Below are 68,062 nucleotides of genomic sequence, written 5' to 3' on the forward strand. Positions count from 1 at the left end.
TGCCTGAAAGGGCAAGACAATTAACTCTCCACAAGTTTGTGGAGTACGTTGAAGATGAAAAGCACTATGTAAATACTAAGTATTATTATCACATGAAAGAAGAAGGAAGTGATGGTTCTAAGAAGGGAGCCTAGAAGATACAAAGTACTGGGTGTAGCAGGATGGGAATATCATCTCATACTGAAGTTTGAAAAGTTTGAAAAAAAGAAGGTAAGAAAGTCATGCCTGAAAAGGAAAGGAAGTATTGGATAAAGCCTGCAATTTAGTGTGACTTTATAGAGCCAGCAGTCAGAGACAACAGGGATTCTGAAACAGGGTAATGATAATTAGGCCCTAAAAATCAATTAATATTTCTCTATCATTCACAAAGGGGCTGGAGCAGATGATGGCAGCAGGCAGGTTTCCCACAGGAGAAGCAAGGAAGGAGAGAAAGTCAGAGCTGTAGCTCCTCAGGTGACAGGGGCTTAGCATACTCACCCTGCAGGGAATTCTGAAGGCTCCTGCAGCACCCACCTCCAGACCCTGTGGCACAAACAGGGCTGGGAACCCAGCAAGCAGCTCTCCTGAATGATTAGCAAACATGCCCCCCACGCAGGGTTCACATGAGGGAGAAGGATCATGAGCGGGTTTGAGCTGAGAGCTCATGTCCTACTGTAGGAGGGATTTCCAGTATCCTATTCCATGAGACAGTGCATGCAGAGAAACACACACACACACACACACACACACACACACACACACACAAGGGCATATGCCCAGGCACACACAGGCATGCATGCAGAGACACACACAGACATGCATACAGATGCCCAAGAGACACACATCCTCACACACACACACATGCAAAGCAACACTCTGGAGCCAGGTTTCTCAGTCCCAGCTCAGCAAAACTCCGGGTGGAGGTAAGTCTTTCTAGGAACAGAGCTTTGTGTGCTAACAGGGGACAGGCAACTAAGAGGAGCTTATGGAATGCCATGTTAGCATTCTCTGACACAGAATCTCAGCTGATAAGCAGGGGTGTGTTTCTTCTTATTTCAAGATAGGTAAAAGAAGAATAGAAGGAGGTACACAGAGGTCACCTGTGGCAGGACTCCAGAAGGGGCTGTGTGCACTGGACATAGACAGCACGGGGACACACAGACGCTGGGAGCAGGTGTGGATGCTGCAGAGTTACATGGCCTGGGGATGGGGCAGGACCAGTTCACTCCTGGGAGCAAAGACACCCTGGTTGTGAGAACACAGTGACATTCACGGTGACTGGTCAACAAAGACAGAAGGTGGAAAGCCAGCATCTCTCCATGGGGCAATGTGAATTAACAGGAAAAAATGTAAGATAATGAGACTAGGGATGAAAGTGTGCAGGGGTCTGTGGCCCAACAATGACAGGCATGCTGTCACCTTGAAAGAGGCCGGGCAGATAAGAATCGGACCCAGTCAGTGCTGAAGGGCAGTGATGCAGTTGCAGGTGTCTGTGGCTGGAGCATGGGTGGGGAAGCCCCTCCACCCTCTCCCGGTGGCAGAGGTGTGTGGTGTGGTCACTGTGCTCTTAGAGGCCCGTCCTGTGAGCAGAGGGAAGATGACAGTGCCCAGCAGAGACCCTCACAAAGAGCTGAAGGGCTGCAGGAGGTCAGGGTCAGCCAGGGGAGCCTGTGTTCAGAGAAGAGATGAAGAGAGAGCCTCATCAGAAGGTGAAGGATCTTTGATTTGTGTTTAATTTGTACACAAATGTGCCCTTTGCAAGATGTTGATACTGATCAGAGCAGGACCTTGCTGGGAAAGTTAGAGGGATAGGAATGTCATTTTTGTCCCATCTGTCTTTGGCAATGGTGTTCAGGGACCTTGCCCTCACTGAAGGAGGAGCTGCCTGGCCCTGGAGCCCTGGCTGGAGCCCCTGTGCCATCAGAGAGAGGCATGAGCAGATGGAGTGCTTGGAAGGGCATTTTGTGTTTGTGGTCACAGGCAAGGCTGGCTCCCCTTGTAGCACTCCACACCCTGAGACACTGGCCCCTCTCTCCATCCCTGACCCCTGGGCCTCAGGGCTCTGTCAGCAAAGGGTGAGGCCCATCTGCCATAGGTACGCTTGACACCTTGACTCCAGAGTGCAGCAGAAGCCACAGAGCACAGGAGCACCCTGTCTGGGCCTGCTGCCCATGAAGCACCAGGAGCGGCATGGCTGGAGAAACTGCTCTCTCAAAGAGGTCAACATCCACAGCAGGAGCCACCGCGTGTGGGAACGGGAGTCAAGTCCCATGTCTGGGTGCCACTCTTGTTCTCTGTCCACTGTGCCATTTTAAGTCATTGTTGATCTTTCGTAGCTCCTGCTTCTTCCTTCCTAGCTACCCTTCTTGCTCTCTTTTTAGATTGTATCTCTCAGATCAAACCCTCTGAGCCTGAGCTCCCTACCAAGGTTCATCCACTTCCAGGGTGAACCACTTTGCAAAACAATAGCCACCCTAGGACCTGGTCCAGCACTCCACATGCCTGAGGCCCTCACTCCTCCTCAGAGCTGGCTCCCTCCCTGGGAGAAACTCTGAGCAGACCAGGGTGAATCTGAGGAGCAACCCTGTGGGCCCTCGACCTTGGGATATTTCTGGTCTCACTTACTGAATTGTCCATGGCTAATGTTCACTTTCCTTCTGAGCTGGTGTCACATCTGAGGGAACCCACCACCTGGCTGGGGACCTGGGGAGATGCTCTTGCCAGGTGGTCACGAAGCCTCTAGCCCCAGCAGAGTTGAGTGTCTGCAGGGCCAGTAGGGCTCCAGGCCCTAGGCTGGAGGGCTAGCATTAGACCCTGGGTGAAGTTCTGCTGTGTTCTGTGGCAACAGCACCAGGGGTATGAGGAGCGGCCAACGTGGGTGCTCACACAGGCAGGGACAGAGGAGGGGCATGACACCAGGCCTCAGGGGGGCGTTCTGCTGAAGACCTTCTCTACCACCTCTCCTGAGGGGATGTGACTCCCAAGCATTGACTTGTATAGGCCTCCACTTCCTCCGAACAAATTCCTTGTGACTGTGCAGCCCCTCACCGACTCTGCCCAGCTTCCACCAGCTTGCAGCCTGGTGCTGGGGAGTGGGCACTGCAGGTCCCTGCACTTGTGGTGAGGTCTCTCCCTGCAGTGACCAGCCCAGCCCCAGCCCTACCAAGCTTGTCCTGTTGGACTAATGCCTCTACCACATGTCAAGATGCAAAGCCAAGCCTCCACACCCTGCCTAGAAAAACCTTATAACAATAGGCAGGGAAGACAGTCCCTGCTGCCCAGAGCCACCAAAATCAAGTGTCCACAGAGCACTTTCACCAGCCGGGTCCCATAATTTCCCACACACGTGATCCACTGATATCCTGCTGCCTGGTCTCCATGTGCACTTATAGCAACGCTGTTAGAATCCCCACCTTCTTTGGAAAAGCTCTAGGGGTACAAGAACAGGAAAAATGTAAGAGTTAACCTGAGTTCAAACAAGTCAAGGAGGATGAAGCTTGCTGGTCCAGTAAGGCCAGGAAATCTTGGGTTTTAATTCATCAGGAAAAGCTGACTGAAAGGTTTCCACAATTTGGAGATTACTCCAGAAAAATCTGGGCACTTCCCTCCACTATGTGGCCCATTTGAACTCTACATTTACTCTGTTGCATTCTAAGCCTGGAAGAGTTAAGTGTCAGTGTAAAAACTTGCAGCAACCTCAATTCTGTCAACTCTCACTTGCCAACTTGTGGCAAGCTACTGACTGGCATGTGGGTGCAGGAAGGGCATCTGTGCCCATGAGCTCCAGCAGATCCCTGACCTGGGGGAGGCACTGCTCCTGAGGAGACAGCCCAGAGCCAGTGCCCAGCAGAAGGGGTGGGACCCGAACAGCATCCCAGTCCACAGCCTGTTGGAGAGGCATCAGGCATTGTGTGAACAGAAACTTCCAGAGGGTGCAGAGCCTTGGTGTCCGACATCATCATTCAAAGAGGGAGTGCCAGCGGCTGGAGAGATTTGAATGTTTCCTCTCAGTGGAGGCAGTGCAGCCTGGCCTGGAGACAGAAGCTGAGAGTGCAGAGGTGGTCCCAGAGACCACACTGTAGTGGAGGTGACAGCGCCAGAGCTCAGGTGCCTGTGGAAGCCAGAGGACAATCTCCAGCTTGAGACTCCTGTGCGTGTGCAGGGCGTGTGTGTGTGCAGTGTGTGTGTGCAGTGTGTGCATGCAATGTGCATGTGTGCAGTGTGTGTGCAGCATGTGTGCATGCAGTGTGCATGCGTGTGTGCGGCATGTGTGTGCATGCGTGTAGGTCCTGAGGAAGTTACTCTATACACACAGAGCATGAGGTCACCCGCGCCATCGGCACCATGTCCGCCTCCTCCTTGCACCTCTGACGTGTCTGTGATTTCATCAGTTGCTACCACAGCAGAAGTCGTGCGTTGGAGGTGGCTTCACACCTGCTTTCTTGCTACCACACATTCGACAGTTGTGTTGCAGACTGAGTCAGGCCGTGGTGTTCACATGGATGCTCTTCATCGCAGACGACTGCCTCCTAGCGGAGATGGGGTATCATGTCACAGCTGTCAGGTGGGTGGTGATGACATCACAGAGTGGCAAAGGTGAGTGTGTGGAATGCAAGATGGGGGCTCAACGCCCCTCTGGCGCCCACATTGCACTGTGACTGCCATTGTCACATCTCATGCCCAGCCTGCTGCCCCAGTGGTGTGTCCCCCACACAGGGCTGTGGGGTGGGCCTCTGAGAGGTAAGTGGCCCAGAGTCACCATGGAGCACGCAGCTGATTGTATGGGCAGTGGCCTCTGATGAAAGTGCATACTCAGCCTGGCCTCCCCGTCCCACTTCTGCCCCTGCCTCTGCAGTGGTAGGTGACAGGAGTAATGTCCCACAGAGACTCTTGCCACACTCCTGCCTCCAGCAAGAACCCTGAGCCAAGTAAACTCATGTTGTGTACAAGTGACCAGTCAGTGACTAGTCAGCTGTCTGTGGCAGCAGCAGAACACAGCCAGCCAAGATGGTTGGCCACAAGTGAAGTGGCAGAAGCCCAGCAAACTAAAGGGAGGGTGAGGACTTTGGACACACAGCCCCTGCCTGGACCAGGTGATCTGACTTCCGGCCTAGCCCAGGCTCAATACTCCAGGCACCTGGAGGAGCAGGGAGACTCGACCCCTCTGAAGCCTCTGTCCAGGGTTCCTGCCTATCCTTCAGCCAAGGGTAAAAACTAAAGGAATTTTCACTGAAGGACTAGAAGACAATGTATTTAAAAGAAACCATAACATGAGCACATCGAAAAGGGAATTAAAATTAAAATCAGAATTAAAAATGCTGATGCCCTGCATGGATACAGGAGGTAGCTGAGGGTTCTCATGGATGTGCTTAGCTTCCAGAACAAAGCTACATGTGCAGGAGCAGTTACCAGGTAAATACAGAACAAAGCATCAGGAGTCTGCTCCTGCTGAAATGCAGCTTGCTGTGACCAGTGACCACACCACCGAGAGGGCCCAGGAGAGACTGCATGGTGCCCTGGGGCTGCCCACCTTCTGCCCTGCCTAGCCTCAGGCGTCCTGTGCAGAGGAGATCACTCTTTCTCCTGTTTATTCACCCATTCACCAAATATTCACCAAGTTCTACTCTGTGGCCATTTTGAGCACACGTGTATCATCATGTGTGAAGCAGAATCCATTCTTCTCTGTTGGCAGAAGGGAACATTAACTAAAATGCAGAATGTCAAGTTTATGGCGCAGTATGTCTCAGGAGGAAAACTTGGGGAAGGAGAGGAGGGCAGGCTGGTTTCTGTGGAGTGGCGAGGGTAGGACCCTGCTCTTCGGTAAATGCTTGAGTTTTGGGTCAAGTGCCATGAACGCCCTCCTTCATTTAATGTGTGCTGGACCTGGAAGCTTAGGACGCTAGGCCACGGGCAATCTTGGAGTGGTCAGGGCCAGGACACGTCCTCTGTCACAGACTAGGAACCTGACTCAGCTGCTCCTATGCTCTCTGGAAAGGGTGACCACAGAGATGGGGCCACTTCCTTAGGAGAGCTGCTGAGATGACCATGAAGGAGCCACCCAGAGCAGGTGCCAACCTGAGGGGAGTGTGGTATTCACCCACGTCATGCTCCCTACTCCCTCTTTGTGTTAGTTGTGAGGGTCCTTGCCTCCCACCCTCACAAGCTCTTTCTCTAACGTCACCATCAGATGACACCTGATGCTCCTGATCTCACCTCCCGCCCAGCAATCCCCCAACCTGACTCTTGCAAAGCTTCCAGGTCTTCTCAGTTTGCAAACAGCAGATGGCATGCCCAGGATACTTCCCCTGCATGCCATCTGCTTCCTCAGGCTTCCTGGAGAGCCACAAGGATGCACTACCTCCTCACTTCCCAGACGAAGTGCTCTCTGCACAGGAGCAGCTGGCGAGCCCTACACATCACCTGGTGGCTCTGCAACAGGGCCATCACCACCCTCCTGCAGGCGGGGTCTGCACTAGCAGGATGAGTGGCATTTATATGTGTGCTGTCTGCTCCTCCCCCGGTGGCTGCCTGACACCACCCATGACACAGGACGCTGTCTCAGTAACCAAGCACATGCACAGAGGCTTGGCAGAACCACCTGGGTACATTCATTAGCCAGGACAAGCTCAGGAAAGCATTGGTGGGACTGAAAGACAAAGCGTGCTAGGTCTATGGCAATGCCAGCCCTGGATTCTTGAGCACAGCCCTGGTAGGTTCTTAGCTCTCGGATTTGACCTTCCTGAATCTTGGAACAGTGTATAGCCTGTTATCTTCACAGCCCTGTATTGTTCCTGCCAAGGGGGAGAATACATTAAGTTGCCTCTGAAATCTTTTTCCTGCTCCTATCTACATGCATTAGCATGTTTCATGATTTAAATCTAATTATCAGGGTTTTGCAAGAGGTGTAATGGAAAGAGATCATCGTGGGGCACTTTACATAGAATAGAGGCAGAAATAAAGCCAGGTTCAATGAAAAGCTATCACATTGGGCCTTCCTCAACTGGTGAACCATTGGAAAGGGAGGAAGGAAACTGAGGCGGACAGTCCCAGCCTTGCTCCCAAGAAGTTCTGGGTCTGCCTTTGTGGACAATCCTCCTGGACTTTTCCAGCAGGCTAGGCCTGTCCTGCTGCCAAGCTCAGGTGTCACACAAACATGGTCATCAACTCCAGTGGCCATCACCTCAACACAGGGTGTCTTCCAACCGAGGTTTCTTGCAGTGAGCATTGCTGAGCCCTGTCTACAAGGTCCCAGTCAGCATTCTAAGGGCCGAGGAGTCCACGGCCGGGGCTGACATCTGTTTGTACCATGGAATGGACAACTACAGACTGCCGTCACAATGCGCCACGGTTGGCCCCTCAAACTGCCATCTGTGCCTCACAATCCTGGGGTCAGAGTTGCCAGGAGTCTGGCTGTGAGGGCAAGTCTGGCCTCAGGTTCCTTGGCTTACAGACAGTCGTCATTCCCTGCATCTTCCTCCTCCCACACACTTGCCACCTGCCCACACCCCTTCACTGGATAAGGACACCAATTGAGTTGCAGCAGGGCCACGGATGACCTCATCCTGACCTGATCATCTGCAAAGACCCAGTTTCCTAGTAAGGTCACAGTCACAGGCACAGTGGTTGGGACTTTAGTGGCTTCATGGGAAGGAGGGTGTTCATGCCATAGCTGTCAATCAGCTTATCAAGGTCAGCTGCCCAGTTGCCCTGCTCAGGTTTCCACCTGGAAGCCTAGTAGGAAGTGCCCAGGAGGAAGCTTGCTCTAAGAGATTCCACAAGGCCTGGATTGACATCTGGCCTGGAAACCACTCCTGACTTGGAATCACCTGGCAGGCAGGAAGAGCAACTGCCAGCCACCAGATAGCATCTAGGAGACAAAAAAGCACCTTCATCCCCAACCCTGGGATCCAGAGGAGATGCAATCTCCAGGGTCCCTTCAGGTAATGGCCCCTACTGTAAAGAGTAAGAGTGCAGGGTAGAGACAATCTTAGTGTTGTAGAAGCAGCCTGTAACAGCCTCCCTGAAAGCTGTTTAAGAGCCTAACCCCTCATGGGGAGGAGGAAGTGTGGAAGGCTGGGTTCACACAATCCAAGATGGTCCTAAAGGGGCCTCAGATGGAGCCCTGCATAGTGGGGAGGGCTGAGCCCCAGCCCCACCACTGGGAAGGTTCAGACTTGACAAGGTTCTGCTTGGACAACCAAGAAGGAAGCTCTGCTCTTTTCTGGCACCAGGATAGCCCACAGATACTGTGGCCGGGGACCCTGCTGTCATGGGCAGACACCAGGTGTCTGCATAGCAGGCCCCAGTCAGATATCCCACCCCAGTCACAGCCCTGTCTACCAAAGCTCTGCATCTGAAGAAGTGCCCTGGGTGATAAGGAACTGTGACACAGAATCACCCCAAACAGGCCTCTGTGGGAGGAGCCAAAGCATGAAATTCAACAGCTACGTGGTGTGGACAGAGGCTGTCCTGTCTTTCTCATTGAGTGCCAATCTACTGCTGGAAATACACTCACAACACAGGAAAGCATCTGATAACTAAATTCCTACCCACAGAACAGAAGAGAGCCTCATCTATGATTTCTCAGGGTAAGCTCTTCTTTGGTGAGATCTCCCAGGCCGAATCCACAGGGAGCACATGGGGCCTCCCCATCCTGCTGACCTTCACTTGCAAGCTCAGCACCAGGCAGGGCGTCTGGGCAGTGGCTCTGGCTCCACAGGAGTTTGCTGAACACAATGCTGGCTGGAGTGTAGGATGCCCTGCAGCAATCCCTGCCCAGCCCCAGCTGGAACACACCCAGCCCACATCCCCACCCACCCCACCTTGGCCATGACCCCTGACCCCACTCACTTCTACCTGCTGCCATACCATCAGCCTCTATGGCGCAAACCAGTAAGCTCATCCCACCAAGAAGTCTTCTGAGGCCCCTCAGTTGCCTACAGGCATTTATGGGAGCCCTGCTCACTTTCTCAACAATTTCATCTTGTCACAGCAGGTTTCTCGAGGCACTAGAGTTAGCCCAAGCCTGCTCTTTCCTTGAGGACAGGGCCTTGTGTTCTTCACCTCCTCCCCATGGCCCGGTTCAGCATCTGGTTTCCTAGAGGACCCTAAATGTATGTGGAAGAAGCAAGGCTCCTGGGTGCCAGGTTCTAAGCAGGCCCCAGCAAGTCCCTCTGGCTGGTCTGGAGGTCTGAGTGCCCAGAGGTCTGAATGCAGGCACCCTCGTGGGCACCAGGAGCAGGTTCTCTGCTCTGTTCCCTGAAGAGCATAACTCCAGATGATCTGAAGCTGGGAAGGGTTCACTTCCCACCACTGGTGCTGGTTTTAGCTTCCAGCCTGGCAGGATCTTAGATGCTATGGTGACAGGAGTCATGGAGATGGAGACAGATCAATAGCTGCAGGAAAGGCCCAAGCCCTGAGCTCCCTGCAAGATGGGGCCCCCAGTGCTTCCTACTTACTTACCCTGTGACCATCTGCAGAATGAACTGTGACCACAGAGGTCCAAGCCAGTAGCAGAACCAGCAGGAGGGCAGAGAGGTCAGGAGGGCAAACGTGGTCCTTGAATTTATCCTCTCAGCCATGGGAAAGCCTCAGGGCTGCCTCCAGGAGCCATATGCTACAGGGTTGTCAGAAGCCTTGGAGCAGAGTGATCCCAGGCTCCCAGGAAGGCAGCTGTTGGCTTAAAAGATGGGTCCTCTGCCCATCACATTCAAGATGCTTTGGGGCTGGAGGGAGTCTCCAAATATTCTTGTGAGAAAGGCCAGAATAATTTCACTCCCACTGCCCAATGTATGAAGGAGACACAACCAACTGTGGACCAGCAAGCTGCAGCTCTCAGGGCTGCTCCCGAATCCCCACAGCCTCCCAGGATTGCCAGAGTGATTCAAACACCAGTGACGATGGCAAAGAACTGACCGGAACCAGTTCTCTTCATAGAACACTCTGCAGAGGGGTCCCTGAGGAAGAAGAGATGGGAGAATTGGTTCAAGGACAAACTTCCAGAAGTGGCAGTGAGGAGTTGAGGCCTGGGTCCCTCCCTTTCCAAACTATTGGACCAACAGGGGCGAGCAAAGGAGTGCTAACATGGTGAGCACTGCATTCAGAGGCTGGAGGGACCTCAAAGAATTCCTCCTGGGGTGCAGGCCCTGCCCCTGGGTGCCTGGCTTCCTTGCCTTCCTTCACTGTGTGGTCGCAGGCCCTGATTGCCTCTAGGGTGCTGACATGATCCATCTGCAGTGGTAAGACAGGGATTCGAGTTTGACCCATTTGAGGAAACGGCCCTTGCACTTTAGTTTCTTCATCTGCAGAATGGTCCCTGATCTAGCCCAGATTGCACATGGCAATCAACCCCCTGGATGAATCACTAAATGGATTAGAGAGAACGGTTATCCATGGAGCAGGAACAGGCTGGCAAACCAAGCTGATGAACTGCTGAGTCCCCCGACACTTAGTGCTGGTCCTAGATGCACGTGTTTTGATCTGTGATTACATAATAAATAATGCCAACACACATCAGCCCTGACAACCATTCCCTGACAACCATTCCCTGCCAACCGGTAGCAACTGGGGCTTTCCTGAGCCTGAGGGTGGGGCGCCGGCTTGCTGTGCCTCTCGGCAGAAGTCTCCAACCCAAAGACTGATCTCACAGTGATGCTGACAGTGGCCTCCTCTGACGGCACAGGACCGCTGAGCTGGAGACGAGGCATCGGGTACTGCCTTCACCCAGGCTGGTGCATTCTGATCACGTCCAGGGATGGGCAGAATGCTGGTTGACCCATCTGAACTGTGTCACACCTGCTCTGACTTCATTATTTTGAGAAAAATAAGACCTTTTTAGAACACAGTGTTCCTGAACAGGACCCTCAGCAACAGAGGCACACACTACATTTTCCAGGCTCACATAGAGGGGTCAAGAATCTGGACAGTTAGAAAGTCCTGCCAGAGAAAAGGCAGAAGGACATGGGCTGGTGTAATGGGGGATGGCAAGGAGGCACCCTTAGTCTTTCAATTTGCAGATACTTAACTAGAAGCTGGTCCAGTTTTAAATTTTGATGAAGTTCAGTCTACGTGTCTGTTGTTGCCTGTGAATATTTTAGAGCTGGGTATTGGTTCTCTCTTGTGGGGTCTGATGCAGGAGCCCTCAAGTGCTGGTTTAGGGCCTGGATTCATGCGTACATACATACATGAGTAGTCGGAACCTGACCCCACATACTCTCAGACCCATAGACCCCTGAGCACACCTGTCCATGGAGTGGGCCAAGAGGAGGCAGGCCAGGGAGAGCAGAGATGGTGTCAGGCAAGTTGCCCTTCTGCTGCTCCTGAGTTATTAACTGCTTGACCTCAAGGAAGTCAAAGCAGATGCCCCTGCACTCCATAAATGAGGTCATATGAGTCACTTCACCTCCCTGGACCCGAACGACCAGCAGAGATGCAGGGATTAGGTGCTGCCTCCTACACAAGTGTGTCCCAAATGAAGCAGCAGATTCCTCTGTGTGGCCACCACCCAATTGAACCAAACGTTCCCCCCTTGTGGAGCTAGATGGAACAAAGATCAAAAGGCAAGGAAAGAGCAGAGTCAGCACTGGTGTGCAGGAAGGTCACACTGCGCACCCTGATGACAGGGTGAGAGACTTCTGGGCCCTGCCTGGTGGGCATAAAGCCACCAGCTGCATCATTGACACATCACCTTACGGGGATCAGAACCTAGCAAAATATAACCCAGGAACACCCCAGGCCAACTCTGCTAGAGACAGGGATGTGATCTAGCTGAACAGAATAAACATGACCGCAGAGCAGGGGAGGCCAGGCCTGCCTCCCACAGCCTCACTCTAATGTGCAGACACACCTGTGCAGACGCTGGTGAGTGCCCCTTGGCACTCAAGGGGCTTGGTGAGCTTGGCCACCTTCATAGCATGCCATGACTTCCTCTGTCCCCCATCATTAAGATGTGATGTCCACTCTGCCATGGGTAGCTGTGACACATGGCACATGGTGCCTCAGTCACCATGCCCTTGCTCCAGATTCCAACCCCCTGGATCCCTCCTTAGCCCTCCCCAATGCTCCAGTGGTGTGCCACTGTCCTCCTGGATTCCAGCAGGTCACAAGCTCTTAGGAAGGACCCCATGGAAGCTTCCTTGAGTGTGCTCCTTGCACAGTGCCCTACGCTCATACCTGAACCTGGTGAATTTGCACTGGCTGGGTAGATGAGGAGCTGAATTTGGTTCAGATGTGAAAGGTTCTTCTACTTGTGTTACAGTGGAAGGTCACAGTACTGTTGGAGGTGACTTCATACCTGCACTTGTGAAATCAAGTGAATTACAAGTTCCTTTGGGACAAAACTGAAGAGAACAGTCAGGGTCAGTGAAGTAGATAACTTTTCTCTGGATTGTTCTTTCAAGTAGGTGATCAGTACACACACAGTGCTCCCTTAGCCATGGGGTGTATGTCCAGACACCAGTGGACGCCTGAGCCTCCATACACTGTTTTCTCCTCTAAATAGACACCTGCGGCAGCATGTAGCACATAAATCCAGCACAGTAAGAGATTAAGACCAAAAATAAAACAGAAAAATTATATAACATCCAGTAGTAAGAGTTATTTAACCCTTATGACTGACTGACTTCTGGAATTTTCCAAGCAGTTTTTGACTGTAGGTAACTGAATGTAGATAAGGGGTGACGGCAATCTCTATCTCATTTTGGGGAAGAGCAAACACTGCTGTGGCAGACAGGAGAGGGGCTGGGGAGAGCACACAGATGTGGTTTCCCTGGTTGCCAAGAACTCGAGACTAACACAGGGGAGCAGAGCCTCAGGTCCTGAGTGTCTCCAGTAGGTGTGAATGGCCAGCCCTCTCAGTGTCAACCTGGAGAGGTCAGGGGTCACTGAGAGGCTCCTATCAGGCCCTCCACAAAAGGTAAAGCAAGACAGCCCCAGGCTTAGCCTGAATGAGCACAGCAGGAACCTGAGACTCGCCTGCAGGACAAGGCAGGCAGAGGCCCAGGGCTAGGCCGACCATACCAGGGGCCCACTTGGAGCTCTCTGGGCAGCAGGTATGACCTCTCACTGAGGCCCAGCATTTCCCAGACCTGTGGGCAGATCGCTGGTTTGCAAGGCATGGATTAGTTGAGGCTGGTCAGGAGATGAAGGAAGGACAGAGGAAGGAGGAAGGTGCTGCTGACCTCCAATCCCTGGGCCCCACTCTGCATCTGCAGCACTGGGAACACCAAGGTGGCTTTGCAGAGGTGACACCCACAGCGACAGCCCCTGCTCACTCCTGGGGAGATCCTGCCCACCTTCTCAACTCATTTCCTTCTTTCTTGGTAGTTTGCAGATTTACCAATGGATAAATATTGACTATCTGCTCTAGGCCCCATCTGAGCCTGGTAGGCTTGACCCCTGCCCTCATGGCACTGCAGAAAAATTGCTTTTTCAAGGGAAGTTTTCTCATCGTATTGCATGATACTAATTGGAGCCTTTAAACCTGGGCTGAGACACTTCTGGAAAATTGGAGGATAAAAAGTCCTAACAAATGGCGCATTGTGGGTTGTGAGTTTCATCAGCCCCTCTGACACCTTGTGTTCAGAGTTGGTCCAAGCATCTGCCCCAGGGGCTGGTGGGAAGTGCAGAGTCCGAGGCACTGGGCCTCCTGAGTCCCTCTGCACCTGGGAGACTGGAGGGCTCATCCATGTTTGGGAGCACTGTCCTAGAATGTACCTGAGGCTTCACAAGCTCCTCCAGGGGGAGCAAGACCACCAGGACCACCTGGAGGGAGCTGGAGTGGCCTTGGCCGGAATCAGACACTCATAGAGGAGCAAATGAGATGCTGTGAAAGCAATGGCTCACCAGCGTCTGGAATGCCCAATGCTGCAGACACGGAGTGGGAGGGGAGGAAGGAGAGGGCCGTTTGGAGTGGCATCGTCTGAGACATGGGTGTGTCTAAGGGCCACACTGCTCCAGGGACAAGGGCTCGTTCAAGCACCCCAGTGAGTCTATTTCTGGGGCAGTCATGAAATTAGGGCCACAGGGTCTCCAGAGAGCATGTGGGAACCAAACATGAGAGCACAATGCCTCTGTGCAGCGACAGAGTTCAGGGTCAAATAGCAACTGCGCAGAAGAGGCAATGTAACAGGAGATGGGAAACTCAGAATGGAAGACAGGTTCCAAGACCCCAGACTGAGCCCACATGGGGCTGGCTCCACTTGTGCTGCTGGAACACAGTGACACCAGGCAGGCTTACAGCCCCTCTGGCAGGTTTAAGCAAGTGTCTTGAGCCAGACAGAGAAATCAAAACCTTTTCAACTCACTGGAGTCGTCCTCAGAGCTCATGAAGGGAAAAGTGACCAGGAGGCTGCTGATACTCCCACCTGCATGGATGGTGAAATACAGCCACTGCCAGCCAGAGAGACCTGGAGCAGGAAGCTCTGCTCATTGGTACAAGGGCCCTGGTGGCTCCAGGCTGCAGGTTCACATGGGGTTAGATTACTGGCTCCCTGCCTGGCTGCACATAGGGCCATCTGCAGAGTGCATTTCACCCTGAAGTCTGGTCCAAACCCAAAACTCTGGTGATCTCAGTCTGGGCAATTCTAACATCAGCCCAGCCTGAGATCTGCTCAAACACAGGCAACCGTACAGGGTGCAGAGGACCCATTTGGGCAAGGTGTTAAAATGAGGTTCCAGAGACCCCTGGCTTGGGAAGGAATGTCCCCTCCATCCTTCAATTAAAAAGACTGGCACCAGAATGGCAGCTTGGCTGCAGCCTGTCAGAGTGGAGACTCAGAAGCAGCAGCCGGCCTATGTTGAAGTGCCATGAATGCTGCTGGGGACGGGGCAGGCCAGCTTGGACCCTCCTGAACAGACAAGACACAGCTGTAAGGGTGGCTGATCTGGGACAGCTCAGAGGTGGCTAAGGCCAGGGTGAACCAGGGCTGCAGGGCAGCAATTCTGCTAGGTCCCACAGATTCTCTCCACCAACCTTGCTCTGTGATCAAGGAACAGACAGACAGACCTGGAAGTGGCTTCATAGTGAAGACCCAGGAGGAAAGCAGCAGCCCCTGGGGAGCAAGGCCAGGAGGGCAATCCCACAACCTCTGTGCAGGATGGTCACTCCACAGCTATGAGAAGGAGACAGGGTAGAATTGAGCTTGGACTCCTGCTGCTGGAGGAGGATTGGGAGCACAGAGCTCACCACCAAGACCCCAGGAAGTGGCCCTTGCCCCACAACAGCCTCTCACAACAGAGACTGATTTCCCCACCTGCCACCACTGGGAGGGAGTCCTGCTGGTCAGATGGAAGGAGCCAGAGCAGGGCAAAGAGGAAAGGGCAGGTCCACACTCGGGGCGAACTGGACTGTGCTCTGCTAACACCCGTGGCACCCAAGTGAGCTCTGTGGGAGACAGAAGCCTGGGTGGTGCAGAGGGTCACTGCAGCAGCACTGACCCCAAACCACCCTGTGCCACCATGATTGACACATGCATCAGTTGGCTGGTCTAGCAGTGGCAGGAATGCCGACCTGGAATGGAGCTTCTATCTCGTTCTCAGCACAACACATGCAGGGAAGACTGAGATGCTCACCAGCAGGGAGACCCAGAGCACCAAGGATAGGTGGTCCTCAGGGGTCACTGGACCTCTCCGTCAGGGAGTTTCAAATAATGGTAATTAGTATGTTAAAGTTCCAGTAGGGAAAAATGGGTCATGTGCAATATCCAAGTGGATTTCAGCAGCGAGATAGGAAGTGTAAGACACCAGCGGAAGTGCTGGAGCAGACAGGGCATGCTGTGCCGGTGCTGGAACTGTGTCCTTGGGCTCAGCAGGAAACTCACCATGGACAGGCCAGAAAAAGCGACCCACCTGGAGCCACACCAGAAAAGAGAAGGAAACAAACACAGGCAGAACTTCCAAGACCAGGAGGGCTGCATCAAGCCCCATAAACAGAGGCTCAGAGGAACAGGGGCGAGGGAGAGAGCATGGCAGGGAGAGCACTGGCCCAGGGCACAGTGGCCAAGACCCAGTGAACCAGGGCCACCCAGGCCCCAGGTCCACTGCACACAGAGGACAGACATGAGATGAGACTGGAAACCAGGCAGAGGCAAACCAACAACGGACACCACACCAACCTGAAGGCAGACAGGAAGCAAGCTCCATGCAGCCTGAGAGGGCAGACAGCATGCAGAGCAGTATGGGGCAGGGAGCCCAGATGTCCTGAGAGGGCAGGCAGCATGCGGAGCAGCACGGGGCAGGGAGCTCAGATGGCAGAGTCACCATCAAAATGCTGAGAGGAGAAAGAATTCGGTCAGTGGACCCAGTATTCTGCACTCAGACTGGACCCGTCCAAGAGAAAGAAAGCCCTCTTGAGGAGGAAACCCCATCCAAGGGAGCTCTAGCAGCAGCCACAGGTTGCAGACAATTGAAGGAAGCTCTGTAGCCAGAGGGACATCTGAGACTAAGCCCTGGATGTGGGACCACAGAGCAGAGCACTGGGAATACCCTGAAGAGAGCCTGCAATTCACTTTCTGCTTCACCTGAAAGACACCGCCTACCTGACACCTGCCTCCTGCTTGTCAGAGGCCACCTGGGTCGCGTGGGTTCCACACCACAGAGTAAAGCTAAGTGGTCACCACAGACATGCAGCCTGTGAGGACTGAGAGGTCAATGGAAACTTTTGCTGATGGTGGGTGCACAGAAAAGATGCCACGTGCCCCCAGCATGCCTGGATGTGGAGGTGGTGCCACAGGATACACCGGGGACACACACTGTGCGGGTGCACATGCCATACAAAGGGGCACAACCCCATTTCAAGGGAGACCACCAGTTTAAATCCTAGGGCAGCTACCAGAAGAACTTCTCAAAGAAGTAGGAGTGATCAGCCAGGAGAGGGGCGAAGTGAACCCAGGAGCATGGTCCGCCAGCACCAGGCATGCAGAAAGGAGGCAAGAAAGAGTCTGGTGGTTCAGTGGGAAACAACACATGCCAGCAATGGTCCTCAGGCCAGCCCTGGAGGCCAGAGAGGCTCTGCTGTAGGACAGCATGGCCAGGGCAGCATGGAAGTCAGTCCACACCACTCGCCATCCAGTGAACTAAAACAACCACAGCACCTCATCTCAGTGACAAGGAAGAGCAACCAGCACAGTCAGACGCAGCACTCCCCACCCAGCGCCTGGAGCAGCAGCCTCCTGACCTCCACGCACACCCACCCGAGTCCCCAGCCACCCTCATCTGAGGCTGGGGACAAGTGGAGGACATGCACTTCTGCCACTCCTGCTCTGCCCCATGGAAGGTCCACGCAGAGAAGCAGGTGAGAAGGAGAAAGCGCTACAGGTTGAGAAGAAGGAAAGAGGACTGTTTCCACGGCAGACAACGAAATTGCAGGAGCCCATGGGAAACATTTGCAGAAGTTCTGAGGGAGAGCTCTCAGCTTCCTCCATTTAGAAGATGCAGCCTGGGTTAGCACAGTAGCCCTTGGGGAGTTGAGGTACGTCCTGCTCTCCCTGGGTTTTCTAGTCTTTTAAACAAGAAGAGGTGCTACATTTTATCAAATGCTTTTTCTGCATCTATTGAGATACCCATGGGATTCTTGTTTTTAAGTCTATTGATGTGATGAGTTAGTTTGCCGATTTCCATATGTTGAGTCAACCCTGCTTCCCTGGGATGAACCCCACTTGATCGTGGTGCACTATCTTTTAAGTATGTTTTTGTATGTGATTTGCCAGAAGTTTTGCATCTCTTTTAATTAGGGATATTGGCCTGATGTTTTCTTTCCTTGATGTGTCTTTGGTATTGGTATCAGGGTGATTTTAGCCTCACAGAACAAGTTTGAAAGGGTTTCCTCCTTTTCTCTTTCATGGAATAATTTGAGGAGTATTGGTGTTAATTCTTCTTTGAAGGTCTTGTAGGACTCAACTGAAAATCCAACTGGTCCTGGGCTTTTCTTGATTGGTAGGCTTTTGATGGCATCTTCTATTTCATTGCTTGAAATTGATCTATTTAAATCATGCATGTCCTCCTGATTCATTTTGGGTTAGTTCATTTGTCTCTAGAAATTTGTTGATGTGTTTAAGATTTTCTATTTTATTGGAGTACAAATTTCCAAAATAGTTTCTAATTTTCTTCTGTATTTCAGTAGTGTCTGTTGTGATATTTTTCATCACATATTTTGGTAACTTGAGTATTTTCTCTCTTTCTCATCATTAGCATGTCTAGAGTGTTATCAATTTTATTTATTTTTTCAAAGAAGTATCAAGAATACAAGCAACAACAAATGTTGGCAAGATGTTGGAAAAAGGCACTCATACACTGCTGGTGGGACTGCAAATCGGAGCAACCATTATGGAAAGCAGTATGGAGATGCCTCTGAAAACCTGGAATGGAACTGCCATTTGACCCAACTATCACACTCCTCGGTTTACACCCAAAGACAAAATCAGCATACTATAGTGACACAGCCACATCAATGTTTATAGCAGCTCAGTTCACAATAGCCAAGCAGTGAAACCAAACTAGGTGTCCTTCAATAGATGAATGGATAAAGAAAACATGGTACATAATACACAAGGGAATATCACTCAACCTTAAAGAACAATGAAACTTTGGCATTTGCCAATAAATGGATGGAACTAAGGAATATCATGCTAAGCAAAATAAGTCAATCCCAAAGAATCAAAGACTGAATATATTCTCTGATATGTGGGTGCTAATTCACAATAAGCAGGGGTGCTAGGAAAGAGCAGAGTTTCTTTTGATGAGGTAGAGGGGAGTAGAGGTGGGGAGTGGTGTGGGGTAGGAAGGATAGTAAAATGAATCAGACGTTGTTATCCTATGTACATATATGACTACACAACCAGTGTGATTCCATATTACATACAACCAGAATAATTAGAAATTACACTCCATTTATGGATGACATGTCAAAGTGCATTCTACTGTCATGTATAACTAATTAGAACAAATTTTAAAAATCTACAAAACTTCTAGAACTAAGAATGAGTTGAGCAGGTCATCCTGTGCATCAGCAGAAGACTGCAGTTCTGGGCCAAACCCCATGTCTGATCTTCCAGACCCACCACAAGCAACGACACTTGCTGCACAGGCCTCCTGGGCAGTGCCTCCCTGCCAGGGGGTGGCCACTGTGCTGCAGGTTGGGTAAAGCAGCCCAGTGGCCCCAGCCAGCACAACCACTGGTTTGTATTCCTGACCCAGAAAACCATATTTTGAGGAAGGCCCTTCACAGAGCCCACCTTCTGGGGAGGCAGGAGGGAACTGTGAAGACACTTATCCACTGTGACTCACACTCCCTGCCGTCCACCTCTTACCTGTCCCTTCTTCAGCCCAGGTCCTCACAGGGCTCCTTGCCATCAGAAGGCCTCCCTGCCACAGACACTGCTGGGCCCTCCTGGCTGCTCTACAGCAACAGTGGACCAGAGCTGGCATGACTCTCCTCCCCCTCCAGCCCACTGCAGCTGGGCCCTGCAGTTCAGCTGGGCTCTTAACACCAGCAACTCCAGTAGAACTCGAGACTTAGAGACACAATTTAAAATAAACCAAAAAAGGAATTACCTAAGTATAAAGCTACCAAAGTGTGTTCATGAGCAACCAGGGAGAATTCTTTCATGAATAAATGGGAGAGGTATGGCATTCACAGAGTGGAAGAATTATTGTTAAGACATCAGTTCTCTCCAATTTGATCTACAAATTAAACATGATCTCAATGAAGACCTCTGCAATGTGTTTTGTAGGTATTGACAAATGACTCTAAAATACACATTGGTGGAAAAGCAAACAAAAGAGAATATCCCAGACAATTCTAAAAAAGACCTCCCAACGACAAGACTCACCACCACTATGTAGTAACCAGAATAGTGTGGTATCAGCACAAAGATGAACACACAGGTCAATGGGTCAGGAGAGTCCAGAAAGAGCCCTCAAAATTCGGCCAACTGATTGTGTACAATTGGCAATATCAATGGAGAAAGGAGAGGTATTTTTTAAGTTGCCTGAAATATTGGACATCTCTATGCAAACACTAACGTATACTTCACACTTTATTCAAAATTTAACTCACAACAGATCACATGCCTAAACAAAATGAAAACAGAAAAACTTCTAGAAGAAAAGTGGATGACCTCTGCGTTTGGTGATGTGTTCGTGGACATGAGAGTCAAAGCACAATCCACCAAAAAGAGTCCATGACAGGCTGCACTTCAGCATCAGCTTCTCTTTGATTAGAAACACTGCTGAGAGAGTGAATATCCAGTCACACTCCTGGTAGGGAATATTTGCAAATCGGATCTCTGGTGAACAACTTGTGAGACATCCGGAGAATACTTAAAACTGAACAATGATAAGATGGTCTGTGAAAAATGGAGACCATCTGATCGGATATATCACCCAAGAAGACAATCAGTGGCAGAGAAGCTATAAGGAGGTGCTCAACCTCATCAGTAAGGAAATGCAATTTTAAACCACACTTGCATCAGCAAGAATAGTTAAAATAAAAGCAGATGGATATAATTTTGAAAACCAGCAAACCTACAGCTGGCAAGGGTTTAGAGAAAGAGAAGTTGCCTCTCATTGCTGGAGTGAAGGTACACAGCCACTTGCTGAAGGAGTTGGCAACTTCTTATGAAGTTAAATCCAACACACCAGCAACCCTGTGTTCTCGCAGAACAAAATGATTCTCATGTGAATTGGGTAGTCACTCTACCCGAGTGTTCATGGCAGTAATAAAAAGGAAAAAAAGAGATTCATGCTACAAAGGGGTAAATTGTGAATTCATTTTCCTGAGTGAAAGAAACTAGTCTTCAAAATACGATATTATAAGCTTCTGTCCTGTGACATTTGGGAAAGAGCAGGTCTGCAGGGGTGCCAGCAGCTCATCGGCCACCATGCTGATGGAATGCATCCCACGAGGCTTGGGGGTCTTCCTCCGGTGGTCCTGTGCCATACCACACTGCTCTCTCTCTTCCCTTGGATGTGGCAGCTCAGTCACCAGACTCAGACACTGCTGCCTCTGTGGGGATCACCAACTGGTTTCTGGGGTAACCCTCCAACACCTGCATCTTCATAGGCACCCTTGGCCACCCTGGGGGGCACTGACAGATCCCTGTGGGGATCTGCAGGAGGGTCAAATTTTCTCTGTTTATCCAAAACCAACAGCTCATTAGACGTGTGCAGAAGCAGGAGGTGGAGAAGGATGGGTCCTGCTGAACTGCAGGCCGCCGTGCTGGGGAGGCTCGGCTAGGGGAGGCTGGGCTGCGCCTTGCTCTGCTCACCTTGGAAGCCAGCGACCCCGCCTCTGTGCTTCATTCTGACTGCCTGTTACTGTTTTGCTGGTTTCTGTGTCTCAATCTGCTGCACACCTGCAAAATACATACCCCTGGTCCTGCAGTAACAGACATCCAGGGGAACTTTGGAGTGTGAGGACCAGGCCAGGAATGGAGGGTCTCACAGCAGCTGCACTGCTGCCTGGTGGGCAAGATGCTGGGAGGCCCTCTGGCTGCCCAGAGCAAGTGTGCAGTCCAGTCCTCTGGTCCGATTTCTGAGCTGAATGCTGGTGGATGGCTTATGCTCTAGTGAGGCTCCATCATGTTTCGTGAGCCAAAGTTTCTTCTTCCAAGCCTCAGTACTTGACTAAGAATGAAACTCACACAGTATTCAATAGGTCTGCTGGCTAAGCTCCTCTCTGGGGAAGCATGGAGAAAGAGATAAGCAATAATGGATTCTAGATAATCCTGCACAAGCCCATCATCCTAAAACACACAAGCAAAATGCATCTGCATGGAGCAGGGTTTGTCTGGCCCACTGCTCTCCCATCACCTCGAGGCGCCAGTGCTGAGCTGAGCACAAGCTTCTCCTGCTCTCCTTCCCAGAAGTACTATCAGGCAGAGGCACCTTGTTGGAAGACGGGATCACAAGCTGGGGGTCCTGGCTCTAGACTTCCTTCTCCAGGTGGCTCTAGGCCTCTTCCCACCTCCGCATCCTCATTCTTCCCTTGGGAAGAGGTCCAATTTCTAGAACAGATCCAAGCCCAAAGTGGTCCTCTGCCCACTCAGTTCCCAATTGACAAGGACACAGTCCACCCCAGTCAGAATGTGGCACCTGGTCCTTCACAGGTGCAAGCAGCTCTGACATGGGAGTCCACACCTGTACCTGGTGACCCTCATGCCAGCCACTCTATGCCTTTAAAATACCAAGGACGCACTCAGCTGGAGCCTTGTGGCTGAGAGGTCACTTGGCCCCACTCCTGATTCACCAGAAGACTAATAATCAGCCTGTCACTTTATGAGAACTGTTCAACCTCACCAGCTGCCAAGAAAACACAACCTAAACCAGGTGCCATTCTTTAAATGGTCAAAAAAGCAGATTTTCAAAAGAAAACAAAACAAAACACTCAGGTTGTCAGCTGTAGCTAGGAATTAAGCATCATTTCCATACCTCTCTGATGAGTGTGTCCTTTTGTGTGAAATCTCAGATGAGCAGATCTTCCATGTCTCAGGCATGTCCTAGACCTTTACCTCCTTTGTATCACCAATTCTAACTCCTGATTTTTCTCCTGAGGAAACAATCAAACAGACACACACTAAGATGCAAATTATAAGTTTTGATATCAAACCTGGGGAAAACAATGGAATGTTCATCAAGACAGTGGTTTTAAGTGAGTCAATTTAAAAGTAGTGACTACATTTACATAAAGGGCCTCTGTATAAATCCAAATTCCCTGTAGTAAAGCATCTAATGACATGGGGACATGCTCATGGCATAATGCTAAGTGAAAAATGCAGGACTCAATTTCACAGACATTGTGATCTCCATGTCATCTTGTAAAAATGAACTTTGTCTTAGAGTCACCCTACACTTCCTCTTCCAGGTAAAGTAGTCATGTCTAACATAGTCTAAACAAAGAACAAAGAGGACACACAGAAGCATCCAGACCAGGGACAATCTGATAGGTGGCTTGGCTTGAGAGTCAAATGCAGAGGAAGCTTTCCTCTCTCAGCTGAACTTGCAGGCATGGTGTTGGGCACCTGGGCCTCCACCTGACTCTTACCTGTATCTGCTAAAACTCACTCTTCAGAATGAGGCCAGAGATCCTGCCTAGCAAAGCAGCCCACAGAGGATGGTCAGCAAGTGTCAGGTGGGATGTGCTTTGATGATGGCTGAACAGTGTAAAGATGCATAGGCACAGAGGGGGAGTCCACACAGAGGGGAGGAATCTGGGCAGTGGGTATACATGAGCCCTAGTGCCCATGGGCCAGCAGGGACTTCAGGGAGGGTCAGAGCACCTGCCAGAGATTGCTGGGACCCTCCACTGAGCCAGCCGGAGCCCAAGGCGGTGCCCAGATGGCTTTTGCTGAGCAGAGGATGAGGTCCTGCGCCGAGCCCCCTGGCATATCTCAGGGTGGGTGAACACAGGTCTCTCCACCTTCCCTGGGAGAGAGCTCACATACTCAGAGTTGGGAGTGACCATGTGGCTATTGCTCCCCAGCTGTGAGGTCAGTGCTCTTTTCCCCAGCACTACCAGGATCTGGCAGGACACCTCCCTGGGCCATCACTGTGCCTCCGTCATTTCTGATCTCAGCACAAACTCAATGTTTACCAGAGGCCAAGCCTCTTCTTTCACCCACACAGAGAACACAGCCCATGACTCTGGGGGACAGAGATGCCAGTTGCGGCTGGGCCCAGGCCAACTGCTTCCCGAGGTCCCTGGTGACACCAGCTCCCTGAGTAGGTGTCAGGCACAGTCTGTGTCTCCCTGACCATCAGTTCTGGGGTGCCGTGTTCTTGGCAGGGCTCATCTTCTCTGGGCAGGAGGACCGGCCCACCCTCCTCCTCTCTTCTTCACCTGCACATCTGAGCTCCCATTTTCCACCTGGTCCCAACTGGGTCCTGTCCTTCCACAGATCAGGCCTGCCACAGGTCCAGGTCCTGGCAGGGACTGAGGTCCAGCAGAGAGGGGAGTACCCCAGCCAAGGGCAGCCAGCAGTCACTAAGGATTGTCCAGGGACAGCACCAGGGCTTGGCCTTAGACTACTTTATGCCTCTGTCAACAGAGGCCCTCCAGACATGGCCCCAAGGCCCCAGCACCCCTTGTGTACTTCTGCGGGCTTGGGTCCCTGGCTCAGTCCTCCAGGGGAGCACCTGGACAGCATGCCCAGTGAGGGACAGAGCAGGGTGGGACTGGGACACATTGGACATTTTCAGCTGGCCATCCATGTCCCGTGGTCACTCTCCCTCCCACCCCCACTTGACACCCCCCATCTGCTTTCTTTAGTTTGCTTCCTTCCTTCTTTAAAGCTCTATAAGGTCCTTGCATCACCACACAGGGAAATGCTTCCTGCAAGTGGATTAAACAGGAGTAACTCTGGAAGCTGGGTGGCTATGCCCCTGCACAGGTGTGGCCTGTTTCTCTCTCTTCCTGCCTTCTGCCTCCTACGGTCCATCTGTGGGCATCATGTCCAGAAAGTGACTTGCAGTCTCACACCTTCTCCCTGGAAGGAGACAGCTGCTTCTCGCAGACTGAGTGGGGTGTGGCAGCTGAGGACTCAAAGCCAAGTCCTGGCTGGGACACACATGGGCCCAGAGCATCCACAGGCAGCCAGAGTCCTGCAGGGCTCCCTGAGTGGGGTGAGAAGGAAGCCCAGGAAGTCTGCTGCTGCTCAACAGAGCATGGAAGCTCCACAGGGCGGCACATCCAGGGCCTTGGAGCTGAAACCACAGGCCTCTCTTGCAAAGCTCTTTCAAGGACTATTTTATGTGAATACCTTATTCTTTTTTCTTGCCAGGGGAATCTACATTTCATAAGCTCAAGGTCTCCCCAGACACCTCCCTCCACTCTGGCTATACAATTCTAGCAACAGTTACACAAACACAGATCCAGGCCCAGACAACACTCTGAGGCCTGCCTGGTACAGACACCCTTTCCTCGCTGGCTCTACACAGTCTGTGTTCTCCATGATGCAGAAGTGGCAGGGTGTGGCTCAGTGCCCAGTGTGTTGAATTGCACTTTGGTTTCTATGACATGTAGTCAGCAAGCCACATTCCTCCTAGGGCACAGGGAAGTGCTGGTTGGTTCCTGGTGCTGACAGGTGCTCACTGTGATGTTTCTCTACCCTCCTCTTCCTTAGGAGGAAGGTGAATGCTGGTCTGACAGCCTCCCTCTCCTTCCGGTGGCTAAAGAGTTTCCCTCCCCATCCTGCAGCACTGGATGAAAGCAAATGAACAGAGAACTGTGTGATGGCCACTAAGCTCAGGAGTTCCAAGGAAAAAGGTCCTGGCAACCGGTCAGGCTCCACAGCCAGTAGGTCAACCTGTGACTGGTTTCCCAACCTATGACACACATTTGCTGTGTCCTCTGTGCTTCTCTTCAGTATGAAGGAAACAAGAGCTCACAGAGACTTGCTCACAGAGGCTGTTCTCACAGAGGCCTTGCTCACAGAGGCTGAGCTCAAACAGCCCGAGCTCATAGAGGCCTTGCTCACAGAGGCTGTGCTCAAAGAGATCTTGCTCACAGAAGCCGTGCTCACAGAGGTGGTGCTCACAGAGGCCTTGCTCAAAGAGGCTGAGGTCACAAGGGTTGGGCTCACAGAGGCTATGCTCACAGAAGCCTAGCTCACAGAGGGCTTGCTAATAGAAGCTTTGCTCAGAGATCTGCCTCACAGAGTCCTTGTTCAGAGAGAATGCTCTCACAGAGGCCGAGCTCACAGGGGCTAAGATCACAGAGGATGAGCTCACAGAGGCCTTGGTAACAAGAGGCTGGGCTCACAGAGGCCTTGCTAACAGAGGGCTTGCTCATAGAGGCTATGATCACAGAGGGCTTGCTCAGAGAGGCGAAGCTCACAGAGAGCTTTCTCACAGGGTCTGTTTTCACAAAGACCTTGCTCACAATGGCCTTGCTCACAGATGCAGTTCTCTAGGAGACCATGCTCACAGTGGGCTTTCGCACAGAGGCCATCCTCACAGATTCTGTGCTCACACAGGCCTTGCTCACAGAGAACATGCTCACAGAGGTGGTGGTCACAGAGGACTTGCTCGAAGACGCTGAGGTCACACGAGATGGACTCACAAAGGCCAAGCTCACAGAGGCTGTGCTCACAGAAGCCTAGCTCACAGAGGGCTTGCTAACAAAGGACATGCTCACAGTGGCCTTGATCACAGAGAAATTGCTCAGAGTGGCCGTGATCACAGAGACCTTGCTAAAAAAGGCTGAGTTCACAGAGGGTTTTCTCACAGAATCCGTGCTCACAAGACCTTGCTCACAAAGGCCGTTCTCAAAGAGGCCTTGCTCACAGAGAACGTTCTCACAGAGAGCTTGCTCACAGAGACCATTCTCACAAAGGCCATTCTCACAGAGGCCTTGCTACCACAGACTGGGCTCACAGAGTCTGTGCTCACAGAGGCCATTCTCACAGAGGCCTAGCTCACAGAGGACTTGCTCACAGAGGACGAGCTCACAGAGGCCTAGCTCTAAGAGGGATTGTTCGCATAGGGCTTGCTTACATCGGCAGTGCTCACAGAAGCTAAGCTCACAGACCTTGCTCACAGAAGCCTTGTTCAGAGAGTCCATGCTCACATTGGCCTTGATCACAAGGACCTTGCTCAGAGTGACTGTGATCACAGAGACCTTGCTCACAGAACCAAGCTCACAGAGGGCTTTCTCACAGAGGCTGTTCTCACAGAGGCCTAACTCACAGAGGACTTGCTCACATAGGCCTTGCTCAAAGAGGACGATCTCACAGAGGCCTTGCTCACAGAGGATGTTCTCACAGAGGCTTTGCTCACAGAGGCCTAGCTCAAAGAGGACGTTCTCACAAAGGCCTTGCTCAAAGAGGCTGTTCTAACAAAGTCCATTCTCACAGAGGCCTTGCTACCACAGGCTGGGCTCACAGAGTCCGTGCTCACAGAGGCCTTTCTCATGGAGGCCGAGCTCATATAGGCCGTGCTCACAGAGGCCTAGATCTCAGAGGGCTTGCTGACATAGGCCTTGCTCAAATAGGCAGTGCTCATAGTGGCTGAGCTCACAGACCTTGCTCACTAAGGCCTTGCTTAGAGATACCATGCTCACAGTGACCTTGATCACAAGGACCTTGCTCAGAGTGGATGTGATCATGGAGACCTTGCTCATAGAGCCGAGCTCATAGAGGGCTTTCTCACATAGTCTGTTCTCAAAGAGGCCTAGCTCATAAAGAATTTGCTCACAAAGGCCTTTCTCACAGAGGACGAGCTAACAGAGGCCTTGCACACAGTGCCGTGCTCACAGAGGTCAAGCCGACAGGGGCCATGCTCACAGATCTTCCTCACAGTGTCCTTGCTCACAGAGGCTGTTCTCACAGCAGCCGAGCTCACAGGGGCCAAGCTCACAGGGGCCGAGATATCCGAGGATGAGCCCACAGAGGCCTTGGTAACAAGAGGCTGTGCTCACAAAGGCCATTCTCACAAAGGCTGTGCTCATAGAGGCCAAGCTCACAGAGGCCTTGCTCACAAAGGCCATTCTCAGAGAGACCAAGATCAGAGAGGCTGTGCTCAGAGAGGCCATGCTCACAGAGTCCATTCTCACAGATTCCAAGCTCACAGAGGTTGTGCTCAGAGGCCTAGCTCACAGAGGGCTTGCTCACAGAGGACATGATTACATAGGGCTTGCTCAGAGAGGTCAAGCTCACAGAGAGCTTTCTCACGGGCTGCGCTCACAAAGACTTTGCTTACAGAGGCCTTGCTCACAGACACCATGCTTACAGATCTGTGCTTACAGAGGCAGAGCTCTCAGAGGCCATGCTCACAGAGGCCTAGCTCTCAGAGGGTTTGCTGACATAGGGCTTGCTCACATAGGTGGTGCTCAGAGAGGCCTTGCTCAGAGAGTCCAAGCTCACAAGGGCTGAGCTCACAGGGTCCGTGTTTTTGGAGGCCTTGCTCACAGAGGCCGAGTTCACTGTGGGCTTGATCACAGAGGCCATGCTAACTGAGGTTGTGCTTACAAAGGCTGTCTCACAGAGGCTGTACTCACAGAGGTCTAGCTCCAGAGAACTTGCTAATAGAGGACATACTCACAGTGGCCTTGATCACAGAGACCTTGCTCAGAGTGGCCATGATCACAGAGACCTTGCTCACAGAGTCTGCTCACAGGGGACATGCTCATAGAGGTCTTGCTCAAAAAGGCCATTCTCACAGAGGCCGTGCACACAGAGGCCATGCTCACAGAGGTAATGCTCACAGATGCTGGGCTCACAGAGGCCAAACTCACAGAGGTCTTGCTCACAGATGTGATTCTCTAGGAGACCAAGCTCACAGTGCACATTCTCACAGAGGCCATGCTCACAGAGGTCTTGCTCACAGAGGCCTTGCTCACAGAGGACGTGCTCACACAGGCCTTGCTCACAAAGGTCATTCTCACAGAGGCCGATATCACAGAGGCTGTCTCAAAAGTCCTTGCTCACAGAGGCTGTCTCAAAGTAGCCTTGTTCACAGAGGACATTCTCACAGAGGCGCTGTTCACAGAGGTCGTTCTCACAGAAGACTTTCTCACAGAGGTCCTGCTCACAGAAGCCATTCTCTCAGAGTCCGAGGTCCCAGAGGACTTCCTCAAAGAGGGCTTGCTCACAGAGGCCATGCTCACAGAGGCCTAGATCTCAGAGGGTTGTTCACATAGGGCTTGCTTACATCAGCAGTGCTCACAGAGGCTGAGCTCATAGACATTTCTCACAGAGGCCTTGTTCAGAGATTCCAGGCTCACATTGGCCTTGATCACAAGGACCTTGTTCAGAGTGGCTGTGATCACAGAGACCTTGCTCACAGAGCCGAGCTCACAGAGGGCTTTCTCACAGAGGCTGTTCTCACAAAGTCCTAACTCACAGAGGACTTGCTCATATAGGCCTTGCTCAAAGAGGACGTTCTCACAGAGGCCTTGTTCACAGAGGCCAAGCTCACATAGGCCTTGTTCACAGAGGCCTAGCTCTCAGAGGGCTTGTTCGCATAGGGCTTGCTTACATTGGCAGTGCTCACAGAGGCTGAGCTCACAGACCTTGCTCACAGAGGTCTTGCTCACAGAGAGTGAGCTCTTTGCTCACAGTGTCCTTGATCACAAGGACCTTGCTCAGAGTGGCTGTGATCACAGAGACCTTGCTCAGAGAGCTGAGCTCACAGAGGGCTTTCTCACAGAGGCCATTCTCTCAGAGGCCTAGCTCACAGAGGACTTGATCACATGGGCCATGCTCACAAAGGGTGAGCTCACACAGGCCTTGCTCACAGAGGACTTGCTCACATAGACTTTGCTCAAAGAGTACATTCTCACAGGGACCTTGCTCACAGAGAGTGAGCTCCCATAGGCCATATTCACAGAGGCCTAGTTCTCAGAGGGCTTGCTCACATAGGCAGACCTCACAGAGGTTGAGCTCACAGACCTTGCACACAGAGTCCATGCTCACAGTGGCCTTGATCACAAGGACCTTGCTCAGAGTGGCCATGCTCATGGAGACCTTGCTCACAGAGCTGAGCTCACAGAGGACTTGCTCACATAGGCCGTGCTCACAAAGGACAAGCACACAGAGGCCTTGCTCACAGATCTTGCTCACCAGGTCCTTGCTCACAGAGGCTGTTCTCACAAAGGCCTAGTTCACAGGGGCTGAGCTCATAGAGGATGAGCTCACAGAGTCCTCGGTAATAAGAGCTGTGTTCACAGAAGCCATTCTCACAAAGGCTGTGCTCACAGATGCCTAACTCACAGAGGGCTTGCTCATAGAGGCTGTGAGCACAGAGGGCTTGCTCACAGATGCCGTGATAACATTGACCTTGCTTACAGAGGCCATGCTCACAGAACCCATTCTCACAGATCCATGCTCTCAGAGGATGAGTTCAAATAGGGCTTTCTCACAGAATCCGTTCTCACAGAGACCGAGCTCACAGAAGTCTTTCTCACAGAGGTCTTGCTCACATAAGCCATGATCATAGAGGTCATCTCAAAGAAGCCTTGCTCAAAGAGGCCATGCTCACAGAGGCTGTTCTCACAGAGACTGAGCTCACAGTGTGCTTTCTCACAGAGGCTGTGCTCACAGAGTCTGAGCTTCAGGGGCCATGCTTATAGAGGCCTTGCTCACAAAGGCCATTCTCACAAAGGGCTTTCTTACTGAGGCTGTGCTCACAGAGGTCTTGCTCACAGAGGCCTTCATCACATAAGCCATGCTCACAGAGGCCATACTCACAGAGGCCTTGCTCACAGAGGCCTTGCTCACAGAGGCCTTCATCATGTAAGCCATGCTCACAGGGGCCAAGCTCACAGAGGCTGTGTTCACAGAGGATGAGCTCACAGAGGCCATGTTCACAGAGGCCATGCTGACTGAGGTCATGCTTACAGAGGCTGTCTCACAGAGCCTATGCTCACAGAGGTCTAGCTCCAGAGGTCTTGCTAATAGAGGACATGCTCACAGTGGCCTTTATCACAGAGACCTTGATCAGAGTGGCCTGTGATCACAGAGACCTTGCTCACAGAATCTGTGCTCACAGAGGTCGTGCACACAGAGGCCTTGCACACAGAGGCCATGCTCACAGAGGCCAAGTTCACAGACACCATGCTCACATAGTCAGCATAGTCCATGCTCAGATAGTCCATGCTCACAGAGGCCGAGCTCTCAGAACCCGAGCTCATAGAGGCCTTGCTCACAGAGGCTGTGCCCACAGAGGACAAGCTCAGAGAAGCCAGGCTCACAGGGCTGGTGCTCACCAAAGTCTTGCTCACAGAGACCTTTCTTATAAAGGCCGACCTGGTAGATGCTGTGTAGAGGGGTCAGGAGGGCAGGCACGGAAGGGCTTTCCCCAAGAGGGCAGGGTGAGAGCCAGGCAGCAGCCAGTCGTCCCAGACACCCAGCCTCCAAATGCTCACTGGACCATGTGGCAGCCTTGACCTTTACATCATTCAAGGGCACAGGCTCGGCCACTGCTTAAAAGCATCTGAAGGTTCGGGGCCTTTCTGGTGTGGCTTGCAGAGAGAGATTAGTACCTAAAATGCAGCTCCCAAAATCCCCAGCCTAGTGCCCTGCACCTAAAGCAGTGGTCCCTGGGGGTGTAAGCTGGCGTCTGAGTGAATTATCCCAAAAGTCCCTCCAACCTCCCAGGAAATACAGCCAGGTGGCTCTGCATAAGCAATCCTTGGTGGCCACAGACACAAACATGCACACTGCTGGGGCTGAGCAGTGTGCTGTCTGCACAATGGAGTTGAACTGAACCTTGACCTGAGTGCAAGAGGAAGATGACCACAGGGTCTGAGGAGCCACGTCTGAGCTGACAGCACACAGTGCTGGTGACACACTGGGAGTTCTGGTGTCTAACCAAAGACCAGGAAGTGCTCTTCCCAGTTCCCTGCCCTGGCAGGGCCTGGCACGTGGGCCTCAGTGAGGTAGCTGTGGTCACTGCCAGTGAGATCGGCTCCCTGGGGGTGGTACAGTCCCCTGGCCATGTGCTCCCTGCAGCGATGGCTCCCTCCTCCTGCTAAGGGTCCCATTTATCCCCAGACATAGGGCTCAGCAGGAAGGCTGTCTCCTCCAGCTGCACCAGATGTTCAATCTACATTCAAATACTCTCCAGCCCCTCCCACCAGGTTTGCTGTCCATCCCTGGCACAAGCTACTGTTTTCTGAGCACTGAGGGTTTCCTGCCCACCCTCCTTCCATCTCATCTCCACAAAGGGACTGGAAATTGTCCTGGAGCACAAATAAGACCCTTCCCCATGTGCTCCCAGCCCTCCGACAGTCTCACCAGCCTTCATGCTAACATCCAGTCCTTTAAGTGACCTGCAAATCTTGTCCTAAACACCTCCATCTCCCCTGATACCTGCCACACACTGCTCTGCTAGCTGCCCTCGGGGGCTTATTCCCCCGAATCCCTCAAGTTCCTGACACAGGCCCTTTGCACATGCTGTCCTCTGCTCCTGCACAGCTTTCTCTCCAGGTCTCTGTGCAGGTGACTTCATGTGGGCAGGTGTCAGCTCAGCCATCTGCTCCTCAGGGGCTCCCCTTAGCCCACTCAGCCCAAGGCAGCCCCACTTCTGAAGTCATGTGAATGAGTATTCGGCATGATCTTGTCTTGTCTTAATTCATGGCTCCACTGCCCATCTCCCCACCAGAAAGAGGAAGGGTCTCCCCAGGCATACCACAGTGTTGTCACAAATTAGCCCTATGACACAAGCACATGGGTGGAATAAGTGAATGAATGTGGCTGTGGAGGGCTGAGAGGGGTCTTCCTTGCTTGGAAAACTGGTAAAAGGATGGGCCCAGCACGACAGGAGATCAGGGGTTGCCCCCAGTTTCAGAGATGAAGGGCCCACAGCATGGACCCTGGTTCATGGCCTGCTTACCTGAAGCTGCTTGAGGGCTTTCTGGGCTTGCTCTGGCTTCTAGTACTCCATGAATCCAAACCCCATGGAAAGCAGCACTCCTGGAACAGGGGGCCCACCATGAGAGGGAGCACGGAGTAAGCCAGGACTCGGCTTTTGATCCTTTCCAGTTCCCTTTCCAGTCCCCACATGGCCTCAGTTCCTGGCTTGCCGTTTACAACTAGTTCCCCAGCAAATTCGCCACTGAGTTTCACTATTAATTACCAGATGATTGATGTGATAATTAAATTCCTAATATGAACCCGGCTTCATAAGGGAGGAGAACTGACTCGGGGCTGTCCACTGTTCTACAGTAGGAGCCTCTACCTGGACAGCCCTGTCTCCATGTGGCGTCGCGAGCACCCAGGGCCGCCTCCTGGGGGCATTTCTGACCCCTGGATCTGGCTCCTGGATTTCGGGTCTAAACTTCTGACAGGGAGGTGAAGGTGCCCTGGCTCTGCCTGGTTCCCCACTCCAAGGCAACAGGAGGTCAGAGGGCAAGAGCAACAGCAGCCTCTCCAGAGGCGCTGCTTCTTGACAGTGTATGTGTGTCAGGCATAGAGGGGTAACACTGGGGATTCCCGTGGGGCACCCCAAAGCATAAGGTCTCTAACTGCACCTCTGCCTCCCCTGAAGAGCCCTGTGTGCTAGGAAACTTTGTGAACAGCCCAAATGTGGCTTGGAACTGCAGGGGGCAGGCAGTCCTGTCCCATGGTGACTGTCAGTTTGATCTCTGAGCAGAGAGCTTTTCTTTGGGGGCATAAGGCTGTGGGCAGTGGGCTGGTGGCATCTGCACCTGAGTGTCAAACATACTCCTGAGAAAGAGGAGCTCACCCAGCCTCCAACACAGCAGGACCATACTGCCTGGGAGGCCAGACTCTGCCAAGAGCAGCACCTGTCTCCCGGCCTCTGCGCCCGGGGATCAGCCCACAGGAAATGCTGACCAGGGACTGTGGGAGAGGGGCACATACTGGTGCCAAGGACCCAGCTCTACTGGCTCCCCGTGTGCCAGTTCTGCATGAGCTCTGCCCACCATCTCTCCTTGTGCCCCTCAAGGGTTAGTAGTATGACCTGCTGCTGCACAGCCGCCTGCGCCCAGCCACCCTTCATGCCAGCCCCAGGCCGAGCACAGCTCGTCCTGCTGCATCTAGCTGACCAGATACCACCTAGCTCTCCCCAGTGCCTGGCTGGATGGCAGGCTCCCGAAAGGACAGTGGACACCCCAAGAGACTGCTTCCAACACTGAAGATGGGGTGACAAGGTGCTGCTGAGTGCTCGCAGGGGTGAGGGCAGCCTCCCAGAGGGGTAGTGTCCCTGCTGGCCTGGTTTACCTGCTGCCATGGCATCCTGAGCAGACAGAGGCAAGGGACCTCTAACTTCACACACAAAAGCGTCTGCTTAAAACCCTCGGTAGTTCCCCACCAGGCTGCAGTCCAAACCCCTGCAGGGCATAAAAGCCACTTCCTAAGCTGGAAACTGCCTCCCTTTCCACCTCCTGCCTTGGCCTCTGCCACCAGGCTGCTCAGCCTCCCTGCCTCTAGGCCCACTCTGACTTGAAGAAACTGCCAAACCCTCCTGGTCCTGTGCTGAAGTCACCAGCTCACATGTCCCCCAGCTACTGCAGGTACCTGGGGACAGGGATCACATCTCTGGTGCTCACTGCCTGGTGGCCCAGGCCAGTTAGGGAGTGAATGAGCAGCGGTCACTCTTGACTCGTGCTGCACCCCACCATGTCCATGAATCAAAGGGCTGCTGCTCTGGGTATGTGGCTGTGATAAAGGACAAAGGACGTGTCCTTGCTCATGTTCTGCAGGGAACCAGGGCATGAATGAGGGGAGGCCAGGAGCGTCAGAACAAGACACGGGGCTGAAGGGAGAGGCCAGGTGGTCTCTGCCTGCCCACTACCTAATGGCCAGGGAGGTGCAGATTAATGATGTGGTGGAATGATCTAGAAGTTCTATGTATGGGTCATTTCCCTTGGAACTGAAGTGGGAAAGCCCACAATCAGTCCTTCTTGCTGTGTCTGGAAGGAGTGGGGAGGAGGGAGCCCCCAGGTGCTGACTGGTACCCTGCCCGCCCACTAGGTGCACAGCTCCAGGACCACGTGACAGTCATGCGAGGCTCTGGACAGCCCAGGATGCATGGGCCTCTTTGACTGCACAGCAGGAGTCTCCAGAAGAGAGGAGGGGCTGTTTCAGACAAGCCTGGCCGCCCTCCCCGCTTGCAGGTACAATTTCTTCTGGAACCACTTCTTTCCAGCCAAGATTTCCATGGGTTACCTGCTTTGCTCTTCTTGGAGATGGAGCAGCTCCTCACAGCGCCCACATTGGAAAACACCTGGAGAAGAGAGGATCATGCAGTCCCCGACTTCTGGGAGCATCCACCACCTGTGCGGGAGCCTCTCCAGTCATCTTGGGTCCACCCACGGGCACAGGAAGCAGGAGGCATGCAGAGCTGACCCCAGGAGGCTGCTCACTGTGCCTGGGCCTGTGGCAGGCCCCACACCATCCACCCACCTAATGACCCAGAGATGCCCTCAGATGCGCAGCAGAAGGCCAGGGAGCTGGCAGTTTGGGTCACAAAGCTGGACATGCTGGACCTGGACCTGGGCTGCTGAGTCAGGCTTTGAGCCACTGTGCAGCCTGCTGAGCTGTCCTCCCATGTCTGCCCACGGAGATCCTGAGTCATTCAGAGGTGGTGAGCAATGGCCTGTTCCAAGTAACCTGGCCAGTCCCCTGGACATCATCGAAATGGCAGTTGGGCTGCTTTTTTCCTCCACTTACAGAGGGAAGAACTAGGCCTTGGAACAGCTGAGAGGTCTGCCGCAGACCCCAGAATCCGGTGTCAGTTCAGGGGCATGGAGTCTACTGAGCCCAGGCCCGACCACCTCACTGCCCTCTGTGCTTAAAGCCAAAATAATTTAAAAATCTGTAAGACACACTCTACGTTTCCCCTCCCTTCTCCTGTCTCCCTTTAGAGCCCAGCTAAGGCACACTCCACGTGGCTCTGGCTCTGGCTAATGTCTTCAGTACCAAGACAGGATGCTCAGTACTGTCCACCAAGTGAGCGACGGGCAGCAGGAGGAGCAGAGACCCTCACACACACTGGCGGCAGACTCGTGCTTCAGGTGTGGGACCCTCTACCTGGAGGATCTCACTTGTCCTAGTCAAAACTTCAAAACAACCCAATGGGAAAGTTCCACTCATGCCACTATGACAGCTGGAGAACTGAGGCACAGAAAGGCTGCAGGGCTTGCCCATTAACAAGGAGTGAGGCCAGGATCCAGGACCCGGAGGACTGACCCCTGATCATGGCTCCACACTCAGGTGCTGGGACAGGGGTCCTGTGATCTGGTGTGCTTCCCGACAGTGCTCTAATGGGCTGTGTGAGCTCAGGACAGTGAGGCAAACTCTCTGAATCTCCATCTCCCAGTTGAACTAGATGGTCCTGGCTGAGCCTTCCAGCTCCAGGGCCTTTAATCCTGAGGACACCTTAAGCTGCTGTTTGTGCAACTCCAGGAAATGTTGATCCAAGAGTGATGTCCCACACCATGCCAGGAGTGACAAGGGACAACACAGGACCAGAGCTGGCCTGACAGGCTCAGAGCCACCTGCCTTTGAGACACTGTTAGGATGTACCTCTAAAACCAAGTCACGTGGTATCAGTGCTTCACCAGGTGCTCCGGGGCCCCTGGCCATGCTGCCTGCTTGGATCTGGGGCCTCTCCACTGCTGTGGCTGTCCTACTACCTAGGGACAGTCATGGCACGGAGGCAGGGTCAGTAGGACACTGCCTCTTCTCTTGAACCCTCTATAGAAATTTTAGAGCTCAGGGGACATTTTGAAAGGAAGGAGAATCAGAGATTTCCATCCTCTGATCATCTCCCTTCCAGGACAAGTTCACGGCTGTGAGCTGTGTCACTCATCCATTAAGCAGGAAATCTGGTGAGTATCTGTTCTGTGCCACGCTTGATTCAACGAAAGCAGCACCTCTGCTGGGGAGTCCTGGTTGGGGAGGCGGGGAGCTCACAGACCCCATCCTCTGAGTGGGAGTGACCCCTCTCCCATCCTGGCCCTGCAGTCCATGGGCTGCCATGCTCACTGGGCATCTGCCAAACCCCTGCCTGGAGCTCCCTACCCTGCCCCTCCTGCTCTCCTCCCACAGATGCAGACTCACCCCATCCAGACACGCCAGGTGGGGACACCCTCACTGACGGGTCTCCTGCAGGCTCCATCAGGCCATGCACAGTGGTGGCATTGACTTCTGGGCTGCTCACCACAGAAGCAGTAGGGGAACTGTTTTCAAGTGCACTTGGAACACAGAACCCCCCAACAGCAGGGATGGTGTGCACCAGGGCAGGCTGCCCACCACCTGAGCCGTGCTGGACAGAGAGCAGATGCACTTCCTGCATCACAGCCTGGAGCATCCCCCATTCCTGGTGGATACTCACTTACCTCAGCGTTTCCTCTGTGGTATTGAAGTTGAGATTTTTAATAAACAGAGTGCATCCTGGAAGGCTCTTGTCTTCCTCTTCCTCCTCCTCCTCTTCTTCTGCCCTTGGCTTGGAGGCCTCTACTCCTTCCTCTGCTGGCTTCTTACCTTCTGGGGTCTCACCATCAGCCACTAACCCCATCAAAAACAAACAACCCCATTAAGTAACATCTACCCACCAAAGCCAGGGTCAAAAGCATGGAATGCTATACTAAGGGGCTCTGCCTCCATGGCACAGTCAGGCGGGACTGCAGGTGTCAGCAGCGAGAGAGCCAGGGAGAAAGACAAAGTTCCACCGTCTGCCCCTGCTGTATTTTATTTTTTGGACTGGGGATTGAACCCAGGGACACCTACCCACTAAGCCACAACCCCAGCCATATTTTTTATTTTATTTAGAGACCAGGTCTCGCTGAGTTGCTTAGCATCTCCCTTTTGCTGAGGCTGGCTTTGAACTCAAGATCCTTCTGCTTCAGCCTCCAGAGCAGCTGGGATTCCAGACATGTGCCACCACATCCAGATCCTGCTCTGTTTTAAAGAGAATATGACAGATCTAAACCTACAAGCCCCAGATACAACTAGGCCACACTCATTTTAACTTCAAAATAAATTATGGAAACTATGTTCTTGAACCATGAACCTAAGCAAAATGTTATTTTTCCTTACAAAACTGCACTTAGTGAACTTTCAAACTGAAATGCATCTTAGAATTTTGCAAAAATTACAGAATGGGAAAACAGAGCATTCTAAAACCCCTTGAATATGGATTTGAAATACCCCTTGAACATGCATGTATATCAAAGTGGTTTTGTCTATACACAAGGAAGTTATAGTGTTTCGCAATAGTGGAAACTGGGAAAACTCACCACAGAGTCACAGACAGACCAGCAAGGCCACCGGGGGCTGGGATGGTAGGTTGCCACTGAAACGATGTGCTGAGGAATGCTGAAGGGCGCTGACAGACCCAGGGAGCTGAAGGTGAAGACGAGGAAGGTGGTGCATGATTCTGTCAGTCTGCTCAGGCGGGGAAAGCGCACATGCGCACGCAGCCGTGGGAACAGAGGGCAGGGGCCTTGGCCACTTCCGCAGCAGCAGACCCAGGCGGCTGCACCAGTACCTGACACCACTGCCCCTGCACCTCTCCCCCTGAAGGAACAGGTTCCAGGGAGAGGGAGGGTGAACGTAGCCTTGCCAGTTAGTGGTGGTGCCCATAGGTGCAATGGGCAGAAGGGGCAGGGCCATGGGCAATCAGGCAGGGCCCAGTGCGGGTGTCTGCCCCAGCGAGGGTGGTGGATGCCTCAGCCTCAGGACCATTGGAGAAACCCTACTTTAGGGAAATACTCTCAGTTTGGCTTAACCTCCCCAGTTTCACCAAGTCCCAAGAGCTGGGCCTGGGGACAAGCCCCTTCCCCAGAAAAGGCTCAACAAGCTATCCCATAGCCCCAGGGGGACAGCTCCAGGGAGGGGATTCCTCACCCCAACCCACCTTGGTGCTGAGCAGGTGGCAGCCCTGCCCCAGACTTCCAGCCCTGCCCCACAAGGCTGGCAGAAGCTCCCAAGGTCCCGTGGCTCAAGAGGAGCCCATGGGCTTCTCCCCAGCACGCTTTCCTCCAACAGCTCCACCTGTGCAGGGCCTAAGGGGGCTTCTGGGTGCTCAAACCTGCCCTGCACTGTCACGCCAAGTTCCAGGACCCTGTTCCCTGCCTCTTGCTTGTGCACTGAAGCTTTCCAGTCCTGATTAGCTGTCAACTGCTTAGCCACTGAACAAACCTTTCAAGCCTCACAGAAACAGCTAGTGACCGAGCTGGATCCCTCCCAGGGCCCAAAGAACACCTCCAGTCCTCCAGCTTCCTGGGTCCCAGGCCACAAGGAGAAAATCTACATGCAGGCTCCCTCCCCACCCAAGAAACAACCAACAAACCCAGCAAGGGACTGTAGGTGTGGGCATTGATACACAGAAACCCACTTTCAAACAAGAGAGGAGGAAACAGCCTACTAAGGACACAGCAACTCAGACTCCAGGTCCTGGAGGAGAACTTCAATCAAAGTGAAAGTCAAGACCATCAGCAGGAAGACCCTCTGGGTCTCCTGGTCATCCTGCATCTCAGAGGTTGAAGGCCAAGGAAACAATGGGCAGTAGATCTCCTGCCACATGCCAGGACCTCAGCTGGTTGCCTTGGCTACCTGGCCTCATCCACAACCACAGAGACCACATCACAAACACAAACAGGTGGAAACGGGAGGCCTCGGGAACATTCCGGCATCCCAACATTAGATGCCAAGCAGTTTCAGGAAGGCAAGACAGGTTCCAGAAGACTAACAGAAATTTATAGAGGGGAGAGTGTTGGGGACGATGGTGTCGCAGAAGGTTCATGGCCAGTGCAAGGGGTAGCGTCTCCTCAGCAATAGCCAGTTTCTGCCCCCTAGGGAGTCCAACTCGGTATGGCCAGAAGTTCAGAGTTTTAAAAAGAAGCAGAAAACTCAACTTTACATGGGAAAACCCAGTTTTTCAATCTTGGCAACCTAACTCAATGGCACGAGGCTTTTGTGCCAGGCAGGAGCTGGTTAACCGACCAGCAAGCAGACACCTCCCTCTTGCTCAGAGACCTCTGTCAAAGACTGATCACCTTCCCTGCACTGATCCAGGGGCCTGCCGGGGTTCCAGGAGTGGGAGCCCAGGGCACTTGGCAAAGCGGAGTCAACTCCACCCAACCCCGGCCCAGGAGCCTGGTCAGGTGGTCGCAGGCACTGCCTGGGGTGTGGGGTTTCGCTTTAGTGAGAGCTGAGCTGAGCTGAGCAGGCTGGGTCAGTGCGCACCTCAGGAACTGTGCTCAGGAAAGGTCCCTCCCTGGGCAGGTCAGCCGCTCTCAGCCCCACCCAGGAAGGGGCACTGGGAAAAACAGCTGGCTGGAGATGAAAGCTATGTTCCCCTGTGCCGGACCTTTCCCCAACAGCATAGGCTGGTTAGTTCCAGAGATGTCCACGTCCTAACCCTTCACGCCCACAAAGACATCCCTGCCCCTGGAGTGCCTGTATCCTGAAATGCTATGAGAAGAGGACATAGCAGTCTTTAGAGATCTGCTGACCACAGGAGCCTGGAGACAGCGGTCAGAGTGGCAGAGCCATGGGACACGCATGTGGGAACACAAGGCTGTGGGCCTGTACCGCCGGGCTCTGCTGTGTACCACCCATGCAGCCTGGGCCAGTGACGGAGCCGCCCTGCCTCCGCATCCCTCCTGCAGCCTAGAGAAAACCACACACACACACACACACACACACACACACACACACACACACACTCCTGCACTATGCTGAACTGTTAGGAAAAACAAGCGTCCACTACTCATCCACAGGCCTGGGTACTATCACCTGCCGTTGGACAACAGAGTGGCTGCCCTGCCAGTGACCTCTCAGTGTCTGCTCCCACTTTGCCAGCTCCTTTGACCTCATCCCTGACCCTGCTGGCCTCTTGCAGATGCTCAAGACTGCCAGAGCCATGCTGACCACAGGCCCTTTGCCCTTGTTACCTCCTGGCCCAACCAGCTTCCCTCCTCTCTTCCCAGGCCTGGTTTCTGCTTGACCAGTGTCAGTGCAAATATCCTGCCCTCAGACAGGTCTTCCTGGTCACACTAGTAAAAAAGATCACCATGTCTCTGGTGTCCTCTTTCCAGAGCCCCTAGCCTGTTCTGAAACGACCTTCCTTACTGGTTGTATCTGGGTCCCCAACTAAAGGGGAGTTCACTGAGGACAGGAACCAGCCTGATGCAGTTACCCCTGCACCCCCAGCACTGGTCCAGAGAGGACACTCCAAAAACATCTGCAGATGGCCAAGAAGTTGAGAGCTCAAAGGGAGCAGTGGGGACGGGCAAGGGCTCAGGCCTCAGGGCTCATAGCTGCAGGGCACATCCCCACGCCCTCCACATGTGTGACCTCTGGAGGTCACTAACCCTGGGGCTTCCTCTTTTCCATATGTGAGTGGGGACTGTGGTCTGAGCTGCCTGCAGGGTGACTGCGAGATGAACATCAAGGCTGTGCAACAGCCCCTGGGCCTATCCAACACCCCAGAAGCAACACTGCACCACGAACACTGTCCTTGGACCCTGCATGTCCAGCTGGCCAGGTTGGCACCCAGGGGAGCCCATGAGCCCCTCTAAGGGAAGGCAGCTGCAGGGGAGCTCAGCCCTCCTCCTGCAGGTTCCAGGCCAGACACCTGTGTATAGGGGACAGTGTCCCTCCAGGCCCTGAGTACAGGACCCAGCCTGACCCAGTCACCCCTGCACCTCCCAGCACCCCCAAGCCACCAAGCCAAACCCCACTGCAACCCACATCCAGGTCCAAGCAGGTCCAGACATGGCCCAGGCCGAGGCCACCAGCCAAAGGTCTTTTTAAGTAGTACTTTGCTGCCGGCCTCAATGGGGAGACAAAGGACGATGGGAAAGAAAAAATAAGTGACTGCAAAACTCAAGCAGATGTTCGCCAACAGAATCACCAGACCCTGGCAGGAGTAAGCAGCAGAGGGGCCCGCTGCAGGAGCAGGAGCAGGAGCAGGTGCCACTGAGCTCCTGGGCAGGAGGCAGGGAGGGGCTTATGCCACAGCCCCACAATCAAATCCAGGCACTCAGCGCCACACTGCTTTATTATAATCAGGCCACGCCACTCCTCTAGGCTCCTGTGCTGCTGGCCACCAGCAGACTGTTATCAGTTGCAAGCAGCTTTCAAGGACCCCCACATCTGGAGCCCTTTATCTGGAGATGGGAGTCTTGGTTGTGGGGAGATAAAACACGCTGGCCACTCCCTGGAGACTGCCAGAGAGCAGAGCAGTGTACTGCAGAGAAGCACGGTCCCTCCCGCTCCCCCTGCCCAGCCCCAAACACAGGGCCTGGGGCCTCTGGATCCCCCCACCTCCTGTCATCCTTCATCCTGAGGAAGCATCTGGAACAACGTGCAGAGGGAGGGTGGGTTGCCGCAGGGGAGAGGGCACAGCTCAGGGGACCAGGGACCGGGGGCTGTGCAGGTAACACAGAGGTTCCCAGAGGCTGCAGCGAGCCCAGCGGGACTGGACAAATCCTGGCTCTGAGGCCTCCTGTCAGTCAGTGAGCAGACACCAGCCCCTCCAAGCTGCAGGACTGTCGGGACCCTCAACACTAACCTGAGCCTGGGGACAGAAGAGCATTCTAACAGGGTCCAGACACTGGTGCCGAGAAGACACTGCTCACGCCCCAGAGCAGGCCTGCCCTTGAGACCTCTTCAGACATGGCCATGACCAGCCCAGAAGCTCCTGGGAAGTCTGGGCCATGTCTGTTGTGGCCACCCTGGACAGCAGCGGCAGAGTTACAGACATGGTCAGCATGGCATCTCCCCCTGTCCTCAGGGGGGTGCGTGGGTGCCACCCTCACTGTTCAGGGCCAGAACCAGCCTGAAGGGAGGCAGCTGGCCCAGCCCCAGAGTGGGCATGGGACAGGGACCCTGCCCACCATCACTGGCACGCATGTCCCACTCCCCAGAAGCAGCACCTCAGCGTGAGAACATGGAGAGCTTGGCGCCAGCAGGCAGGGAGCGGGCCCCGCTCTGCCCTGGGGCAGCACCCTCTCCGCACTCCCAGGGCCTGGCACTCCGCAGGGTGCATGGTCAGCAAGGCAGACGAGGTGCCTGCTTGAGAGGGCACCATCTAGTTCAAATGAAATCAGCCCAGCCAGATGGAGGCGGACTCCCCAGGAGTCACCATGCCCGATGTGCCTGTCCCCTGCCTGTGCCTGAAGCAGGGAGGAAGAAGCCAGACCGGAGCTGTCTGCAAGCCTCCTGACCCTGCTAGTTTGTGTGCTTGAGAGGAGGGTTCAGCTGGGTCAGAAATCATTATCCAGGTTCACGTGCAGCAGAGGAACTGAAAGCCACGGTGGCTGGCAGCTGCAGGGCGATGGTTGCTTACGGAAACAGGAGGACCCCACGAGGGGAGAGGTCCAGGAGCACAAGCAGGGTGGAAAGGACCCCACTACAAAGCCGACCTGGGCGGCACCAAGGAAGGACTGGAAAGGTTCACGCCTTTCACCACCCACCTAGCAGATGGGGTGCGCTCCATCCACAGAGCGAAGGGATGGGAGCAGCTTCCAGGTCAGTGGGTCACAAATGCCCTTGCAGACGGCCAGTCCTGAAGACCCACAGGCACGTGGACGTGAGCCACAGGCATGGAGGAAGTGACATTTCTAGCCAGCTGCTCCTCTGATGAGACACTCGACCCTATGCCTCCCTGAAGCCCGACCAGGCAAGGCCACAGATTCAAACCTTACAGTGGTGATCAGAGGCTCCGCCACCCTATTTTTTTTTTTTGCCATAAAACACTATTTTGTAAATATATGAGGACAATGGAGATGGTAGACAAGGGGCTTATCTGTCGTTAAGAGGAAAATTCTCATTTTAGTAAACTGAGCAATTGGTAACCCTGTGTGTGATGGGCTGAGGGGTAGAATCTTAAAACCTGGGTCAAACAACCCAGTCCGCAGGAGGCTCCTGAAGGTGTCTGACTACAAGGTGTGGTTGTGGGTCCCTGGGGAGCTGCCCGTCTCCTGGGGCAGCTGTGGGTATGAGGCGGGTCTCAGTTCTCAGGAATCCTGAGAGGGGTGAGGTCCAGGGACGTGCCAGGTCCTGCAGTCTGCACAACAGTCCTGGCAAGGAACGCTTACCCTGCTCACAAACCCACTGTGCAGGTCAGCCATGGGGCTGGGACTGCCCAGGCCGGCGTGGCCCACCACTGCTCTTCCCTCTCCTGCCTGTGCAGTCGCTGGACACCAGGGGGACTGTGCCACATGCAAATAGTGCTCTCTTCACTGCTGTCAGCTCACCCTACCTACGGAGCAGGGACACTTTACTGACTGTTCTGAGTATGAAGAGATCTAGGTTTTCTTCCCTCACCCTCAGCTTCTACCTTACATTGCACTCACAAAGCTCTATTTGGTACCAGGGATTGAACCACGGGTGCCTAACCACTGAGCCACACCCCCAGCCCTATTTTATATTTTAGAAACAGTGTCTCACTGAGTTGCTTAGTGCCTCACTAAGTTGCTGAGGCTGGCTTTGAACTCACAATCCTCCTGCCTCAGCCTCCCAAACTGCTGGGATAAGCGGTATGCACCACCGTGCCCAGCTCTGATGCTCTATTTTTCAGGGATGTTTTACACACCTGTACAATTAGAGACCGAAGTCCGTTGGTGTGCAAGATGAACAAAGTGTTAAACCAGTGACCTGATGAACACTTCCGTGCTGCCCTGCTCTCCTCCCACATAGACCTGTTCTTACCCATTTCTGGCTCCACCACGTTCTTTTCTGCAGATTTTGCTGGTGCCTCTTGGTGCTCTTTCCTCTGTGGGGCTGTGCTGGAGAAGACGCCACCTGGAGCCCACTTGAGATACAGTAGGATGTGGTGGAACTGCAGAGGCAAAAGTGCCAACCTGTGGGACTCCATCTAGGGACATGGCTGGAGAGGGACTCAGTCCCACGTGCAGCTGAAGAGCCTGAGGGTCAGAGGAGATGGGTGCTCCCCAGGGCAGAGGAGCCAGAAAGAGAAATGCGGCCCAGAGCCCCAAGAGAAAAACACTCTGGCCCCTGGGCTGTGCCTCAGGCTGCAAAGGAGAGCCCACGCCTCTGCTGCCTTGCACTAGGGTGGAGTCAAGGCACCCCTGCATTTACTCTAGTCAGAGGATGAAAGGGGGAGTGTGACAAGGGGAAGAACTGCTAGCAAGGCGTGGCTCCAGCAGGAAGTCAGTGCAGTCGCCCATAGAAGCGCTCTTGTTCCACACACACATTCAGAGGCAGTTTCTTAACTAAGGAGACACAGATGTTGCTAATGGCTGCCTCAGTAGAAGGTGCTGGGAGCTGCAGGGCAGGGTGGAAGGATACTTGTCAACTTTGGCCCTCTGGGACTTGTTTCAAATTTCACAAGGCGAGGTTCACAAGTTGATTACAATCAGAAAAAAAAAAGAAAAAAAAATAAGCAGTCAGGGGCTGTGGGGCACGCGTGTAATCCCAGCAGCTCTGGAGGCTGAGGCAGGAGGATCGCAAGTTGAAAGCCAGCCTCAGCAACTCAGGGAGGCCCTAAGCAGCTCAATGAGACCCTGTCGCTGATAAAATATAAATAAGGGCTGGGGATGTAGCTCAGTGATTAAATGTCCCTGGGTTCAATCCCCAGTAAAAAAAAAAAAAAAAAAAAGAAAAAGAAAAAAGAAAACTCATGCTCGGGAGCCAGACTGGGGAGCAGAGAGTTAGCTGTGCCACTTCTGAGCTGGGTGACTTTGCGTCACTGGGCCTGTTTCCCTATGTGCAGAAGAGGGATGTGGCCTTGCCTGGGCGGGCCCTTTGCCACCCTTCACCTGGTGATGATTCCTTCCCACAGCAGTGGGAGGAAGGAAGAAGGGCGTCTGTGGTGCTGGCACCGGCACCTGTCTTGTGGGTCAGGAGCTCACTGACTGCCTGGCAGTACAGTGGGCAGGGCCCTAGCTGGGGATGACCACGTGGGGCAGCAGCTGTGGAGAAATGACCTCCACACCTGCAATGCCTGCCCTGAGGATCACTGGGGGACAGGGGTCTGCAAAGCATTAAGTCGCTGGACAAAGTACTCGTGGTGGGTTAAATGGTGGCTCCCCAAGAGACGGCTATGCCTCCACCCCAGAATCTAAGGAGATGTCCCATGCAACTGTCACCAAGATCCCAAGGTGGGATGTCCTGTGTTATCTGGGTGGACTGTAAACCCAGGAGATTTGGGACCAAGAAGGCCCAAAGATGGGGCACAGGTGGGAGTGGGATGGTAGTGATTCAGGGATACGCGGGACACCAGGAACCCAATGGTGGCAGAGACAAGGACAGGTCCTCCCCAGAGTTCTTGGAGGTGCTGGCCACACCCTGGACTTGGACACCTGCCTGCCAGCTCTGCCACAGATGACTTTCTGTTGGTCTAAGCCAACATGCAGTGGCTATAGATATTCTTAAACAGCCCTGTGTAGAGAACTGACTTTCAGCTTATCACGGGTACAGGACAGCAGAGAAGCAGACAGTGAAGGCTCAAGTTAAAGCAGGAAAGGAAGGCAGGGAAAGCAGGGGTGGGGCAGGGGGCGGGGCAGGCGCTTTTTGCAGCTGTGCTGCGGGAGGGTGGAGCTCAGGCTGAGGGCCTTCCCACAAGCCAGCCCCCTCTCCCATGGGGCAGCCCTACCTTGGAGTTTCCAGGTGTCAGAAGGCCCTGTGCACCTCCAGGGGCTCCAGGAACTCCACTATGATGGCAGTAATGCCACCCTTGGGCAGCAGCACTCAGTCCAGGCTCCCGAAGTGGCCTAAGGTCTCCCGCAACTCAACTGCCAGGGTGCCTGCGGGGAGGTTCTTGGCCAGAATCAGGATCTTGCTTCCCTCTGCTGTGGCCTGTGGAGTGCACAGGACTCGTGAGAACAGCAGCAGGGTTCCAGTCTGACACCAGCACTGTCTGGGGTCCCAGGGGCCAGGTGCCTGGGAAGCAGACCCAGGAGGCGCCACCCTCTCCAGCAGGCCACGTGCTGGCTCCAGTTGGGCAGCTCTGCTGAGCGGTCAGCCTCCAGCCCCCCACTGAGTTGTGCAGACCCTGACAGTGAATGACCAGCCTGCTGAACCTCCCAGGTGCCCCAGCCGATGTTCCACTGATCAGACTGGCATCTCAGTGTGGAACTGCAGGCCACCTGCTGCCACAGGCATGGAGAAGCCCCAGGAGCAGCCTGTCCCTGCGAGGGGCAGCGGAGCATTGAGCCCTCAGGTATTGATTCCAGTCACCACAGGGCCTGTCAACACACCCCCAGCCTCCCTGGAGCCCCATCCCCAGCTCTGCAGCAGCCACCAGTTGGGGCCATCAGAGTCCACAGGGAGGGCAGTGGGGACCCACCTGGCTGAAGGAGTCCAGGCTGACCCCATTGTGGAGGAGGAAGCGCTGCACCTCTTGGACCAGCTGGGTCTCCCCAGGGGCCACACGGACAGCCACGCTGCCCTTGGTCTCCTGAGGGAGGGAGGAAAGGAGACCCGCGGCCATCAGGTGGACTTGATCTGCTCTCTCCAGCCAGCAGCTAAGCAGACCCAGTGGAAGTGGGTTCAGCGGTGCCCCTCACCCAGCCACACCCACCTGACCCCCTCGGGCGCCCTCTCCAGCAACGAGTCCCCACACCCACTCGGGCTCTTCCTTTTCCTCAGTGGGCAGGTCTGCAGCTCCTCCTGCAGCCCCTGGGGGCTTCTCCAGGGCTGACCCTGACCCCAACCCCTCACACCAAGCAGTCCTTGCTCTGTCACCTCCTGACCAGACCAGGCTCTCCTCTCTCCACCTGTCTCCACTAGGAGGCTCCAGAAGGCACCTGAAGGCTCTAGAAGGCAGGACCCTGTCCCGGCACTATGAAGAACTGGTGCTCGGGGCACTCACATCACCAGAGTCACCGCGACTGTCCCTTGGTCTTCCCTCCAACTCAGGCCAAGCTGCACTGCCCAGCATGGCATCCATGAGCCACTGGGCACCTGAGCCGTGGCTCATTCAAACCCATGTCCTGCTACGCATGTATTTCAGTGGCCTGGGTGGGAATGTGGGAGGAGAAACACCCTATGACTACGCTGGGTGCAGTGAAGCGATGATCCCTCAGATGCGTTAGCTGAAGAGGGCACCTGTTACTATTAATTTTCCTGCTTCTTTTTAAAAATGTGGCCACAAGGCCATTCAGTTACACATGGGCTTGCCATCCACCTCTACAGACAGGCTGGCATCCAGTGTCTTGAAGGGCAGAGGACCATGGAGAAAGCAGCCAATGGGCAGAATCAAGGGATGTCCCTTGACACGTGGCTGAAATGTGCTCCTGGTTTTGCCCAGAAAGAACCCCGCAGGGGTCCAGTCCTGGACAGATTTGCCAAGAGGATCTGCGGACATGAAGCTCGCAAGTCATGGGTCACTCACGTGGTCCAACACTTGGCTCTTGGTGGCACTATACTTCTGTACGATGGCATCAGCCACAGCATTGGGCCCCATGAACAGCGTGTTCCAGTTGTGGGAGCTGTGGGCAGGGGCAAAGCAGGACAAGCCACGCTGAGACCCATGGGCGCTCTCTCGCAGACAAATAGCATGTCATAAGCCTCCCTGCCTTCCTAGCCCTCCCGCCACCTCGCCTGACCTGGGTGGGCTCCCCACCCACAGGCAGCGGGGCTGACAGATCCAACCTCTGGTAGTGCCAGCAGCCGGCCTGTGCAAGGGCCCAGCAGGTGGCAACCATCCACTCGTAGTGGATGCGACACCTCAGAGTGTAAGTGAGCTCAGCACCGCTCTCCCCATCCACAGTGGGGAAGCCAGCTCAGAGGTGAGGATGAACCTCAAGCTATAGCAGCAAACCCTATACAGGTGGTCGGGAAAGGCAGAGAGGGCAAGCAGAGCCTGGGCGGGGCTGGCAAGGACCTGGAGCTGCTGGCTTTGTCCTTGGACGCCGCCTTCTTCTTATAGGATGAGCCAGGAGTGTCGGCATCCTCACTGGCTTCCTTCCTGATGGCGGACGGCAGCACGTGTAGCATCCTGCCCTGCGGAGACAGGGGAGGAAGTGGGTGAGCTGCCCGCCCGCCCTCCAGCCCCGCCCTCTAGTGGGGCCTCCTGTCTAGTGGGGCCTCCTGTCCTAAACAAGTTGGACCCAGGGCTAGAACTGCAGAAGAACAGGGACAGCAGCCGGAGCAGACGCATGGTTACTCTTGGACCAGCTGGTACTGGGGTCCCCGACATGGCCATACCAAGGGAAAGGTGCCCTTCTGTGACACCCCACAACCCCTCACACTGTGCCCCCAGACCCTGCACAGGGAGAACATGAGCAGGCCGTGGGTGGGCCAGGTCTGGCCTAGAGCCCACAAGGTCCATACACTGTGAATGAAGGTGCACTGGAGGGGAGGTGGCCTGGACACATCGCAAGGTGACCCTGAAGAGCAGAGCTCCCTGCATTCCAAAGGGTCATCCCTCCTCTGTCACCAGGTTTGGTGACCCCGGCGGGCCTATAAGCAAAATCACCTGGAACACCTGTCCACCCATGGCCGTGTAGGCCTTCAACGCATGCTCAGGGAACAGAAGGTGACGAAGGCAAAGTCCTTGGGTTCCTTGGTCATGCTCTCAATGGGGTAGTGGAGCTCTGACAGGGGACCTGAGGACAGGAGAGTGTCAGTCACCTGGGTTGGAGCTGGGCCCAAGATCAGGGGAAAGTGCTGGGCACTAAGGGTCAGACACAGGAACACAGAACAGCTGCTGTGCACTGGCCATGCCCACACAGTCCGAGGGAAGGAGGGCGACTGCCAGCCACAAGGTCCACCTCCAGGTAAAGGGTGTCATTTCCCAGTCCCCTCGTGCCCACCCTAAGAAGCAAGGAGGAAGGTGCCAGGCTGCACCTGGCTCCAAGGCCTGCTGTGCACAGCCTGTCCTGGGCAGTGGCCTCACCCACACAGGCCTCCTCCTCTCACCTGTGCATGGCACAACAGTTGCCACACACACAGTGGCCTCAAGGGTCCAAAAGTTAGTGTGCGGTCACTACCCAAGGCCTGCTGCAGTTAGTGCCATGTAAGTGTTTGTGACACAGTCCCTCTCAGAGGACACTGTCTGCAGTGGTTCCACTCTGAACACCAGGTGTGGCCACATCCCAAATGGATACCTGCAGTCTATGGTCAAACACCCTCCCATCCACTCAGCGCTGCTGTGTGGCCAGGGCACCAGCCCGTGGGAGGACCTGGGAAGCAGGACAGCATGGACAGTACTTCAGGTCCCATCACCTGGCCTGCAAGCTGGTTCCACTTGGGACCTCTGAGCTGTCCTTGGCCCAAGCCACACTCACACGGCCTCGCTGATCCTCCACACCCAGGCCAGTCTCCTTGGAGACAAGGGCGCCAGCAGCATCTCCAGAGCACAGATTCACCTGCACTGTGAGTCCACCTTCCTCCCCTCAACAAACGGCCCCTGTGACCGAGCTCAACTACAGACCTGCAAGTCCCCAGCCCAAGAAGAAACAGCAACAAAACCAAAGATGGCCCTGGCTGTTGCCTCTTCTCAGAAGCTGGGTTTGCTTGGGAAGACTTGAGAAAGAAAAGCATTCCCAGGCAGGAGCAGGGTGTGTGGGGAGGGCTAGGCGGCTGCTGAATTCCAACACCAGAAGCCAAGAAATCTCAGGAAAATGCCTCCATCGCTCCTGCTCTGCATTTGGTCAGAGAGAGCTAAGGAATCAAGTTCTGCTGGGCGTGCTGGCTATGCCTGTGATCCCAGGGACTTGGAAGGCTGAGGCAGAAGGATCAAGGCCAGCCTCATGGACTTACCAAGACAGTCTCAAATTAAAAGATAAAAAAACTTGGGATGTAGCTGGGTGGCAGAGCGACCCTAGGTTCAATGCCCAGCACCATTAAAAAACAAAGGAATCCAAGTTCAAGTACAGAAAGCAAAAGATGCCACTGGATCTGCAGTGGGAACAGCAAGTCCTGTTTTCAGATGAGGAGACCAGCTGGAGTCACTGCCCAAGGTCAAGAGCAAGTGGGAGGCAGATGGGGCGGACCCAGCCAAGTGGGAGCCAGGAACAGCAGGGGTGCATGGCCAGGAGCAGATCCCTACCATAGGAGGAGAAGAGCCCCTCCAGGTCCTCCTCGGTGCTGGCGTAGGGCAGGTTGCCCACAAAGAGCCTCCTGGAGTCAGCCAGGTCCTCCTCCTCCTCGTTCTTCCTGAGTGTCCGACCTTGTCAGGGCTGCACACTGTTCTGCAGGGTCCCCTTGGCTGTGGGCACGTGCTTCTCCCTGAACACCTTGATGCAGCGTCCACCTGCAGGAGGAGAGAGTCAGGGCTCTGGGGAGCCTGGGACTTGACACACCTGGCTGGGGACCCAGGCCCTGGCTGCAGGCTGCCAGATGCTCCAGCTGGGAAAGCGATGGGCCCGGCAGCAGGCTCTGTAGCGGGGCAGCAGCCTGAGCCCCTGGGACCTCACCCGGCCTGCCAGCATGGCCTCGTCCCTTGGAGTCTGCTCCCACTGTCCCAGGCCAAGAGACAGGTCCTCTGAACTCTGAGCCTACTCTGGCACTGCTGGCGGCTCTGCCTTGGGAAAGGTCTCATGTGACAGCCGGACCCTGAACAATCACCTGCTGGTGAGCAGGTTGCAAAAACCACCCTATGTGCCTAACAAGGCCACAGGGATGGCCTGCCTCCACCCGCACTGCCAGAGCTTGATGGATACCTTCCACCGACCTGCCAGCAGGACTCCCGGGGACCCCGTCTACACTGACACAATGCATCCCTAGGAGCTTTGCTTTTCTGTTCTTACTGATGACTATAAATCAACACATTAAGTCTAAATAATAAAAGGAAGGTTGCAAAGAATTTTCTTGAGTTCAGACTCTGGTGTGCTCAGGGGATCCACCTGTGGGGCAAAGCTCAGCACCAGCTCGGCAAAGGCCTGGATGTTCCTAATTCTGCCTGACACTTCTATGTTGTCCTTCAAAAGGCATGAAAATGTTTATTGCCAAATGTGAAAAATGTATGCCACTTTGGCAAGTGAAAAACCTGAACTTGCAGTTTCAATTTTGTTTTTAATAATTATGAATAAATTCAAGCATCTGTACAGGCCACCTGAATTCTTTTTCTTCAAAAACCTCTTGTCCTTTCTCCATTTTTCTGTTGGGCAGGTCATATATCCTTCATAAGAATCTGTGTAAATTAGAGAAATTGGTGCCTCTTGCCTGCTGTTCAGGCTATGGATTCTGCAGTCCACCTTCTGAACCCATGGCAGCTGTGGCCTACAGGGTTTCTGGCTGGTAGGCAGTCAACACGTCCATTTTCTATTTTTCCATCAAAGTTTGCAAATTCCATAGAAAGAAATTTGTTCAGCTCAAATCCTTGATGTTTCTGAAACTTTTCTCATTATGAGGAGTATTTTTCCCTAAAAAAATGTTAACTAGGATGGGCGTGGTGCACGCCACTCTTCCCAGCAGCTTGGGAGGCTGAGGCAGGAGGATCATGAATTCAAACCCAGCCTCAGCAACTTAGTGAGATCCTAAGCCACTGAATGAGACCCTGTCTCAAAATAAAACATAAAAAGGGCTGGGGATGTGGCTCAGTGGTTATATACCCTGAGGTTCGATCCTGGGTACCAAATTTAAAAAAAACAAACAAACAAATAAAACAAAACCCAACTGACCTCGATCTCAAGGAACTGCTTCAGTATTTCTAATAGCAAAATATTCTAAGCCCCATATCCCCATTTAGGAGACCAGGAAAGTGTATCAAAATGTCCCCGAGCATGGAAGAACATGCAAGAAGGAAAATGGCAGTGTCGCAAGCCAGTCCTCACAGAGGGATGTGGAAAAAGCAAACCAACGGCAGAGGTCAGCGTCAGTGCACAAAGAAAAGGACACTTAAGAAGGTTTGTCCCAAATGTCAGGGATTGTCACTGGGTGGGACCCAGGAATTGGGGCGGGACAGCCCAGTGTGCTGAGGACAGTGGGCACCTGCGGATCACCTCCTGTCGTCAGACCTGCAGCGATCACACCTGTATCCTGGCACCCCCTCTGGCTATGCCCACTCACAGTCATTCACACGGCCATCCCGGTTATAGGTGACTTTCATTCTTTTTATTTAGCTGTGTCTTCTAGGATCTCATATGGGGAACCTCTATGGCTGTCACGAGGCGGGCGTGAGAACAGGGTCCTCTGCTAAGGCAGCTCTAGGGCCAGTCAGCTGCAGCCATGGTGCCAGCCGAACTGTGGCCTGTTTCTGAAGACAGCTCCACACTCACAAGCACCTATAGCGGCCACCCACTGCAAAATGGGGAAGGACTCTCCACAGGGACCGTCTGACCACAGGCCAGCCCTGCTGTAGGTGAGGGAGCAGAACAGGCCTCCTCCTGCTCGAGGCAGCCATCGCAGTCCCTCCTTGGTGATGCCCAAGATGCCATCGGTCAGCCTTTTTGGTCTGTGACTCCTTCCAGCTCTCAACCTGAGTGGCCTCCTCCTCGCCCTGTCCTGAGAGCACATACCTCTGTGACACTGAACGGGGCTCCCTGCAGCTTCATGGTGTGGGAGGTGGTGGGCTCCTTCTCGTTCGCTGCTTTCTCTGAGAACAAAGAGAAAAGGCCACAGTGGGTTCCTGGAGGTGGTGGGAGCAGGGGACAGACCAGGACGTCGCAGCTCCAGGAGCAGCTGCAGCCAGGGTGGCATGAAGTGCTGGCGCCTGTGCTTGCCAGACTAAGGGTTTGGCCAGTGCAGAGGCAGTGGATGCAGGATCCCCATTTGCCTCTGAAGTGAGAGCTGCAGCCAGGTCAGCACACCATGGACAGGTGAGCAGGCCACTGGCCAGCAGAGGGCCAGGGCAGCAGTAGGAGCTGAGGCACCTACCTTGCAGCCACTGATTTCAGCTGGCTCCATGCTACATGCAGAGGCCAGCCTCCTACTGAGCCTCTAATTCCACATGGATTCTGAATTCGGCACCTTTTCCTATAATTCTGGACTCCAGATAGCTCTGCACAACCTAAGTTTTGGTAGATCCTTCGGTGCTAAAACTTGCCCAGCTAGCACTCACTCCCCAGCAGAGACTGCCATGAGCCAAAGGATGTCTTCTGCAGACGAGGATCAGAGAGGCCTGTGGGCTGAAGCATCCCCCCAGGCCAAGCAGCCCCCAAGGGTCAGAGATGAGACTGGGCCTTGAACTCCCAGACTCCCTGCAGGGCACAGTAACTAGGAAGGAGGGAGGAGGAAGAGGAAAGAGAAGAGGAGGCAGAGGGAGTCCCTTCCTCTCATTGGGAAGCAAAAGACTGGTTGCTTCCAACTCAAGAATGGGGACACACACATATCCAAGTGCCCTGTGTCTGGAGCAGAGGACTCCCCATTGGGGGACAAGGTAGCCATCCTCAAGGGTCGTGTCCACCTGTATACTCTCAACTTCAAAGCCTGGAAGACCTGGGCTGGGGCCTGACCCCATCATGGGAGCCTGTCACTTCCCTTCTCCGGGCCTCAGTTTCCTCACCTATGAAATGGAAGAAGAATGGCCCCAGAGACTGTGAGGACATTCCGTGATGGCGGGTTCGTCACCAGGCACATCGTCAGGGCTTGACTAAACTCACATATCAACGACGGCCTGTTCAAGTCCATCTGCCTTGTTACTGAACACCATGTGCAACACGGCCACCACCCTCACTCCTCCCAGAGCCCTGACAGGTGGCAGGCGGCTCCTCCAGCTATGGCAGGCAGTGAGCTCAGAGGGGGCAGTCTTTCCTCCACGTGGCACCCCAGTAATGGGGCCGCAGGACCACGTGGACATGCACAGAACCCCTCCCTGTCCCCCAGAGGCACACACCTATGCTCCGGGCTCCTGTGGCCTCCTATTCCCAGGCAGGGCCCCTGTGCTTCCTCGCACCTGCTGGGTCTCAGTGGTGGAGGACTCCTCTGCCTCACTCCTTTCATCACAGCTCACTGCTTCGTCCTCAATCTCCTCCTCTGAGGATGACTCGGCGGCCACCATCTTGGACTTCAGGTACTCCATGTCCGAAAGTCCCTTTTGTGCAGCAAATCAATGGAGCAACCAATTTGAACCAGAAATAAATCAAAATGACAGGGAATAGAAACCATATCTAAACAATAACATTGAATATAAATGGCATAAACCCATCAATCAAAATACAAACTGGCAGATTGGATCAAAAAACAAGATCCAATGATATGCTGTTTCCAAGAGACTCACCTCATAGGCAACGATATTCAGCTCAGTTGGTAGAGTGCTTGCCTTGCAAGCACAAGGCCCTGGGTTCAATCCCCAGCACCGCAAAAAAAAAAAAAAAAAAGGATAGGGAAAACATATTCCCAGGATCGCATAAACAAGCAGGGGTTTCCATCCTCATATCAGACAAAGTGGACCTCAAGCCAAAGTTAATCAGAAGGAACAAAAAATACTTCACACTGCTCAAGGGAATCGTATCTCAACAAGACATAGCAATCACAAACATCTATGCCCCAGACAATGGAGCATATACATACATCAAACCAACTATTCCCAACTCCAAAACTCAAATGCACCACAACACAATAACACTATGTGACTCCAACACAACCCTCTCATCACTGACAGCTACTTCAAACGGAAACTAAACAAAGAAACCGTATCAAAATCTCTAGGACACTATGAAGGAAATGCTAAGAGGAAAGTTCACTGTATTGAACTCATTCACCAAAAGAATACAAAGTCAACAAATAAAAAACCTAACACCACATTCTCAAAGCTCTAGAAAAAGAACAAATCAACACCAAACACAGTAGAAACAATCAAAACCAGAACCAAAATCAATGAAATTGAAACAAAAGATCAACTGAAAAAAGCGACAAAACAAAAAGTTGGTTTTTTGAAAAAAAAAAAAAAACAACAAAATTGATAAACCCTCAGCCAAGCCAACAAAGAGAAAGAGAGAAAACTCAAATCGCCAAAATCCATGATGAAAAAGGAAATATCACAATGGGTTCTACTAAAATACAGATTATAATCAGAACTGATTTTGTAAGTTTATATTCTAATAAAATATCTTGAAGATAACAACAAATTTCTAGAGAGACATGACCTACCCAAATTGAATCAAATCAGGAGGACACACAAAATCTAAACAGATCAATTTCAAGCAATGAAATTGAAGATGCTATCAAAAGCCCACCAAACAAGAAAAGCCCAGGACCAGATGATTTCTCAGCCAAGCTCTACCAGAACTTCAAGAAGAACTCACACAAATCCTTCTCAAATTATTCCATGAACTAGAAAAGGAGAAAACCCTTCCAAACTTTCCATGAAATTTCTATCACCCTGATACCAAAACTAGACAAAGACACATCCAGGAAAGAAAATTTCAGACCAATATCCCCAATGAACACAGATGTAAAAATACTGGCAAATTGTATACAGAAACACGTTCAAAAGATAGTGCACCAGAATCAAGTGGGGTTCATCCAGAGATGCAAGGTTGGTTCGACATATGGAAATCAATAAGTTTAATTCAAGACATCAGTAGACTTAAAGACAAGAATCACATGACCATCTCGAAAGAGGCAGAAAAAGCATTCAAACAAATAAGCATCTATTCATGTTCAAAACACCAGAAAAACTAGGGATAGTAGGAACATACCTCAGCATTACAAATGTCATATATGTGAAACACAAGGCTTACATTCTAAATGGAGAAAAACCTAAAGCATTCCCTGTAGAAAGTAAACAAGACAGGGATGCTCTCCTTCACCACCTCTACTCAACATAGTCCTAAAAATTCTAGCCAGAACAATTAGACAAAAGAAAGAAATCAAAGGAATATGAATAGGAAAACAACAACACAAACCATCCCCATTTTGCTGAGCACATTATTCTATATTTAGAATACCCAAAAAACTGCACCAGAAAACTTCCAGAACTCGTAAACGAATCAAGCAAAGTGACAGGACACAAAATTGACACTCGTAAATCAATTGCATCCTCATACATCAGTACTGAATCAACTGAAAGCAAAAAATAGGAAAACTATCCCATTCACAATAGCCTCAAAGAAAATAAAATGGTTGCAAAGCAATCCAACAAGAAGTGAAATCACTTCTACAATGAAAACTACAGAACTCCAAAGAAAGAAATTGAAGAACACCTCAGAAGATGGAAAGATCTCCCATGTTCTTGGATGGGCAGAATCAACACTGTTAAAATGGCCATACTACCAAAAGCACCACACAGATTCGATGCAATTCCTATAAGGTTCTGATGTTCTTCATAGAAATAGAAAAAAGCAGTCATGAAATCCATCTGAAACAAAACAAAACAAAACAAAAGGCCCAGAATAGCCAAAGAAATTCTTAGGGAGAAAAGTGAACCAGACCTTAAATTATACTGCAGACCTATAGTAACAAAAACAGCATGGCATTGGCACCAATATAGACAAGAAGATCAATGGTACAGAACAGAAGACACAGAGATGAACCCACATAAATACAGATTCTCATACTAGACAAAGGTGTCAAAAACATACACTGGAGAAGAGAGCCTGCTCCACAAATGATGCTGGGAAAACTGGAAATCCATTTGCAACAAAATGAAACCCATCTCTCATCCTGCACAAAACCCAATCAAAGTGGATCAAGGACCTACGCATTAGACCAGAGATTCAGCACATATTAGAAGAAAAAGTAGGCCCAACTCTCCATCATGTCGGCCTAAGAACCAAATTCTTCATCAAGATTCCTAAAGTAGGGCTGGGGACATAGCTAGTTGGTAGAGTGAGTGCTTGCCTAGCATGCACAAAGCCCAGGGTTTGATCCCCAGCACCTCCACCAAGAAACAAAATAATGAAACACCTTCTAAAGTGCAAGAATAAAATCAAGACTCAATGGGATGGTATCACAGCAGAGTAAACAATCAAGAACACGAACAGAGATTCCACAGGATGGGGGAAAATTCTCTGCCACCTGTACCTCAGATAGAGCAGTAACCTCCAGGTATATAAAGAACTCAAAAATCTCTACACCAAAACCCCCAAATGACCCAATCAACAAATGGGCAAAGGAACTAAAAAGGCATTTCACAGAAGCAGAAACATGATGTCAGCAAATATATGAAAAAGTGTTCAACATCACAAGCAACTAGAGAAATGCAAATCAGAACTACACTGAGGTTGCATCTTACCCAGTCAGAATGGCAACTGTCAAGAATGCAAGCAACAATAAATGTTGACAAGGGTGTGGGGAAAAGGTACACTCACATGTTGCTGGTGGGTCTGCAAATCGGTACAAGCACTCTGGAAAACAGTAGGGAGATTCCTCATAAAACTCAGAATGGAACCACCATTTGACTCAGCCATTCCACTTCTTGGCATATATCCAAAGACTCAAAATCAGCCTACTATAGTGACTTGGTTACATCAATGTGTATAGCAGCTCAGTTCACAAGAGCCAAGCTATGGAACCAACCTAGGTGCCCCTCAACAGATGAACAAACAAAGAAAATGTGGTACACATACATGATAAAACACAAGCCATAAAGAAGAATAAAACTGCAGTGTTGGTTGGCAAAGAAATTTAGAAGTGATTGGAAGTGCTATGGATAGATCAACATATATTTTATGAAGAGAAAATATAAACTAATATACCTTACAAATAATTCTACAAATTATTATTTTTTATAAGATGTGAGCACTTTACATAATAGCTATTTTCTAATTTTTATACACTATATCTGATAATTATTTACTGTATTTTTCTCAAATTTAGAATTTATGTTATTTATCTTATTTCATTTTAAATGTAATAATAATTATTTTAAATTCACTGATTTCTCTTAGGTTACATGAGAGACAAACTTCTTTGTATCATATCTCTTTTTACTAAATAATTATTTTCAACATATTAATCTTCAAAAATGTTTAAGAAAGTTTGATTTTAAAACCTAAGTAAGTTCATATGTCCAGTGTAATATCATTTCCTTTAGTAACAGACCGCATTTACCATGGTGGTCCTATAAATGATATTGCCTAGTGATATCATATCTATCTTAGTTTATGTAAATACAATCTATGAAGTTCATACAATGAACAAATCACTTTACTATGTATTTACCAAAATGTATCCTTGTTGTTAAGTGATCCATGACTATAATGAGAATAGACAAGGAAAAGAGAAGTTCAGAAAGACAATAATGTAGGTTTCTCAAGAACACTCTAATGTGACAACCAAAGAAAGCGTTAAGCAATAAAAACAAAAAACAGAAAGTAAAACTTAAAAAAAATTCTATTCAAAACACCAAATAAAATATGCATCAAATTATGATCTTTACTAAATTATTAATTAGATAAGAACTTCCCCCCCCATACATAAATACACCCAAATTACCATAAGATTACAAATTCCAAAATGCCATAATGTTTATATACTAAGATTCACAGTTTCTGGACCTATTTTTAGTTAAGTGCTTTTAAAAATCCCTGTTGAGTGAAAAATAAATATCTTATACACAAGTCATTCTTATTTTAAACTAATAAGCTATTAGCCATTAGTTTGTCATCTGAGGTTAATCAGTACTACTTATAAAGGTCTCTCATCTTCACAATCTTAATTTCCAGAACTATTAAGTAAAACTAACCTAAAATCATCTGAAAAATGAGAAATAAAATAAATATAAAGCATTGTTAGCTAATGTTTATTCTGAAAATACAAGACAGCTCAACATTAAAAAATCTAGTTACAGAACACATCAAACTAACAAAAGATAATAATTATTATCTCAAAAAACTAGAAAAGACATTTTGCAAAATAAAAACACTAAATAATGATAAAACTCAAAATAGAAAGAGAACACCTTTAATAATGGGAAGCTACCACAAAACTTTAGCAAACATTCTTAAAAATCAGTCTTACTAAAGTCAAGATCAGGCAAGTTTGCCTCCTTTAATACCGCTAGGCCAGGCTATAGTCAATTTAAGGAGACAGTACAGTAGACTGGTCAAAAACTCAGGTTGTTTTTCCAGATTGCCTGAGTTTGTGTTCAGTCAGCTGACTAAACTTGAGTTAGCAAATCACCTTTTTATCTCTCACTATATTCACTTTTAAAATACACAGTAGTACCTACACCTCATGTGTTGGCTTAGAGGATTAAATGTGCTAATTCATTCAAAGCACTTAGAACACCCAGCGCATACTAAGTACTGAATAAAATATACGTAGGTGACAAAACATTTTTTCCCCAATTTTTCATTTCTTTAAAAGAGAATTATTTTAATGCAAAATTAAAAATGGTTGTATCTGTTCCAGTAAAGTTCCCCACACCCCTTTTCTTTTGGGTCACTCACCTTGTGTAGAAGTTGCCTTTCTTGGCTTGAACCTGCAGAGCAGGAAGGAAAGTGACCTCCTTTATTCTGCCATCTTGCTGTTCAGGATTTTCATCTTAATTTAGAAGGTCCTCCTCTTAGAGCAGTGAAAGGACAACACTGACAGCCACAAAACACCTTTCAGGGAAGCAGCTGAAAAACCAGAAAGACTAGGCTGCACACAAGCCTCCAGCGCCCTAGGCAGTTGAGGAGTGTGAAACTTCAAGGGCGTGCGCGCTAGAAGATGGAGCAGGAGCAATAAAAGGCACTGGGGCTACAGCGCTCCCAGCAGTTACAGGGAAGGGCTCACACGCCTGGGGTGGGGCGTACAACTGGGCGGAGTTAGCGCCCTGCTGGCGTGCGGACGCAACGTGTTGCGTCGGAAGGACCGCGCAGGCGCAGCGGTGGCTGGGAGGCGGGACCGCCGCAAGCGTCTTAGAAGGAGGTAACTGCAGCGCTGTGACGGAGATCCCGGAAGATGGTCGTAATCAAGGACTTGTGAGTACGTTGGAGGGCGCGAAAAGGGTCTGGGATTGGGACGGTGGGAGAGTCATTGATTCAGAAATGGTGGATATTCCCAAGAAGTATTGAGCTCCCGACCAGCCGCTCCCCGTCTCCCCGGGTGAACACTCCCGGTCCACCTCAGGGCCCTCTGCGCAGGGCCGCAAACTCTCCGGGTGTTGCAGTGGTAACACGGCGGTCCTCTCCCCCTGCACGCGGGACATGCTGGGGGCCTGTGGTGGCCTGCGGGACTGGCGCATGGCTCTGGAAGACGCGACGGGGAGATTCCACTGGGACCATCCTCACCAGCGTCTGCTTGGGGGCTTTCCCAGGCCCGCCGGTGGGTGGAATCACAGCTTCCTACAAGGGGTCTGGGAAACTTGGTGGCCTGACGGTGATTTGTCACTCAGGGTGGAGTCTGCTTGTCACCCGCGGGAGATGCAATTGCCAGGTGAAGGCAACCCTGACTCCTGGAGGTTGGCGCCCTGAAGTTCATGTGGCAGCCAGTAGACCAGATAAGCCATGCTCTGCTGGGCAGCTCAGTTGCATCACTGGAGGGCCTTCTCCCTGCTCATGAGTATCACTCCCCAGATGGCTTGGCTCTCTGGGACCCACCTACTTCAGGAGGTGAAGGTGAGTCTTTAAACACATACCCTGTCAAACGGAGGGGTTTTCGGGTTCATCAGCGGCCAAGTGATTTTGTTGAAAACGTTAGTTTTTCTCACTATCAGGGTCTGTTAACATCGCAGAAAATCTGGTTGGCAGTAAATGTTAAGCTGTCACACCTGGTTTCTGACCTGTCTATCCCTTTCACGGGCAGCTAGGGATTTTTAGTATGACCCGTTGTTCATGTTATGTTTGATTTCCTCTCAAATTCATGTGTTCATTTTAAATTCGTAAAAAATTTTTTGACTTAAAGTAGCTGTTTCCAAACACCCTAATTTTAGAGTTAATTGTCCAACTATTAAAAAGTCACTGATGTCACTTCCCTGCTTAAAACCATCCAAAGACACACTGTCTCTTCATAATAAAAATCAGTCTTTACAGTAGCCTGCTAGGCCTTACACTGTTTTATTCCCTGCTGTAACCCCATTTACTAGTTTTTCTGTGCCCAGTCCAGCCTCAAAAGATTCCTTGCTGTTCTTTCACTAATCTACATGTGAGCTGAGTTGAGGACCTGTTTACTTTTGTTCCCTCTGCCTGAAGTGTGCTTTCCTCATTTCAGTTACTCACCTTTTTAGGTCTTTGCTCAAATAACACCTCTTCAGTGAATTCCTATTTTCCTAAATGTATTCTTTTTTTAATATACTTTTATTTATTTATTTTTATGTGGTAGTGAGGATTGAACCCAGCGACTCACATTTGCTAGGCGAGCACCCTACCACTGAGCTACATCCCAGCCCTAAATGTATTCTTAATTCAATTAAGCTCCACAAATTTGCCGATTTTCCTCACTCTCCTAGACCCAGATTTTTAAATAGTCCCTAGCACATTGTAGGTGCTCAACAAACACTTATTAAATGAATTGATGAAAACCTAAAGTTTTTTTCAGTGACAAGGACTCTGTGAAAAGATATTTTTGCCTTGTTATGTAGAGTGAAGTTTTCTAATGAAAGCTAATTTATAATACTGAACTTTGGGTTTATGTAAAACTTTTCCTTCAATTTTTTAGCAGTGTATCGTGCATTTGTTATTTTAATATCTGATGTAGATAATAACAGATATTAAGAAAAATTGAGGATATAATACAGGAGGAAATTGACTTGGCCCAAACCACATAGAGAGTTGTAGGAATGCTTTTATGTCATATATCTAGCCATTATTTTTCTTCTATTGGAATTACCTTGTCCTTCCAAAAATGTGAATTAAGTGTCAAGTTGATACTTTGACAATTATATAAGTAATACCAAACTAGCTCTTGGAAAGTTGTTACCACTAAGAATTTGTACACTTGCCTTTTTGCAAATCTTTCCTTTTGCTATGAAAATTTAAATGCACTGAGATAATGAAAGTTGAATTGTGCCCAAAGTTTAATTATTTTTCATAAGGTGTACATTGCCATTCTGGATGTTTACTTCTCTTGTATGTCTTTCCTAAGGATTTTTTACAGACTTTTCTTTAGGTAAAGACTATTTCTTACTTAAGCATTCCCTGTTTCTAGTACAGAACATGGCCTAGGTTAAAACAAATCATCACTAATGTAAACAAGAAACAATTACTTTAAGATAAAAGAAGGAGATGCCAGCTGAAGAGAAATTGGAATGAGTAAAACTATAGGGAATTTTCTGTAAAAAGACAACTGAGGTGACTGTGAAGTGTGTGTGTGTGTGTGTGTGTGTGTGTGTGTATGTGTATGTATTTTCCCCTCTTTAAATAAAAGACTAAGGGGAACCAAGTAGGGGGAAAAGGAATTTGCTGCCTTGGAACTCAGTATTATGAGACAATTAATATACAGAAATGACTTTGGTTTTCAGACTTTATAGCAGAAATGGTTAAGGGTGGAAATAAGGGATCTCTCTGTAAAAACCTAGAGAACATGCAGTATTCTTATGTATAGTAATATTCAATAATTATTTTTAAAATAATTCCTCAATACTGTATTATAAGTAAAATGGACTATAAACATATTCTTTTAGTGTTTCAGTAACAAAATTCATGGAAAGGATCATACACCTATCAACCTTATTGAATCTACCCTGGAAAAAGTCATTGTATTATTAAAGTTCAAGGTAGTTTCCTTAATAAAAATGTTTTAATATTAATTTGAAAGGATATCCCTTTTATTAAACTTGAACAATTGGGTAGTAGAGAAACAGTTTTTGGAAACATTTTTTTCATGAAATTCAAGATATGTATTCTGTGAGAAGTATCATAAAAGCAAAATGCATAGCATGTATGTGGTGAATGAAACCATCTAAAAATTTCATGGGGGCATCCTGACCAGTCTACAAATAATACATTCTGTACCCTGCAATTTTCAATGATGAGGTTTTTTAATTTTTTTTCTTTCTCTCTTTCTTTCTTTTTCTTGTTTCTTTAATTATAAGACCTGCTGCAACTGCATTTTTGGGGTCCTGGAACAACAAGTACACTCAGTACAAATGATCACTGGGATTCAGGAGAGGTAGCTTTTATCCTGCAGTTTAAAAATCCTTGCTTAGGGTTGTAGGAATTGCAAAGACTCCCTTGCATAAATGGCATAATTTTATTTTCAGATTCAAGAGTCCTATCAGTTGAATCATTGGATTCAAAGTGAAAGATCCTTTAAATCTAGAGATCTGTGTTTTAAAACCATTCAAGTGTAATATGTATTCTTTTATCATTTTAGCTGTATGGTTTTGCCATGTTCTGTTTAGGGGGTGATTCTGAATAATTTTTTGTCATAATTTACTTTGATATGTTAATCTAAACTCATATCTTGGTTGTGTTCATTTATTTATTTCAGTCTTGTAGCAAATTAATTATAGTGTATTACAGATAATCAATTGCAAACAAATTTCTGTTACACTGCTTTGTTTTTGCAGAGTTTGAAGAATGAAATCCAAAGGTGGACGGCAAGTTCAAGTCCCACCTCAACATTTTGGAGAAGCCCTAAGCAACTAAGCCAGACCCTGTCTCAAAATATTTACGGAGGAGTTGGAGATGTAGCACTGTGGTAAGCACCCTGCGTTCAGTCCTCCAAAAGAGTAGTTTAACCTGTGCGTGGATTCTTTTTACACCATCCCAGAGAAATGAGACTCCAGCCTTAACTTTAGTGCTTTTCAAGATAAGTAGCTCACTACCTAGAAAAACAACTCCTTTAGTGTTGGACATTATAAACATTTGTCTTCTTTAAGTCAGAATCTTCTCTCCCTTAATGCTTGACCATTGTTCACACTTTAACCCACTTGGGAAGTGAATATCGAGTCTCACCTGTCCTGCCTGTAGCAGCCTTTCAGACTTTCTGATGGTGGCTCTCCTACCAAGGGTGCTACCTACCAAGACATTTTGTTCCATTTTAAAGATCATAAGGTTAAACATCCCAGCACATTTATTTGGCCTAATATAACAGGACCCTTAGACTTCCTCACCAACTAGTCTTACTTCTGTATATGTCATAGTTGTTTCTTTGAACTGAAAACAGTCTTCCAGACACAGTCTGAGCAACATCTAACCATGAGAGCTTATTGTCTTCCTTGATTTGCTTGTGCCATAGAAATATATCACCTATAGAGGACCTGTGCCCTGCAGTTGCAGCCACCTGCAGTAGAACCAGAGATGAAAAAAGCAAAAGCTGTTTGTGAAATTAAGATATGTGTAGCAAACCTCATGAATGTTTCTGGATCCTTCTGTTACTTGTACACAACTCCTGCTTGTCTGGTTTTCCTGGAACTGTCAGGAGATTAGAAGCAGCAAATTGGAAGTGGAACAAAGAAAAACTGATAACCCAAAAGGTGACAGCTGTCAGAAAACGGGGGCCAGGAATGGAGACATTAAAAAAGTGCAGGTGTCTGGCACTATTTAATGTAGACTGAACACAGCTGTATGTGTCTTGCTATTACCTGAAGTTTACTGTGTTACAACACAGTACAAGATAAGTCTGAACCCCTATTTATTTGCACAATTATCTGTTTGAACTTAAAATGAAACTTGACATTTGTCTTTGTTAGGGTTTGTTTGTTTCAACTGGTCGAATCAGATTGTTAAAATTGTTCTGAGTCTTGGTGTTGTCACTCAAAATACTCAGAGGTTTTCTTATATGCAGATTTAGTAAGTATGTCTTCTGTCTCTACTGAAATTATTCTTAAAATAAGAGCAAGAGGAAAACCTAGTAGCATGCCACAACTTATTAGCACATTAGTCACTGTTTTTGGACATGGTTATTTAGTTGTTTCTGTATGAATGTTGTTAGTCTGTTGTTCAAGACCAAATTTACCTTTTGGTTGAGACATTTTCATACTATTTATGTATATGACTTTATTACAAAGTATATTTTAAAGGATTTAAGGATTGTGGCATGACTAGACTAACCCTAGTGTTGTATCAGTCCTCTTTGTAGTCTGTAGTTCCTAGACCCTCATTTTGGGAGTATTTGAGAAATTTGCTTAGTTTCAGCTTCCTAAAACCTTCCAAATTGAGTAAGATGTGTGTGTGTTTTAAATTAATCTGCAAGATAGCATCATATCCCCACTTTGTATTTTCAGTTTACAATGACCCTTATTTTTTCAAATAAAATTTTAACTTTGAATTTTGTGTTCTTGGAGATAGATTTTTGTGCATTTGATAATGTAAGGAAAATACTTCTTTAAGCTATCTTTATTGGAAGGAAGAAATGTAGTCAAATTTGAAGAGATTGGAACTGGTTTTGTGCTGTGGCTTGGTCATTAGAATAATTAAACCAGAGGAACTTTGTTCTTTGCTACTTATGGAAATCTATAGTGGTGGAAAATGGTCCTGTTTCCTTCTCAATCACTTTTTACTCTTTATATTAGTTTTCTACCCAGGTACTGTGGGATTGAAGTAAACTGTTGATAACAGTCCTGGACCCTGTTCAAACACAAAAGTGATAATAGTTGATAACAATTTTCTTTGAATGTTAACTAGAGAAAAGTTGGTGATTCAGGTGAAAATATATCTAATGTATCTCTCCTCATAGCAAAGTTCCTACATTTGTGAGGACAATTACTCCCAAGGGTTTCTTGGTGTTTCATGAGAGCCTGAAACACCTACTCCTACTGTAGAACATGTGAGCCTTGTCCCCAGCAGCATGTCACCCCTCTGCCCTTCAGTTGAGGTGAGAGAACCCCCAGTGCCCAGATTCTTGAGAAGGGTGGAGGTGATGGCATAGGAGTGGCTACTTGGAGTTCATCTTGTGGTTCTAGTGAAGGGCATAGGTTTGCTTCCAAATGGCGGCCCACACTGGGTCCTTGCTGATGGGGCTGGCTCTAGGGTGAGCAAGTGAATACTTTGAGATCATAAGGAAAGTTCATCCACTGTTGAAAGTTTGTTGTACTTTCAACAGTATCTTATTTATGTTGCCACATGATAGAAGAGGGAGATAACAGACTTCTGAAACAGCTATTGATTTGCTAAATTAACTATATAGTGTTTTCCTCTGGTGATATTATTCTTTTTTTATTGTAAACAAATGGGTACATGTTGTTTCTCTGTTTGTATGTGGGGTAAAGGCATACCATTTGTGTAATCATAAATTTACATAGGTTAATATTGTTTGATTCACTCTGTTATTTTTTTCCTTCCCCCCCACCCCTCCCATCCCGTTTTTCCCTCTATACAGTCCTTCCTTCCTGCATTCTTGCCACCCTCATTAACCCTAACCCTAAACCTAACCCTAACCCTAATGCTAACCCCTCCCACCCCCCATTATATGTCATCATCCACTTATCAGCGAGATCATTCATCCTTTGGATTTTTGAGATTGGCTTATCTCACTTAGCATGATATTCTCCAATTTCATCCATTGCCTGCAAATACCATAATTTTATCTTTCTTCATGGCGGAGTAATATTCCATTGTATATATATGCCACAGTTTCTATATCCATTCATCAATTGAAAGACATCTAGATTGGTTCAGCCACATCAATGTTCATTGCTGCTGAGTTCACCATAGCCAGATTGTTACATTATTCTTAGCATCATTTTGAAGTTAGTCTCCATGTTTTATTTGTACCTCATAAGCTATGGTATCCTTTGGTGCCACTTGTGTACAAATTGTATTTTGAAGATATAAGCTATGAAATGTTCTGTTAGTCATTGTGACATAAAATATTAGATCAGAATATTTTGACAATTAATATTCTGAAATTTTCTTGTTTTATTGCCTGCCCCTCCATTATGCCTCAGTTGAGTAAAACTCTTCTAAATTTCAGACTCTTCACCTTTATTTATTTCACATTGTAATTATTTTCAGCCTTTCTGTTTTTTTTTTTTTTTGTTTTTAAACTTAAATACCCATTAATGCATGAGTGACTCCTCTCCTGTGCTCCTACCACTGGTCCATGCTCCACCACATGTCCTCAGGGTTAATTGGCTCTTTCCAGTCTTGTCTCATAATTTTCCTATTGATTTCATTTTGCTCTGATACCTCCTTTTAAAGCCATATTTACTGGATAAACCTCACAACTTCTTTATTAGCATTTTATGCTGCATGACAAGTAAGAGTGATTAAATTATTTAAAAGCACTTAGCATTTGGTTTGCTTGACAAGTCTACAAAAACCAGTAGCTAATGATTCATTGACACTTGAGGTTAGATCTGTTGGTAGAGTCAAAGCATGGCATGGTGCTTGTGCTGGAAAAGGCTCCTGTATGTCCAAGCCCCAAACAACTGGTGAAAGATCACTGTCATTTTCCTCTTGGATTTTTACAGAATGAATATATGAAAGATGATTTCTTCATCAAAATTGAGTCATGACACAAACAAGACTTGGGAACATTAGAAAATGTAAGTTGCAGTTCTTCACTTGCAACACAGAAATCCCTAGAAAAGGTAATTACTGAATTTAGTTTATTTTGTCATCAACAAAGTGAAGTTTACCTTCATTAAACTAACCACTGGCCACCTCAGACTGTCAGATTTAGGTGAGTCACGCAAACAGCCAGAAACAAATGTGCTTTCCCTGTCAGTCCCTTGCCTTGACACTTGAGTCGACTTAGGTGAGGTTGCTGTTTTTATCAGCAGTTCTATCTGGAACAGAGAGAGTGGATCATTCAAATTCACACAGATAATCCCCAATTCAGTTTTAGCCATTAGTATAGATTGCCGTCATCTCTGTATATTTGAAAGAGCTGGCTCTAACATAGCAGAGTTGGTTGCTTTCGTTTTCACCTCCTCTCCACTTTACTGGGTTATGTTTTGACGTCACAGAAATGACCAGAAGTCAGGAGGGAGAAGGTACTTTGAATAATTT

The 68,062-nt window shown here is 50.5% G+C and overlaps 1 pseudogene; it reads right to left on the reverse strand.

The window, feature by feature from the left end:
• Window positions 1-28,379: 28,379 nt before the first annotated feature.
• Window positions 28,380-60,411, reverse strand: LOC124974501 (probable RNA-binding protein 19; annotated as a pseudogene).
• Window positions 60,412-68,062: the final 7,651 nt, after the last annotated feature.

Source organism: Sciurus carolinensis, unplaced genomic scaffold, assembly GCF_902686445.1.
Source record: "Sciurus carolinensis unplaced genomic scaffold, mSciCar1.2, whole genome shotgun sequence".
Classification (NCBI taxonomy): domain Eukaryota; kingdom Metazoa; phylum Chordata; class Mammalia; order Rodentia; family Sciuridae; genus Sciurus; species Sciurus carolinensis.